General features: G+C 41.2%; 3 protein-coding genes and 1 pseudogene across 11 annotated transcripts; 3 read left to right on the top strand and 1 right to left on the bottom strand.

The window, feature by feature from the left end:
• Positions 1-19,661: 19,661 nt before the first annotated feature.
• Positions 19,662-19,816, top strand: LOC131400936 (large ribosomal subunit protein eL39-like; annotated as a pseudogene).
• Positions 19,817-22,572: 2,756 nt separating this feature from the next.
• Positions 22,573-40,465, top strand: LOC131400935 (zinc finger protein 567-like). The gene is made up of 5 exons (XM_058535778.1): positions 22,573-22,806; positions 23,349-23,405; positions 27,301-27,427; positions 27,675-27,762; positions 40,414-40,465. The coding sequence occupies exons 2-5, from the start codon at positions 23,391-23,393 to the stop codon at positions 40,418-40,420; spliced, it is 237 nt and encodes a 78-aa protein (XP_058391761.1). The 5' UTR covers positions 22,573-22,806; positions 23,349-23,390; the 3' UTR covers positions 40,421-40,465.
• LOC131400937 (sperm acrosome-associated protein 5-like) lies at positions 31,548-34,113 on the bottom strand. The gene is made up of 4 exons (XM_058535779.1): positions 33,969-34,113; positions 33,387-33,545; positions 31,814-31,892; positions 31,548-31,710 (listed from the first exon to the last, which is right to left on the bottom strand). The coding sequence occupies exons 1-4, from the start codon at positions 34,111-34,113 to the stop codon at positions 31,605-31,607; spliced, it is 489 nt and encodes a 162-aa protein (XP_058391762.1). The 3' UTR covers positions 31,548-31,604.
• Positions 40,013-66,380, top strand: ZNF182 (zinc finger protein 182). Of its 9 annotated transcripts, none has more exons than XM_058535771.1 (5): positions 40,013-40,502; positions 41,372-41,430; positions 58,922-59,048; positions 59,363-59,455; positions 64,153-66,380. In XM_058535771.1, exons 2-5 carry the CDS (start codon positions 41,416-41,418, stop codon positions 65,781-65,783), a joined length of 1,866 nt encoding a protein of 621 aa, XP_058391754.1. In that variant the 5' UTR covers positions 40,013-40,502; positions 41,372-41,415; the 3' UTR covers positions 65,784-66,380. The 9 variants fall into 9 exon arrangements, with proteins under 9 accessions (XP_058391754.1, XP_058391752.1, XP_058391753.1 ...); XM_058535769.1 differs by having other exon boundaries at positions 40,014-40,502; positions 64,150-66,380; XM_058535770.1 differs by having other exon boundaries at positions 40,014-40,502; positions 59,360-59,455.
• Positions 66,381-71,790: the final 5,410 nt, after the last annotated feature.

The following is a 71,790-nucleotide window of genomic DNA, read 5'->3' as shown; positions in this document are numbered from 1 at the left end:
TTCTTTTGCTTGAGGAAAATTGTCCCTGAGCTAACATCTGTGCCAATCTTCCTCTATTTTTTGTATGTGGGTCACTGCCACAGCATGTCTTGACGAGTGGTGTAGGTCTGCACCCAGGATCCGAACTGTGAACCAGGCCACTGAAGGGGAGTGCGCTGAACTTAACCACTCTGCCATGGGGCCGACCCCCCAGCAGCCCATTTTTCATTTGGTTCCTGAACTAGGGTCCTTAAGGAGGGTCTGGGCCTCAGGGTGAGAGAGAAGATACGTCTCCTCCTCCAAATGAGAACGTGCCCCTCCTTCTTGACCCTCACCTCATCTCTTCTGTCTTTATTTCTTTGGCGATGGTCACTGGCAGAGGGTAGATTATCCTCACCACTACCATGGTGATATTGTGCTGCCTGTGCCTCTAGAGGGCACCAGTCCCCTTTTCCAGGATCCTCCCCTCCATCTAGTCTTCCCTGGGAGTTTAAGCTCCTACCTCCTCTCCAGGCTGCATCTTGGTGAGCAGCCCCAGTAGGAATGCCTAGCACGCCTCTTGTGGTTTGGAGCTCTCATTCAGCAGGACAGCCCCCCGTTTAGGAATCCTGGAAGGGGCAGGAATATAAACATCCTTGTCTTTAGTCACTTTAAGTAATGCTTTAGCTGCCTCAGGCCAAGGGTTGGGGTCTGGATAGCCCTCCAGGGAGGGGCTAGAATGGTGCCATCTGCAACAGCAGATCCGAGTGTGGCAGCATCAGAGTCAGGAGAGCTGTTTGCCAAGGTGCCTCCCCCACCTGCACTTAGGAGACCAGTCTCGGCCTGACGTCTCTCCCTTATAGGCTTGTTTAGCTGCCATAGTGGTCCCCAAGGACAAGGATGTCCTCTCGTTTCAGAGTCACTGGCCTATGTCAGAGAGCTCCCCGCACTATAGCCCATTATGGGGTCAGGGCTCGCCCAGCCTCAGTCCAGAGGCATGCACTCCTCCCCCTTTTCTGTTCAGGCTCGCAGGTCGTCTTACAACGTCTGCCTAACGGGTACCCGGGTGGGCAGGATGACTTCCTATCCCATGCAACCCAGCACCTTTGACCCCCAAAATCAGTTCCAGTGGTGTGGGTTCACTCAAATACTGAAGTTCCACTTGGCCAGGCTGTTGAAACACAGGTGTGAAACTACAAACACATACGGAGTGTAACACAGCACAGAGCAATGCCACGTCAAACTGATGCAGTGGCTTTCTAAATTTTGGAGCCCAGCCATTTGAGGCCATCCAGGATTTTTGCCAGTTGATTGTCCTACTGACTGGGTGGTCCCCATATCTCTTTCCTAATCATCTCCAGAAATCCTCTCCTTCTCATTGCCACTTGTAGGAGTTTGAGGTATTTGGGGGCTGAGCAAGGAAAAATATATGACCACGAGGTGGCAGTAGCACACACAAGGTTTATTGGGTGACACTGACAGGGTTTGCAGGTGGAGGAAGTGCGTCACGGCAGGAGTCTGTACAGGGGCTATGGCCAAGGGGCACCACTCAGAAGGAGAGCAGGGCAAGGGAACTGCTGAGAGATAGGGGGATCAGTGAGGGAGCTTATATGCCTAGGTGGTGTCACTCAGCAGCAAAATGGGGAGTCTCTGGGTCAGAGCTCTGAAGGGCAGCAGCAACTTGTGTCTTTTATAGCCTGGGACTTACCTTATCTATTGCTAGCATATGTAGGGTGAGGTTTCATGGGGTATTCAAAGCAGGTAGGCTCTAAATGGTGAAAAATCTGCTTGTTTGGGCTATTTATAAAATAATCGGATGTGTAAAAGTTTAAGTTTGGTACAGTGGGCTTTTGAGCTATTGGGTCTCAGCCTGCAGTGAAGAAATAAACAACCTAGGGGTCAATCCACAGAGGCCATCTTTGACCCATTTATATAACAAGTGAAGGCACAACACATCCCATTAGGTCCTTAGGATTCTGGCATAAAGGTTAAAAGGTATAGTTGCAGTGTCTTATTTTGGGATTATCCCTGCTTCTGACACCTGCATTTATAGCCCTGGTTCCAGGACCACTGCATCAGGTAGGAAAGAAGAAAGTTGAAGTAATACGGGGAAAGAATTGTATAGTAGTACCAGCATCTTCCCCACCCTCTCTGCCTTGGACCTCTCAGAAAAATGGAGGAATATATCTACTGGGGACTCTCCCTTGGCCCTTATCATATTAAATGTGAGCATATGTTCATGAAGGGGTGTAAGCCAGCTCTTCATGCCTTTATTTCCCCTGTTTTAGACAATTGCCTGTTTCAATTCTCTATCAAACCAGTACTCTGAGGTTGATACACAACATGATATATCCATTTGACATGATATCTCTTTGCCCATCGTTGGACACTGTTGGGGAAGAGGCAGAATCTCGCTCCACCTTTTCCCTTAAGGTTCTTCTGGCTGGCCAAATAATTAAAAGACAGGTTAGCAGGAGAAAATAATACCAAGTTTAATAACATGTATACGTGGGATAAACTAGGGAAACTGAGTTTCTCAACACAATGGCAGAGATTCTCATCTTAAATAGTATCTTCAGCTAAAGACAAAGGAGGATGTTGGGGGTGGGGGGCTTGGGATTTCAGAGGGGAGGAAGGCAATTCACATGGAGAGGGAAATGTAAATGTTTGTCAGACAATTCTTTGCAGGGCCATCTATAGAGAATGTGGCCACAGAGACAGAAATTATAGTAATCAAGAGTATGTAGATTTAAGTCCTCTCCTTCCGTACTGATAAGTTTCTAGAAATGAGGTCATCCCCCCTCTTCCCAGTACAGAGAGGGAGATACCTTTACAAATGGATATTTCCCTTATAAATGTAAATGTTTGTCTGGCAACTCTTTTCAGGGCCAGGGAGAGACAGAATTTTGATAAGATGGGCTTAGCGAGGACGCTGCCAATCTGTCCATACCCAGAGTTAAATTCCTTTAGGCAGTTAGTGGCGGAGGTCAAATGTCCGTCAGAGAAAATAATCAAGGTAAAGAGACATATTTCAGGGTGGCCAATTCTGATCTCCCACAACACTATGAGCTGTAAAGTGTGTTCTTTGGTCTAAAAAAATGTAACTCAATAGTCCCAATTGCTACAGTATCTTCTATTCCAGTCCTTTAATAGTATTCTGAATATTTGCATCTACCACTGAGTATGCAAAGCCCAGTACAGAGTGTCTATTTCCTGTCAAGACCCATTTATAAAAGAAATGATAATTATGTGATGTGATATGGGTGTTAGCTAACCCTACAGTTGTGATCATATTGCAATACGCAGTCATGTGTCACTTAACGATGGGGATACGTTCTGAGAAAAGCGTCCTTAGGCGATTTTGTCATTGTGTGAACATAATAGAGTGTACTTACACAAACCTAGATGGTATAGCCTACTACACACCTAGGCAACATGGTACTAAACTTATGGGACCATGGTTGTATATGTGGTCCATCGTTGACCAAAACATCATTATGTGGTGCACGACTGTATATAAATGTATCAAATCAAGACTGTTGTACACCTTAAACTTACATAATGTTATATGTCAATTATATCTCAATTAAAAAAAATAAAGACCCATTTATAGCCTCCCGGAACTATCAGCAATGGTCTGACATAGTCTATTTGCCAGCTATGTGTAGAACCTTTCCCCAGGGAATCTGTCCCATAGTCATCTGAAGTCTGTCTCCCTTGTTGTAAGACAAGACAGTTCTTATTGACATTTCGTGTCTCAGTGTGCGCTAGAGGAATATGTCAATGATCAGCTTACCTCTGCATTGCTGCATCTCTCCCATGTCCACTCATTTCATGGACCCAGGTGACCACCTCAAGCAAGCACACCAGGATATCCACTTGCCAGTTCCTTTGAATCCTGGAAAGGGGTTCTTCTGATAGGATTGACATGTTCTACTTTACAGCACCATTTAAATTTCCCTAGTGATTTCCATAGGGCTGTGCCCCATATGGGGATCCTTTTAATAGTCCAGTTTTCTATTGCCCATCTGCCTGACCATATGGCCAGGCCATTGGCAACTACCCATTAGTCAGTAAAATCTCAAACATAGCAGCTCTTATCCTTGTTCATTTCTTCCATGGATGCAAGGAAAACAGCATGCAATTCAGCCCACTGAACTGTTCTCACCTTCTTCAGTCAGAGTTTTATATCAGTCAGTTGTAGTGTGGAGGCCTTCCAAATACGATGTTATCTGTCCACCTTGGAAATGCCATCTGTAATTAAGCAGCTTTTTGTTGTTCAATGGAGAGCTGTTCATAGGACACCACCCACGTGGCAATAGGATTTGGCAGCTCCTCAGGCGATTCCAAAGTCAGCCCTAAGGAAAAGAGTCTACTTGCTTGTGAATGTGATTTCTTGCATTCCTCAGGTAGCATGTTCCATTATAAACCATTTCCATTTTAGGTTTTAGGGAACTCTTCTGTGTACTGCCTTCCTTCTTGGAGTATTTCTCTGACATTACCCAAGACATTATGGTAATTTCATATTTCATGATTATTTCAGTCATAGGGACAGTTTTAATTAATGCCTAATAGCAAGCTAATAATTGTCTCTCAACCAGTGTCTACTATACTTGCTGTGTCTGGAAAGTTTTGGTCAAAATCCCAGTGGTCACCACTGGGTGGCACTCATGGACTTTTGCCATAAGCTCCAGTCTCTCTCTTTTTGTCCACCAGGTATTCTATACTATTTCAAATCAACAACCTGGGTGGCCTCGAGCAATTCTATAAGTTCCCCTTTAGCATGTTCAATTAGTACTGGCCAAAGAGTGAACTTACACGCTTTCTATTCTACAATACCAGGTAGGAGAAATGTTCCCCAGTCAGACATCATCCCAATAATACATTCAGGTAAGGGAGATGCAACCAATTCACATAAAGTCCATTCACACATTTCAATTTTCATCCAAACTTTCATCTTAATCTCATCAACTATTGCATCCCTATAGCCTCCCAATTTAACTGTTGCCCCTGTTAGGACTTCACCAACAGGTTTTGGAATAACTGTGCATTGGGATTCCATGTCAAGGAGTCCCAGAAAGTTTCGTCTCTGCCCTGGTCATTTTACTCACACATGTGCATATGGCCTTGGGTCCCCAGGCCAGGGATCAGGCCAAGGGACTTTGTGGCCCCTTCATCAATCCTCATCCTGATTAATTTGCCAAACCATCACCCCCAGCAACTTGAGGTCAGTTTTCCCACTGTTATCTTTGCTTTCTGGCTTTTTAAATTCCTCCAAACTAGGGAGAATAGAGTGGATTTGTTTAGAGCACTTCAGTGTTGGGGGACTAGCACCCAACCTCCAGTAGAGCTGCATTAACACTTTGGGTTTGGCCCCATCAACGTCCACTTTATTAATCCCATTTCTTAATAACCATTTTAAGATTTCCACCTTGCTTGAACAAGTCCCTTGACTCTCTCTTTTGTATTTCCCCATTATTTTGTGAATCACTCTAATTTTCTTAGCATCTGTAAGGTACATAAGGGAAAGCTGATGATATTGATCCATGAAATAAGAGATCTCCTTGTCTTGACTGTTAAATTAAGATTCGTTAAGTGGAGCCCTAGGGTGCCAGATGGTGAGGTTCAACAAAAGACCACAAGAGAAATTGAAATAGGGAGGTTTCTTACTCGCAGGTCCTGGAGGAGGCACACCTTGATGAGCCACATGGGGAGGTCAAGGAAGCTTGCAGGCAAAGAGAGAGGCAGGACCTGGGGCACATGCCTTTATTAGGGTCTGTGGGTGGAGTGCTTTGGGGTTCCCTGGCCAAGGCTGGAGTGGTCAATTCAAACCAAAAAGAGCGGGTTTTGGTAAGTTCGACAGGGGTCTTATCTAAGGAATACACAAGGGGAATTCACAACAAAAGCAGAGAGACGTTAATGGTAGAAGAGATCTCAGGGACCCAGGCTTTGAGATTTTGACCAAAGAGCCATTGAGAATGGAAGAGTTAAGAGCAGCCTAAATTTGCAATCAGAGCAGAGGGGCACAACGGCGAAAGTATAAACAGGGGCCTAGGATTTGATGTCTATATTAGAGAATCACTGATAATGGAACTGTTAGCAGAAGAGTTCAAAATGTAGAATAGAGGGGCATTGGTAGCAAAAGAGTTAATAAAGAGCAGGATAGGAAGTCAGAGCAGAGGGATAACGGTGGTGGAAGAGTAAAAATAGGCCCAAGTTTAAGTTGACGAAATAGGGTGGTCGATGGCGGAAGAGTTAACAGAGACAAGTGTTTGAGTTCACAAAGGAAAATTGTTGATGGAACAGAGGCCTGAATCAGAGTAGCAATGATGGTGGAAAAGTTGAAGAAGCCTGAGACTGAGGTCAGACCAGAGGGACATTGATGGTTCAAGAGTTAACAGAGGCCCAGGTTGAGGTTATAGCAGAGGGCTAGTAATGATGGTATACTTAACAGGGGCCTGGGTTTTAAGTCAAACCAGGGAGGTGTTTATGATTGAATAGTTAACAGGGGCCCAGGTTCCAAATTAGAACAAAGGGGCTGTATTAGTCTGGGTTCTCCAGAGAAACAGAACCAATAATTGTATGTGTGTATAGATATAAAAAGTAATTGGCTCACACAGTTACGGAGGTTGACAAGTCTCACGATCTGCAGTCAGCAAGCTGGAGACTCAAGAGACCCAATGGTGTAAGTTCCAGTCCAAATGCAAAAGACTTATGACCCAGCTCAAAGACAGTCAGGCTGAGAGAGTGAATCCTCCTTTACTGAGGCTTTTGTTCTATTCAGGCCTTCAACAGATTGAATGGGGCCCACCCACATTAGGGAGGGCAATCCGCTTTACTCTGTCTACAATTCAAAGGTTAATCTCATCCAGAAACACCCTCAAAGACACTCCCAGAATAACGTTTAACCAAATATGTAGATACCCCATGGCCCGTTCAAGTTGATACATAAAATTAACCATCACGGGGACATTTATAGAGAAAGAATGAACAGGGGCCCAAGTTTAGACCAGAGAGGCTGTTGGTTTGATGTTGGCATAGTTAACAGAGACATAAAGGGCTCTGATTGTATAAGAGTGAATGAAGGCACAAGTTCAAGGTATAGAATAGAGGGTCATTGATGGTGGAATAATTTTAAGAAGCCCAAGCTAAAGGTCATCTCAGAGCAGCACTGATGGTGCAATATTAAAAAAAGGCTTGAGGGGCTGGCCTGGTGACATAGTGGTTAAGTTCACATGCTCTGCTTTGGCAGCCTGGGGTTCACAGGTTCGAATCCCAGGCACGGACCTACACACCGCTTATGAAGCCATGCTGTGGCAGCATCTCATATAAAGTAGAGGAAGATGGGCATGGATGTTAGCCCAGGACCAACCCTCCTCAGCAAAAAGAGGAGGATTGGCAACAGATCTTAGCTCAGGGCTAATCTTCCTCACACACACACACAAAAAATGGCTTGATACTATCAAAATGACAAGAGTTAACAAGTGTTGGTGAAAGTGTAGAGAAAAGGGAACACTTATACATTGTTTGTGGTGTCGAGGGAAGAGAGAGAATCTCCCTCTGCCCTTTCCCTTAAGGTTCTTCTGGCTGGCCAAATAATCAACAAGACAGGTTAGCAGGAGAAAATAATACCAAGTTTAATAACATGTATACATGGGAGAAAGCAGGGACACTGCGTTTCTCAACACAATAGCAGAAATTCTCATCTTAAATACCATTTTCAGCCAATGACAAAGGAGGATTTTGGGGGTGGGGGGAGTCAGTTACAGGAGATTACCACTAAAGCACAGTAAACAAGAGTAAGGTTTATTATGTAGCTCAAGGCCTCACCTTCCACATTGATAAGTCACTAGAAATGAGCTCATTCCCCTCTCTTCTCCAAACAGAGAGGGAGATACCTTTACAAATGGCGATTTCCCTTATAAATGTAAATGATTGTCTGGCAACTCTCTGCAGGGTCATCCAGAGAATGTGGCCAGAGAGACAGAACTTCTGATAAGAGGGGCTTGTTGGTGCCTTTCCTATTGTAACATTTACCCTATGTTATCTTTACAGCCATCATGATAGATCTGTTCCAGGAAGGAGCCACCATGTCAAATTCTTTAGGCAGTTAGTGGGGGAGGTCAAATGTCCCTAGAGAAAACAACCAAGGTAAAGAGATAGATTTCAGGGTGGCCAAATCTTGATCTCCCACAGTGGGAATGTGAACTGGTATAGCCATTATGAGAAAGAGTATGGAGTTTCCTCAAAAAATTAAAAATTGACCCAGTGATCCCACTTCTGGGTATATATCCGAAGACAACGAAATCAGAGTCTCAGAGATATCTGCACTCCCGTGTGTACTGCAGCATTATTCACAATAGCCAAGGTATGGAAACAACCTAAGTGCCTGTGGATGGATGAATGGACAAAGAAAATGTGGTATATAGATCTTCCTCAACTTACAGTGGGGTCCCAATAAACCCATTGTAAGTTGAAAATAGCATAAGTAGAAAATGCATTTAGTATACCTAACCTACCAAAAATCATAGCTGAGCCTAGCCTACCCTAAATGTGCTCAGAACACTTACATTAGCCTACAGTTTGGAAAAATCATCTAATACAAAGCCTATTTTATAATAAAGTATTGAATATCTCATGTAATTTATGGAATACTGTACTGAAAGTGAAAAATAGAATGGTTGTATGGGTACAAAATGGTTGTAAGTGTATCGGTTGTTCACCCTCGTGATGACATGGCTGACTGGGAGCTGTGGCTCTGTGCCACTGCATAGCATCACAAGAGAGTATCATACCACATATTGTTAGCCCAGGAGAAGATCAAAATTTAAAATATGGTTTCTACTGAATGTGTATCGCTTTTGCACCATTGTAAAATAAAAAAATCGTAAGTTGAACCATCATAAGTTGGGGACCGTCCATATATACACAATGGAATATTATATAGCCATAAAAAGACAGAAATCTTGCCACTTGCAACAACATGGATGAACCTGGAAGACATTATGCTAAATGAAATAAACCAGACAGAGAAAGACAAATACTGTGTGGTATCACTTATATGTAGAATCTAAAAAAGTTGAACTCATAGAAACAGAGAGTAGAATGGCGGTTGCCAGGTGCTGAGGGTTGGGGGAAATGGGGAGATGTTGGTCAAAGGGTTCAGACTTTCAATTATAAGATGAATAAGTTCTGGGGATCTAATTTACAGTATGGTTACTATTGTTAATAATACTGTATTGTATACTTGAAATTTGCTAAGAGAGTAGATCTTAAGTGTTCTCATCACAACAACAACAAAAAAGGTAACTATGTGAGGTGACGGATGTGTTAATTAACTTAATTGTGGTGCTCATTCACAATTTATATATATAGCAGATCATCATGTGTATAGCTTAAATATATACAATTTTTATTTGTCAGTTATGTTACCCGGCCCACTGGTCCCAACATTCGGAGTCCCACCGGAGTGAGGTGAAATTGTTAACAGTTATACCTCAATAAAGCTGGAAAAAAACCTTAGAGGCTTGGGTTCAAGTTCAGAGCTGAAAGGCTGGATATTAAAATATTTAACAATAACTCAGATTCAAGGTTAGACTAGAAGGGCATTAATGGAAGAATAGTTAACAGACACATGGTTTACAGGTCAGAGGAGGAGCACTGATGGTGGAACAGGTAACAGGTATCCAAGTTCAATATCAGTCCAGAGATCATTTGAAGGTAAAATCATTAATTTAGGCCCTGGTTTGAGAAGAGCACTGATAATGGAATTGGTAACAGAGGCTCATGATTTTAGATCTAGAACAAAAGGACACTGATGTTGAAAGAATTCACAGAGTAAAGTTTAAAGTCAGACCAGAAGAAAACTGATAGAGAAAGATAAATCAGAGGCCTGAAATTTGAGATCTAGACCAGAAGGTAATTTGTGGTGGAGGAATTAACAGAGGCCTGGGATTAAGGTCAGACCACAGAGACATTGATAGTGCAATATTTAACAAGTATTTGAGTTTCAGGTCAGTCTAGAGGGGCATTCATGTTGGAAGAGGTAACAGAGGCTCTGAGTTTGCAGTTATAGCCAGAGGGACACAGAGGGACACTGATGGAGGAATAGTTAACAGAGGTTCACCTTCATGTCAAACTCAAGGGGGGTTAGTGGTGGTAGTTTCAAGTAGCCTGGCTTCAAGGTCACAGCACATGGATATTCACAGTGGAGAAGCTGACCTTCTTTCTCGATTTCAGAGCAGAGAGGCATTGATGAGGGAAGAATTGACAGAGGCCCAGGATTTGAGGCCTAGACCCAAGGGTATTGATTGTTTTGTATTGCACTAATTGTTGAAGAGTTAATGGGGATAGTTTCAAGGTCTGGGTTGAGTAGTTTAGAGAGGCTAACTTTGAGGTCAGTCTAGAGTATCAGAGATATTAGAAGACTTGATGGACGCATTATTCTCATTATAGAACAGAGAGGAATTGATCAGGGACAAGGTAATAGAACCAAGGACAAGATCTAAAAAAGAAGGAAATTGATGGTAGATGAGTTAACAGAGACCTGAATTGGAAGTCAAGGTAGAGGGACACTAATGATGGAAGAGTTGTTTGATGCTTGGGATTTGGTATTCTGAACAAAGTGAGATTGATGTTGAGATAGTTAACACAGGGCCAGATACAAGGTTAGAGCAGAGGTGCATTGATGGTGGTATTTTAATAGCAGTCTGGATTCAAGATTTATACTAAAAGAACTTTTATGATGGAATAGTTCATAAAGGGCTGGAATTGATATCGGACCTGAAAGCTATTAATAGCATAATATGTAACAAAAACCTAGGTTCAAGGTTAGACCAGAAAGGTGTTGATGGTGGAAGTGTTAACTGAGGCACAGTTGGGATGTCAGATCCATTAGCAGTGAAATAGATAAGGGGGTCTTAGGTTTGTGGTCAGGAACACAAAACAGATGATGGTGGGATAGTTTATAGAAGTCCAGATTCATGGCTAAAGCAAAGGGATTTTGATGGTAGCTCTTCAATGTGGCAGGGCCTACCCCCACTTGTCACTCATGGTCTAAACATTACCATCTGTAGCCCTCCTATTGGCGTCAATGCTGGTACCACTTCTCCAACCTGTTGCTCACAGTCCCAGAGTCACTGCCTCACTCTGCCTTCCTATTGGCAAGGGCTGCCCCTGCCCATAACACACAATCCAAGAGTCACTGCCCTCTAGGCTTTCCCTTGGTCCTTCAATGGAGGCAGGGCCTGCCTCCAGCCTGTCACTTATAGTCCTAGCATTACTATTTCCATAGAGTCTTCAATGCTAGCAGAACTTGACCTGGCCTATCACTCACAGGCCCAGCATCACCACCCTCCATGTCTCTTATTGGCCCTTAGACCCAGTGTCACCTCCGCTGCAGCCTCCCATTGGGTCTTCAATGGGATAAGGCCTGCCTCTGCCTGTCACTCACAGCCCTTGTGTCCACATCTTCCAGAATTTCCACTGGTCCTTCAGTGCTGGCAGGGCCCACCTCACCTGACCCTCAAAACCCTAGCACTGCTACCCTCCAGACCTACCATTGACTCTTCAATGCTGGTAGAGCCAGCCTTTACCTGTCACTCACAGCACCAGCATTACCACTTTCCAGGCCTCCTATTGGCTTTTCATTGTGACAGGGCCCACTCCAGCCTGTCATTCACAGCTGTAGTATCACCATTCTCATTGCCTTCTGGGCCTCCTATTGGCCCTTCAATGGAGCAGGGTCAACTCCCGTTTGTCACTTACAGCCCCAGGATCACTGTCCCCCAGGCCTTCCATGTCTGCCTAGTGTCTGTCCCTGCCTGTCACTTTCACCTTGGTGTTGTCACTGCCCAGGCCTCCCATTGGCCCCTCAAATGGGTATAGTTCACCCCAACCTGTCACTCATAGTACTCCGTGTTAATATCCTTCCAGCCTCATTGGCTCCTCCGAGGTCTGCCAAGGCCAGTCTTTGCCTGTCACTCACAATCTTCCTGCCCCTGTAATCCAAAGTCTCTGACAGAATTAACAGAAGCCAGAACAGATTCAAGAACACACTTGATCAATATTGGTGATGGAGAAGTAGACTCATAATTTGAGATCCACACTTTGATTATGAAATAATTAACAAAGTCACAGTTTTGTGATCCATAGCAGAGAGTCATTGATTGTGAAATGGTTATATGAGACCTATGTTCGATGCTCAGACAAGAGGAGCATTAATAGTAGAAGTGTTAAGAGAGGCCTGAGTTCTTTGCATAGTTTAGAGGGGTAGTTATGGGGGGAATATTAACAATACCAAAGATACAGTTTAGACCTGAGGGATATTGATGGTGGAATAGTCAACAGATTCATGAGTCTGAGAAACGGAGAAGCATTGATGGTGGAAGAATTGACAGCTAATTTGATTTGAGATCTAGATCAGATGGGCGTTGATACTGGAAAAGTTAGCAGGGGCCTTGTTTCTCTGTCACATTTGTAGTAAAAAATGGCCACAATCCTTTGCAGTTTGTCTCATTCTTACATTGGGCTGGCCTTGTGACTTACTTTGACGAGTAAAATGTGGCAGAAGTGATGTGCTATGCCAGTTATGGCCCAAATCTCAAGAGCATGAGATTTGCAGCTTCTGCCTTCACCCTCATAGAACTCTTCCTCTATCATGTAAAGAAATTCAGGATGGAAATCCAAGTGGAGAGGAGAGGCCCAGCCATCCTAGCCATTACAGTTATCCCAGGTGAGGCCCCAGACATGTGAGAGAGGCCATCTTGGACCTTTCAGCTGACTGCAGCCGCATGTTGTGAGCCCAGGTGAGAACAGCAGAGGAATCACCCATTTAACTCTCAGAATCCTTAAAAATAATGAATGGTTGTTGCTTTAAGTCGTTAAATTTTGTGGTCATTTGTTACACAGCAATAGATAACTGAAATCTCATATTGGAGGAGTTTTAATGGTGGAATAGTTAACAGAGGACAAGGACAAGCCAGAGTCCATTGATGGTTCAGAAAGGCATCGACGACGCAATAATTAATAAAGCTCAGGTTTGATTTTAAGACCACAGGGGCAATGATTATGGATGACTTAACATACACCCAGGCTGAATTTGAACCAGATGAGCACTGACAGTAGAATAACTGAAAGAGGCTGAAGCTGTAGTTCAGACCAGAGAAGCACTGATGGTGGAACAGTTAGGAAAGTTCCAGGATTCAAGATCTCTACCAGTGAGATATTGATGTGGAAAACGTAACAGTAGCCCTGGTTCAAGGTGAAATCAGAAGGACCTTGATGGTGGAAGAGTTAACAGAAACCTAGTTTCTTCCAGAGAGATTTTATTTTAGTTTTTATTTTGGACTGCTAATTTATACAGTGTGAAAACTGTGTGAAATAATTTAAAAAGTCAACATTTGACTATGTAACTTTTCTATTGCAGTGTAATGCCCCAACTTTTAAGTGTAAAAATAAATGATAAATATAGTATTTGCTTTAGAAGTTCCTGAAAAATAGAGGTTAAGGTGGCATGGAGAGATTGGAGAAGGCCTTTTTTGAAAGTTTTGATTAGTAGCTACTCCCTAAATGATGTCAGGAAGTTATTAACAGAGCAAAAGATGAAGAACAAACTGAGGGAGCGAATGTATACAAACAAAGGTTGTAATTAGTTATGAACAAGGCATTATTTGTAGGGGAGAACTAATATTCTGGCCACACTGGAACATAAGCTACTTTATTTCACTTAATTTAAGCTACCATCAATTGTAAGATGCTACATTATTTTAGGTACCTCAAGGAAAAAACAATCTCCTCTGCTAAAGGAATCATTTCTTGCCAGCAATAGTAAGACAATCTGATTTCACAGATATTAAAGTGTGAATAAAAATGTGTGCCCTTGAATAGGTGAAACCTGACATTTGTTGGGGACTTGTGTAATGCAAGCTTAGATGCATGGATGAATCTTGACTATGTAAGGCTTTGTTTGCCAGGCTGATCACTGTAAAAATTTTCACATTCAATAGAATTCAGAGATATGAAAACCAAGATTTAGTATAGCCACTATGGAAAACAGTATGGAGATTCCTCAAAAAATTAAAAATAGAAATATTGTATGATCCAGCTATTCCACTTCTGAGTATTTATCCAACGAACACGAAAACACTAATTCGAAAAGATATTTGCACCTTTATGTTCATTGTAGCATTATTCACAAGAGCCAAGACTTGGAAACAACTTAAATGCCCATCGACGGATGAATGGATAAAGAAGATGTGGTATACATATATATACAGTGGAGTTCTACCATAAAATGACCATAAAAAGGATGATAAAAATGCCATAAAAATGATGAAAGCTTGCCATTTGTGACAACATGGATGGACCTTGAGAGTATTATGCTAAGTGAAATAAGTCAGATGGAGAAAGACAAATACTGTATGATTTCACTCATATGTGGAAGATAAAACAATAACAACAACAAACAAACACATGAATACAGAGAATAGATTAGTAGTTACCGGAAAGAAAGAGGGGTGAGGGGAGGGCGAAAGGGATAAAGGGGGACATTTGTACGGTGACAGATGGCAAATAGACTTTTGGTGGTGAACACGATGTAGTCTATACAGAAGTGGAAACATAATGATGAACACCTGAAATTTATACAACATTATAAACCAATATTACATAAATGAATGAAAAGAAAACCAAGATCTAAAAGTAGAGGTTAAAGTAAAGTGTGAGGGATCTTTTAATTTTGGCCATAATGGAGTAGTTCATACTGGAGTCTCTTGCTAAAACAACTATAAAGGCTGGATAAATACATATAAAACTTGTCTGAAGGCACTGGAAACCAACTAATACATGCAGGACTTGAGGAGCCACAATTCTTGAGAGAAGGGAAGCACATGGAGTTCTACTTTTAGCTTGGCATTTTCCCTGAAGGCATTTTCCAAATGGCAATGCAAGACAATAAGAGGGAATAGAGACCAATCAAAAAGTGACTAGCTTGCCAAAGTAGTTGGGATTAAGAGGCAAAGATCCCAGAGAGGAAGGTACCGTAGAGAAGGAGCCAAAATACCTGTGTACAAATACCCCTTTGTCTGACTTGAAGCTCTATGTGTGCAGGGCATGACTAACAGAAAACTGCAGCTAGGAGAATAAAGAGATGAGCGGAGATTTTGCAGCTGTTTGGTGCTGGAGGGGCAAAGGATGGAGTTCAAGCCCCACTAAGGTAAAGACCCTGGAAAGCACTCTAGGCTTTCAGCTGAGACCCAGAAGAGCCATGCCCTAGGAGTAAGGGCTACAATTTAGGAGTAAGGGTTATGTCCTATGAGTGAGCGCATAACTGGAATAGACCAGCCTCAACAAAGCCCAATCAAGTCTCAACAGGATCAGTGTGATTTCACCAGACTCTATCTGCAGAAATGGAAAAGCAGGTCCTAAAATTTATATGGAATTTCAAGGGGCCCCAAATAGCCAAAACAATCTTGAAAAAGAAGAACAGAATTAGAGAATTCACACTTCCTGATTTCAAATATTAATACAAAGCCACAGTAATCAAAACAGTGTGATACTGGCACAAGGAAAGACATGTAGATCAATGGAAAAGAATTAAAAGTCCAGAAATAAACCCATACATCTATGGTCAATTGGCTTTCAACAAGGGTGCCAAGACGATTCAGTGGAGGAAAGAACAATCTCTTCAACAATGTGCTGAGACAACTGGATATCCACATACAAAAGAAGGAAGTTGGATCTTGACCTCACACCACGTACAAAAATTAACTCAAAATGTATCAAAGACCTAAATATAAGAACTAAAACTAAAAAATTCTTAGAAGAGGGCCGGCCCCGTGGCTTAGTGGTTAAGTGCACGCGCTCCGCTGCTGGTGGCCCGGGTTTGGATCCCGGGCGCGCACCGACGCACCACTTCTCCGGCCATGCTGGGGCCACGTCCCACATACAGCAACTAGAAGTATGTGCAACTATGCCATACAACTATCTACTGGGCTTTGGGGCGAAAATAAATAAATAAATTATTAAAAATTCTTAGAAGAAAACATAGGGGTAAATCTTCATGACCTTGCATTTGGCAATGGTTTCTGAGATATGACACCAAAATCATAAGTGACCAAAGAAAAAATAAATAAATTGGACTTCATCAAAATTTAAAACTTTTGTGCATCAAAGTACATTATCAGGAAAAATAAATAAATTGGACTTCATCAAAATTGAAAACTTTTGTGCATCAAAGGACATTACCAGGAGAGTGAAAAGACAACCTAGAGAATGGGAGAAAGTATTTGCTAATCATATATCTGATAAGGGTTTGGCATCCAGAATACATAAAGAACTCTTACCACTCAACAACAAAAAGACAAAAATCCACTTGAAAAAATGGGCAAGAGATTTGAAAAGACATTTCTCCAAAGAAGATATACACAAAGTGAATAAGCACATGAAAAGATTCTCACCATCATTAGTCATCAGGGAAATGCAAATCAAAACCACAATGAGACACCACTTCACACATACTAGGATGACTAGAATAAAAACAAGTGTTGGGGAGGATGGGGGGAAATTGGAACCCTCCTACATTGCTGGTGGGAATGTAAAATAGTGCAGTCACAGGGGAAAACAGTTTGGCGGTTCCTCAAAAAGTTAAACATAGAAATACCATATGGCCCAGCAACTCCACTCCTAAGTATATACCCAATAAAATTGAAATTCATAGATTTTTTTTTTTACTCTTTTTTTTTTATTGGTTTATAACATTGTAAAAATTTCAGGTGTACATCATTGTACTTCTGTTTCTGCATGGACTACATCATGTTCACCACCAAAATACTAATTACAACCCATCACCACACACATGTACCAAATTATCCCTTTCACCCTCCTCCCTCCCCGCTTCCCCTCTGGTAACCACCAATCCAATCTCTGTCCCTATGTGTTTGTTTATTGTTGTTATTATCTACTACTTAATGAAGGAAATCATACGGTATTTGACCTTCTCCCTCTGACTTATTTGACTTTGCATTATACCCTCAATGTCCATCCATGTTGTCACAAATGCCTGGATTTCATTGTTTCTTATGGTTGAGTAGTATTCCATTGTGTATATATACCACATCTTCTTTATCCATTCGTCCCTTGATGGGCACTTAGGTTGCTTCCAAGTCTTGGCTATTGTGAATAATGCTGCAATGAACACAGGGGTGCATGTACCTTTGCAAATTGGTGTTTTCAAGTTCTTTGGATAAATACCCAACAGTGGAATAGCTGGATCATATGGTAGTTCTATCCTTGATTTTTTGAGGAATCTCCATACTGTTTTCCATAGTGGCTGCACCAGTTTGCACTCCCACCAGCAGTGTATGAGAGTTCCCTTTTCTCCACATCCTCTCCAACACATATTGTTTCCTGTCTTGTTAATTATAGCCATTCTGACGGGCGTGAGGTGATATCTCATTGTAGTTTTGATTTGCATTTCCCTGATAGTTAGTGATTTTGAACATCTTTTCATGTGTCTGTTGGGCATCTGTATATCTTCTTTGGAGAAATGTCTGTTCAGGTCTTTTGCCCATTTTTTAATTGGGTTGTTAGTTTTTTTGTTGTTGAGATGCGTGAGTTCTTTATATATTTTGGAGATTAAGCCCTTATCAGATGTATGGTTTGCAAATATCTTCTCCCAATTGTTAGGTTGTCTTTTCGTTTTGTTGATGGTTTCCTTTGTTGTGCAGAAGCTTTTTAGTTTGATGTAGTCCCATTTGTTTATTTTTTCTATTGTTTCTCTTGCCCGGTCAGATGTGGTGTTTGAAAAGATGTTGCTAAGACCGATGTGGAAGAGCGTACTGCCTATGTTTTCTTCTAGAAGTTTCATAGTTTCAGGTCTTACATTCAAGTCTTTAATCCATTTGGAGTTAATTTTTGTGCATGGTGTAAGGTAAGGGTCTACTTTCATTTTTTTGCATGTGGCTATCCAGTTTTCCCAACACCATTTGTTGAAGAGACTTTCTTTTCCCCATTGTATGTTCTTGGCTCCTTTGTCAAAGATTAGCTGTCCATAGATGTGTGGGTTTATTTCTGGGCTTTCGATTCTATTCCATTGATCTGTGTGTCTGTTTTTGTGCCAGTACCATGCTGTTTTGGTTACTATAGCTTTGTAGTATATCTTGAAATCAGGGAGTGTGATACCTCCAGCTTTGTTCTTTTTTCTCAGGATTCCTTTAGCTATTCGGGGTCTTTTGTTGTTCCATATAAATTTTAGGATTCTTTGTTCTATTTCTGTGAAAAATGTTGTTGGAACTTTGATAGGGATTGCATTGAATCTATAGATGGCTTTAGGAAGTATGGACATCTTAACTATGTTAATTCTTCCAATCCAAGAGCACAGAATATCTTTCCATTTCTTTGTGTCTTCTTCAATTTCTTTCAGAAATGTTTTATAGTTTTCGGTGTACAGATCTTTCACCTCTTTGGTTAAGTTTATTCCTAGGTATTTTATTCTTTTTGTTGCAATTGTAAATGGGATGGTACTCTTAATTTCTCTTTCTGCTACTTCGTTGTTAGTGTACAGAAATGCAACTGATTTTTGTATGTTGATTTTGTATCCTGCAACTTTACCATATTCGTTTATTACTTCTAAAAGTTTTCTGGTGGATTCTTTAGGGTTTTCTATATATAAAATCATGTCATCTGCAAATAGTGACAGTTTCACTTCTTCCTTTCCAATTTGGATCCCTTTTATTTCTTTCTCTTGCCTGATTGCTCTGGCTAGGACTTCCAATACTATGTTAAATAGGAGTGGTGACAGTGGGCATCCTTGTCTGGTTCCTGTTCTTAGAGGGATAGCTTTCAGTTTTTCACCATTGAGGATGATATTAGCTGTGGGTTTCTCATATATGGTCTTTATTATGTTGAGGTACTTTCCTTCTATACCCATTTTATTCAGAGTTTTTATCATAAATGGATGCTGTATCTTGTCAAATGCTTTCTCTGCATCTATTGAGATGATCATGTGATTTTTGTTCTTCATTTTATTAATGTGGTGTATTACGTTGATTGATTTGCGAATGTTAAACCATCCCTGCATACCTGGAATAAATCCCACTTGATCATGGTGTACCCAATAAAATTGAAAACAGGTGTTCAAACAAAAATTTGTACACAAATATTCATAGCAGCACTATTCACAATAGCCAAAAGGTGGAAACAACCCAAATGTCTATCAACTGATGAATGGATAAGCCAAATGTGGTATATCCCCACAACAGAGTATTATTTGGCCATAAAAAGGGATGAATACTGATACATGCTATCACATGGATGAATCTTGAAGACATTACGCTAAGTGAAGGAAAAGACACAAAAGACCACGTAGTGTATAATTCTATTTATATAAAATATCCAGAATAGGCAAATCCATAGAGACAGAAAGCAGATTAGTGGTAGCCAGGGGCTGGGGGCAGGGGGGAATGGAGAATCACTGCTCAATGGGTACAGGGTTTCCTTTTGGGGTAACGTAGATGGTCTGGAACTAGATAGTGGTAATGGTTGCACAGCATTGTGAATATACTAAATGACACTGAATTGTATACTTTAAAATGGTTAAAATAGTAAATTTCATGTTATGTGTATTTTACCACAATAAAAAAGGTGTTAACTCTCTCTCCCTCTCTCTGCCATAGTTGTGTGTGCAGTTGATTCTGTTCCTCTCCATGTCTTCTCACAAGACTTTCAGGATTAAGTGATTCCTGGCCAGAAACAAAAGCCGAATCGTCCCATTCCCCATTGGATTCAGATGGAAACTCCTAATAAACTCAGGTACAACTCCAAGAGGAGACACTGGAGAAGAACCATGCTGGGTCTATAAAAAAATCACACATGAGATGGCACACACATTTATGCTGTATCAAGGTCACTAGCATCTTACCATATCAACCTGAAAATGTTACCACACCAGGTTCGTTTTTGCCCACTGCCCAGAAAGCCAATCACCGAGACGACGAGATTGCAGCAGAGAGAGGGTTTGATCACAAGGCAGCCAAGTGGGGAAAATGGGAGAACAAGTCTCAAATCTGCCTCCCTGAAAATAGGGACTCAGGGATATTTATGGGGTAGGGGGCAAGGTGGTCTGAAATGTGGAGATAGATGATTGGAGGTGAGGAGAGGTGAAGTAACTGATGATCTGCGCAAGCGTAGTCAGACTTCATGCCTCTTCATAGGACACGTTCACAAAATGGCGGCGTTGGCATGATGCGACGGTGGAGTTTTTAGCCTCTTGATGTCAAAAGGTCACTTATTGGACATTTGCGCAGGCCCAGTTGACGGGTTGGTGGTCTCAACAGGCCTGAAGTGGACAAGGGGCTCTAATTTCTGAAAAACAGCTCAAACATCCCTTACCATGGTGACCCAGGCTTCAAGGAGATGTTATCTATAGGAACCTAGTGGGAGTCAGATAGCATATTGCCTAAACAGCACAGTTAACAATGGGCAGGGGAACAACTAAAAGCTACAATCAGGAATTGCAAAAGGAAAGAAAACTTTAGTTCCTAGATACTTTATCATCAATGGCTGTTTGCTGGTTTCAAAACCATCACTATAATCTGGACAGTTGGACATGCTTTTTTGGGAAAATTATCTTTCTTTTTGTTTCTATGCTTCTGCACTAGCAGGCTGATTCAGTAATAAATATGTGAGACTTTTTGTTTGAAAAAATGTCTTAAATGGGGTACAGTATGTGTGAATGGTGGCCATGAAGCAGAGTGAATGGTGAGTAAACAGTGTGATTGAATGGGGGGAAATCTGGGGCACAGTGGGAGGGAATAGATTTGAATGATTGGTAGAGTAGGAAGGAATGGGAGCCATGAGGGGCAGAGCAAGCTGGAATGGAGGTGACTGGCAGTGTCAGACTCTATGTCTGAGGGAGTCCTGTGCATCTGGAAAGCAGTGATGGTGAAAAAATCCCCCAACTCTTTTGTGTTCCAGGAAAGGGATAACTGCAAAGGTTCCTATATTAATCAGCTTGGGCTGCAAAACAAAAAACCATACGCTGGGTGGCTTAAACAACAGAAATTTATTTCTCACGTTTCTGGAGGCTGGGAAGTCCAAGAGCAAGGTGCCAGCTGATTTGGTTCTCAGGGAGAGCTCTCTTCCTGGCTTGCAGAGAGCTGCCTTCTCATTGTGTCCTCACATGACCTCTTCTTTGTGCTCAGAGAGCAAGCAAGCTCTCCAGTGTCTCTTCTTATAAGGGCGCTAATCCCATCTGACCTGGGCCTCACCCTTATGAACTCATCTAACCCTAATTACCTCCCAAAGTCTCCATCTCTAAATAAATCACGTTGGGGATTATTTGGCTTCAACATAATGAATTTGAAGGGGACACAATTCAGTCCATAGCAGTCCCCAATGCTTTTTCATATTCTGAGATAAGACCTGTCTCCATCCTTCCTGATGACTCCATTTTTACCTGCCTCTATAAACCCCAGGTCCTCTTGCCTTTGAGATGTTCCTCATTAACAAAAGTTTTCCTTATTGCAATAGCCTGAAAAACTCATCTCCTTAATTGTGCGGTGCATTTTGCCCTTCACATGACTAAGTGGTACAGTGTGATTAACAGGGTACAGTGTTTAAGGTCCAGAACCTGAGCACTTTCTGTCCCCTCTACCTTCCTCCAGACCTCAATCTGGCCTGGAGCCCCGCCCCACAGGACTCTGACCTTGGCATCTCTGCTATCCCACGTCTTTCTGGGGCAGGTTCCTGGGAGGAGGACGGAATGGGGCCCTGGGGGGGTCACCTTCAGGTCTGGATTCTCACCTAGTCTCTGACTAGGAATCCACCTCTTCCAAATCTCCCCTGGGCTTCTGTCTCCGACTTTCCCTGCACTTATATTTACCGCTGTCACTTTCTTCACACCTCTCGTTCTCTGAGGACAGAATCGTACCGCCCCCCGGCCTTCCCCCCATCTGCACCAGTGGTGTCTCCCACAGAGGACTGTACCAACCCGGGCCTTCACCACGGCTAGCCCAATAGTAGCTATCAAAAGGACTCTACTACCCCCGGCTTTTCCGCATCTCCCTAATCTTATCTCCTTGAGAGGACTACCACCCCCACACTTTCTGCCCGTATCCCCAGTGGTACTGATCTGTAGAGGAATGTATCATTCCCGGCTTTGTCTCTCTTCTTCCCGTTAGTAGTTCCTAAGGAGAACTTTACTATTCTCGTCCTCCTTTCCGCATCTCCGCAGTGGTATCTTCCCCCCGGGGCGGGGTGCTGTGGTCCTCAGCACTAAATTGGTACATACCAGTTTCTATCAAAGCCATCAAACACGCGCATAACTCGCCCATCACTAGCCTTTGCACAAAGGGCCCCACTCTTATTGCGAGTTTTCAAATTCCTCCTGAAATCCCATCTCTTCTAAACTTTAAGAGGCACCTTTCTCCGCTGTACGGAACGGAAACCTCTGTAAAGATGTCTGCTCCCTTGACAATCCACTTTAGAGGCGCAGACATTTTTCTGGCCAGCCAATTACGGTCACTGAGGTTACGGAATAACACTACTAGCACCGATGCTACTGGCTACTAGCACCTTTGGCTTCAGAAAGGGCAACTGCGCATGAGCAGAAATAGTGACTGACTGTACCGATGGTGTGAAGGACCAAGAATGTCGTTGTCGGAGGAAGTTGTGACTGATTTTGGAAACACCAGGCCGACCTCGCCAGAATAAGAATTCAAGATTTAACGTCAAAGCAGGGGATAAAGAAGGGCAGAGAGTTCACTCAGAGCGGCAGTGAGACAGGGCTGGTGATCTGCGGGCGGAGTGACACCGGCGAGTGTGGGCTTTGTAAAGACGCGAATTTACTGAGTGAGTACTTGGAGGGGGCCTCTGAGATGATTACTGAGAGCCTCTACGTGACGGGGAGCCTGTAAGCTGAGTGATGGGGTCTGTGGAGTCAGTGACCAGGGTTGTGGGGTGAGTGACGGGAGGCTGTGGGATGAGTGATGGAGTCTGTAGGGTAAGTGAGGGGTGTGTGTGGGGTGTGTGATGGGAGGTCTCTGGAGTCAGTGATGGGGGATCTGTGGGGTGAGTGATGGGGTCCGTGGGGTGAATGATGGGGGTATTTGGGGTGACAGGGGTGTCTGTGGGGTGTGTGATGGGGGGTTCTTTGGAGTCAGTGCTGGGTGAGGGTGAGTATTAGGAGGTCTGTGAGGTCCACAATAGGGCAGTGTTGCTGAATGATGGGGATCTGCGAGGAAAACAGATGTTCTTTCCCATTTTTCTTGGCTTCAGCATGGCCATTTTACCAGCTGGAATTTATGGATTTCTAGTCTGATTTGGTGAACTTTCGATCTGAATTTTCCATGCCGTCCCCAACTCTTCTCTTTTCTTCTCCCCCCTCTCAACAGCTCTGCCTTTTCAGGCCACTGCCCTCTCTCCACAAGTCAGACATGACTAAGTTCCAGGTAAGTTCTTATTTGCTCCCTTGCATCCAACCTATGTTGGGACACTTAGGAGCAAGAAAGCAGTGTGTAGTGGTTAAGAGCACAGACTCTGGAGCTTAAGTGCCCTTAACAGCGTTGTGAGCTTAGGCAAGTCTCTAACCTCTCTATGCCTTAGTTTCCCCATCTGTAAAATGGGGATGATGGTGATGATGATGATAATAATAATAATACCTACACCTTTATAGTTGTTGTGAAGATCAATTAAGTTAATATTCTGTGTTTAGAACAATGCCTGGCACACACATAATAAGCCTTATATATGGGGTTGATATTATTATTATATATTATTAATATATTGTTATTTATACCATAAAATGTATATGTATAAACACATAAAAAGTTAGGATTAGGGAAGTAGAGCAAGACCAAAGCAAGGCTGAAATGTATATAGGTAGATCATAGGATCCTATGTAATTAAGTTGAGCTATAGTAATTTTTCTGAGCTTCCTGGAAGCCACGACATAAAGGGAAGGAAACACTCACTTGTTTTATTTATCTCACCCATATAGATGTCAACACAAATAATCAATAATCATTCTATTGTAAAAGAAAAGGGGAGAGAGAGTTTTATTCGAGCCAAACTGAGGACTATAACCCAGGAGCCGCAGGCTTCGCAAGGAAGAAAGTGTTCTGGAGAAGAGTGATTTTCAGCACAGTTATATACCATATCCAAACAAAGAGGTATACACCAAGCATGACAGGGGTACACTCTTTCAGAGGTTCCAGGAGATATTTTGTTACACATTAGCATATACACAGCAGGCCAACATGACCCTTTAAAGAATGCTGGCCTCATAGGAAGGGAGGCATCAATTCTTGTCTTCGAAGAGTACATTCTTTAGTTAGGATAATGATTAAAGCTGATGTACAATGTATGTTTGACAAGCTGCCAGTCAGGCTTTTTGGTTCAAATAGAATTTCACGTTTAAACCAGAATGGCTTCCCCATATACGCCAGTATATAAAAATTTTCTTATATCACAGAGAAAGTAAGCTATTTCCTCAGAAGCAAAGATTTCCTGATGTTGAGGTTTCAAGACGTTTCTCTGATGGGTCAACCACGTCCTCGTCAGCAATCTTGTGATAAATGCAGGGATAGGATTGCTCTGCGTGTGACTTAAAATATGCCTTCATGTCAGCCAAAGGTGTGCTGCTGGGGCAGAACTAAAGGGATGTGACTCTGGGAAACCACAAGCGGCTTTCTTATGTTCTGGCTCAATACAGGGATAAAACCTTGATGTCAGGAAGAATCAGTAAACCTCGTGCCCTTCAAATTATTTTCCAATACATTTTTTTCTCATCTAGGATTTCAGCACAGCCTGAGCAATCCATAGGTCTGCCCTTTTCTTTTCTTTTTTTTTTTTTGTGAGGAGGACCAGCCCTGAGCTAACATCCAATGCCAATCCTCCTCTTTTTTTTTTTTTTTTTTGCTGAGGAAGACTGGCCCCGAGCTAACATCCATGCCCGTCTTCCTCTACTTTATATGGGATGCCGCCACAGCATGGCTTAACAAGTGGTGCGTTGGTGTGTGCCTGGGATCCGAACTGGCGAACCCCGGGCCACCGCAGCGGAGTGCAAGCACTTAACCCCTTGCGCCACGGGGCCGGCCCCTGCCCTTTTCTTTTTCAGGCTCAGAATTAATGATGTCTCTGATTTTATTCAGTTCTTTCCCTTCTGCCCTTTTTTTTTTTTTAAATGTCTGTGTTGTTTTCTCTTTTTTTTTTTTGCTCACTACAAAAGTGATATAGAAGTGGCACCAAAAATTCAAACTCTTTTAAGAATATACAACCTAAAAAGAGAAAATATCTCATAATCTCATATTACCACTCATTCCAGATAACCAATTCTATGGTGGATTTGATTAATTTCCATCGATACACCCCTTTCTCTCCCTTGTTCTTTATATTTACATACACATATAAACATATAGTTAACATAAGTCTTCCTTTTGCTAAAATTTGCTCATAATATACAAACTGTTTTGCAACTCTCTCTTTTCCCTTTACATAATAATATTGATAATGGTAGTAGTAGTAATGAAAATACAGATGATGATGAGAATAATATTAGTGGCAGTAACAGGCGCTAACACATAATGAGCTCACACTGCACCTGGCACTCTACTAAGCACTTTATACACATGACCACCTTTCTCCTCACAACCACCCTAAGAAGTGGGAACCATTATTATCCACATCTTACAGATGAGGAAACAGAGTCCCAGAGTGGATAAGCAAGTGGCATGGGCTTGCACAGCTGGTCACTGGCATAGCTGGGATAGTCTCTACTCAATGAATATTTGTTGATAGAAGATATTTCACTATCAGGACATAGAGATATTTTTAACAGCTGTATAATTTTCTCATGTATGCATGTACCACGATTTGGTAATCAGCCCCATATTCAAGGACTTCAGTGTAATTTCTGTCACAGAACTTGTGTCATCTATTGTTGTAGACTGTGGTGAGCATTTCTAGAATTTCTGGTTCAAAAGATGGGCACATTTTGAACTTTCATAGACATCGCCAAATTGCCTTTTGAAAAGTTAGTGCAAGTTTACACTCCCACTAATAATGAATGAAAGTACTCTTTCTAATCCTTTTGTCATGTTTTTAATCCTTGCCATTTGACAGTTGAAAATATCTCCTTTCTTTTGTTTGTGTTTATTTATCAATGAGGTTGAGTATCTTTTCATATTTTTTTCCTTTCTTTTGTGAGTTGTTCTTTTACATACATTGCTCTTCTGCGGGTTCTTAAATCTTTGTCTTCCTATTTTTTAAACCTTTCTTGGAAATATAACTTAGATAAAAATCCTTTGGAGTAGAACTTTTATTGAAGCATGGCATATAGAGAAAAGTGTATAATGTGTACAGTTTCGTGAATTTCTACAAATTGGAAACACCTCTGTAACCAGTACCTGAATCAAGAAACAGGAAATGATAAGCCCCCAGAAGCCTCCTTCATGCCACTTCCCATCACTATCCCCCGACTCATGGGTAACCACTTTCTGATTTCTATCATCAGAGATCATTTTTGCCTGTTCTTGAATGTAATATAAATGGAATCATACATTATTATTCTTTGGGGTCTGGCTTCTTTCACTCATCATAATGTTTTTGAGATTCATCCTTGTTATTTTATGTATCAGTAGTTTGTTCTCTTTCCATTACGTGTACTATTCCATTGTATAAACATATCACAATTGTTTACCATTCTGCTGATGGATGTTTCTATTTTGGCTATTACAAATAATACTTCTATTAATATTCTTGTACATGTCTTGGTGAACATATGTGTGCATTTCCATTGGATATATACCTAGGAGTGGGATTGCTGGGTCCTAGGTTAGGGGTATGCTCAGCATTAGTGGATTCAACTAAAATGTTTTCCAAAGTGGCTGTACCATTTTATTCTCACCAACAATATAGGAGAGTTCTAGTCGCTCCACATCCTCACCAACATTTGAGTTTTTGGTCTTAATTTTAGCCATTCTGTTGCTATATAGTGGTATCTCATTGTGGTTTCAATTTGTATTTCCCTGATGACTAACGATGTTGAGCACCTTTTCATATATTTATTCGCTATTTGGATATCATCTTTTATGAAGTGTCTGTTCAGATCTTTTCGTAATTTTTCTCTTGGATTATCTATATTTATCTTATTGATTTGTAGGAGTTCTTTATAGTTTCTATAGTATAAAAGTCCTTCGCTAGATATAGGTATTGCACATATCACAGAGAAGGCTTTTTTGAAATTATTAAACAGTAGCTTCTCTCTGAAGAATATTCCCTTTATCTTAAAAAATATTATTACTTTAATTTCTATCAAACTGATTGCACAGAAGTATGCAATTACAGGGATCAGTGTCATTCAAGGATGTGACTGTGGACTTCACCCAGGAGGAGTGGAATCATCTGGACCCTACTCAGAGGACCCTGTACAGAGATGTGATGCTAGAGAACTACAGCCATTTGGTCTCTGTGGGTGAGGATGGCTTCCCTGAGTAATTTACAATGTGCCAAATAGAATAACTTTCCATCTCTGAAGTGTTTCAATACTTTGACCTCAAGTTCCAGGGACTAAAGATTCTTAATCCTTCTTAGACTAAACAAGGTGTTTGTATTTTCATTCATATGTGAAATTTCTACTTATTAAAATGTACCTTCCCAATTACTTTGAGGCCCTGAAGTCCACAGAGATGTACCTAAGTCTTGTATCATTTCCATTACAGGGTGTCTGCAAACCAGATGTGATTGCCTCTTTGGAGAAGACAGGGCTTTGGATCATAGAGAGAGAAATCTCAAGTTCAAGTTGTACAGGTAAATAAGAAATGAACAGATGGGGGATGATGAGAATAGGACCCCTGTGGGTCAGTGAGGGCTGGACATCTTTGAAAGCTCAGAAATATCTTCCTGAAGGATATGAACTTTTTTTTTGCTAACTCCAAATTGTTAGTTTTATGAGTTACTGCCTCATGGTATTCTTGAAATGAGATGGTAAGGAACTAGACTACAATCTGGCCTTGTCCTTCTGCTTCTTTTCTTGGTCACCTCAGTTGTTTTCAGCCTTCCTGAAAGGCTCTTTCCATTCTATTTGAGTCCCCTCCCTCCAAATCCTGGATCTGCTACCTTTTCAAAATCTTTTTTCCTTCTCATGGATCCCTAAACCTATTTTCACCTTCTCTCCTCAGTTTTAACGTATTTTTCTTAAACAATCAAAGTCACTATATTTATTGTTACTTTCTTGTTCCAATTTCTATTAGAGAAATTTGGAGTTTTTTCCCCTCAAGCTCCGAGTATAGGAGAGACATGTACTTCAAATTTCTTTCTGACTGGTATCTAGACTTAAAAGAAAATAAAAGTCAAACCCATCAGAGGTCTGCTTCTGACAAAAGATATATTCATAGGGTATGGTTTATTATTATTCTTTCTAGAAGTCTGGCAAGGTGACCAGCTGGAGAGGCACCAGGAAAACCAAAACAGACATCTTAGGCAAGTTATATCCATTAATGAGAAAATTGTGACTAAGGAGAGAGGTCATGAATGTAATGGATTTGTAAACCCACTTCCTCAGAGCACATGGGTGGTCTCTTCATTACACACACCCTATATATGTGACTCATATGGGAAAAGTTTTAAAGATAATTTAGGCTTACTCAGTCATAATAGAGGCTTTGCAGCTCAGAAATGTTATGAAGGTAATAGATGTGGGAAATTATTAATTCATGGCAGGCATGAGAAAAATAATGGAATGAAACTCCATATATAATGCAGACAGGAAAAGTTGTAATCATAACCCATGCTATGTTCAGCATAATATAACTCAAGCTGGAGAGAAAACCTATGAATTTCTGGAGTGTAGAAAAACTCTCAGCAAGAATTCACTCCTTATTGCTCATCAGATCACTCATGCAGGAGAGAAACCCTATGAATGTACAGAATGCAGAAAAGCCTTCAACGAGAAGGCATACCTCAGTGTACATCAGAGAATGCACACAGGAGACAAACCCTTTGAATGTCATGAATGTGGCAAATCCTTCAGAGAGAAATCAACACTGCGTATCCATCAAAGAACTCACACAGGAGAGAAGCCATATGTGTGTTCAGACTGTGGAAGAGCCTTCACCCTTAAGCCGAGTCTCAGTGCTCATCAAAGAATTCATACAGGAGAAAAAAACTGATGGATGTACTGTGTGTGGAAAAGTCTTCTCCCAGAAGTTGTATCTCATGTTACATCAGAGAGCTCATACAGGAGAAAAATTTGAGAAATCCTATGAATGCAATGAATGTGATAAAGCTTTCTTCCAGAAATCATATCTCATTATTCATCAGAGAGTTCACACAGGGGAGAAACCCTATGAGTGTAATGTATGTGAGAAGGCTTTCTCCCAGAAATCATATCTCATTATACATCAAAGAACTCATACAGGAGAGAAACCCTATAAATGTGATAAGTGTAGTAGAGCCTTCAGAGAGAAGTCAAAACTCACTGTACATCAGAGAGCCCACATAGGAGAGAAACCCTATGACTGTCCTGAATATGAGGAAAACCTTTCCAGAAGTTAAAGCTTATCATGCAGTAAAGAGCTCAGAGAGAAGAGAAACTTTGCGAAAGAAGTAACAATGGAAAATGGAAAGTGCTTCATAGAAAAGTCAAAGAAAAAGAAAAAGGTGAAGTGGGGGATCATACTTTAGCTAAGGTGGTCAGGGAGGGCCTTTCTGAGGACATGGCATTTGAGCTTAGACCTGAAAATGAGATGTCAGCCATAATGGGGGTAAGAACATTCCAGGCAGAAGGAATAGCAAGAGCCAAGGTCCTGATGCAAACAAACTTGGCCTCTGTACTTGTTATCATGGGTGTATATTGAATGACTATTTTACATCAGAGAGGTTGTTCAAGACTGCAGTCTTTTGTAGCCTTGAATATATGAGAGCCTTCTGCGGAAAGCCAAACTGCACTGTAAATTCGGGCACAGGTATCAAGAGAAACCCAATTTAATTAATTGCAATAAACATAGTCCCATGGAAATGATATAAGGGAAACAGTCCAGATTTAAAAAAACTCTCATAGAAAAAAATTAATAAGATCTATTATTAGGAATAGCTGTTTTGACATCTCTCATAATGGGGAATACAAGAAAAAAGAGCTTACTAAATGATATAAAGTTACAGATTTAAAGATAACCACTAAAGGAACAATGATTAGAAACACACTATAAATGTTATAAATTATTAGAAAGGATGCATTAAGAGAACAGTGTAAAGAAAACAACACTAGGGCATCAAATCCAGTTTCCAGAAACAGCAACAGTTGATAATGCCAGTATTTCTGCCCCAGCCTGTTCTACGGTCAAGATTTTGGCTGTGTTTCTATGTGTAGACCTTCCCCCTTTCTGAGCTTGGTCATGCAGTCCTCCCAGAAATACTATGACCTACCTGATAGGCTTTTAGGAGATCCACTTTTTACTTAAATTCACCAGAGTTTATTTCTGCTTCTTTTGATGAATAATTATCACATTCAGAAATTGGTACCTAGAGTGATGGCACCCTTTATGGAGCCTCGGGGAAATGTGAGATTTGGTTATCTAGGCTGGTTGGGGCTGAAGGCAGGGGAAATCCAGTTGGCATTAAGGAAGGGGGCTCAGGCATTCCTTGGCATGCAGTGGCAGATAGCTGCTTTAATGGGCAACTGTGCTTATCCTGGATGAAGTAAACACTGAAAACAAGGCTTTGGGTAGTTGAGTATCCACTCCTAACCAAAAAGTACAAAGGACGGAAGGGACTGCTTCCTCAAGGGGGTGGCTGCTTCCAGTGGGGCTGGCTGGCACAAAGAGAAAGAATGGCAAATTCAAATTCCTACGTTCTCTGCTCAAGACATAGACTGAAAGCCAGGCATTCTGTACAAGGAAATTATTATCTTGTGCATCCATTGAATTCCCGGCCTAAATTCCGAGTCTGTCATTTGAAACTTAGGATACTGATCATGAAAGAGGGAGTGGGGGGCTGACAGTTAGAATGGTAGTATGTGGGAGGATGTGGGAGAATGTGAATACTTTAAACTCCTAATTCCCACTGAGTTTCCTGTGTAAGCTGAAACCAATTCCATTCTCCCCTGAAGAGACTGTATCTGCCTTAATTGAAGACCCTGTAGTGACCTCAACTGAGAGTGATACTTTTTAAGGGAAGCCAAATTTCACACTCCCCCACCCCTACCCTTCTATATCCAGACCTATAACTGCCTTGTGTACCAACCACTTTATGTGCTTTACAAACATTAACTCATTTAATTCTCCCAACACCCCCATGAGATAGTTACTATCATTATCATCTTCATTTTATAGATGAGGAAACTGAGGCACAGAGAAATTAAGTGCCTTGCCCAAGGCAACACAGCTAGTAAGTGGTAGAGAAGGTATATGAACCCAGGAGAACCTATGCTCTTAATCACTACACTATCCTCTAACACCCGCCCCACCCCCCCACCGCCCCGAGTGATCTGGTGTCCTCTGATTAGAGCTTTGAATATATGGAGGAAGTGATTGAATGGGGGTACTTCCAGGCATTGGAAAAACAGAGTCAGGCATCAGAGGTCTTTTGTATTGTTATAGATACCATCCTTTATTAAATCCGCAGAAGAAAGAAAAGGAAGGAAAATAAAACCTCTATCTCTGGGAATTAATTTTCTTTGCATCAGGTTTTGCATACATATTACACCCCTTGAGCCATTCAGATAAATCATGGCCAGAACAGTGGCGGGTCCAAGATTCCCTGGAAAATGAAGGGAGGGAGGGAGGATGAAGTGGACAGACTGATGAGGTGGCAGTGCCACTATCCCAGCTGCCCAGGGTCCAAGCCATCCCTATGAACTTACCAGGCATTCATACCGTTCTGTGAGGATACCACCTGCTTGGCACACAAGATGTCATCCAGAATATGGCGGTTGAGCAAGTCTAGGGGGAAGAGAGGGACATAGTGATCTGGTGCACTGGGGACAGGAAGACAGTGTATGGAGGATCCAGGGGTTCTGGGTTCCTTGGAGCCTGAATAACCTTAACCACTACATTGGCTGATTCTGGATGACCTTGATTCATTTGTCAGCTGGTTATGAATTGCCTCAACTGCCATGTTGGCTGGTTCTGTACAACCTTAACTCATGTTGACCGATCCTGGATGACCTTGACTGTCATGTTGGCTGGTTATGAATAACCTCAACCACCACCAGGCTGGTCCTGGACAACCTCAAACTGCACATGGGCCAGTTCTAGATGACTTCAACTGTCATTTTGTGTGGTTATGAATGATCTCAACTGCAGTGGTGACTGGTCCGATATCACCTCAACCACCATTTTGACTGGTTGGGAAGCTACTCAACTGCAAGGTTGGTCAGTCCTGGTGACTTCAAACACTGTGTGGTCAGGTCCTGAATAACCTCAACTCCCATTTTGACTGGTTACAAATGACCTCAATCTCCATGTTGGCTAGTCCTGTTCAACCTCAGCCAGCATGGTGCCTGGTCCTATATGATCTCAGTTGCCATGGTGACTGGACCAAGATGACCTTAACTGCCATTCTCACTAGTTAATGATCTCAACCACCATGTTGACCAGTCCTGGACAACCTCAATTGCCATTTTGACGGGTTATAAATAATTTCAACCTCCATGTTGACTGGTCTAGGACCTCAACTTCCATTTTAGCTAATCCTAGACTATCTCAACTTCCATGTTGGCTCAAAGTGAACAACCTTAACCTTCATTTTAGCTAGTCTTGAAAAACCTTAATATTCATGTTACCCTGTCCTATACAACCTTAACCTCTATGGTGGCCAATCCTGGACAACCTTAACCTTCAAGCTGGCCAATCCTGGGTGACCTCTTTTGTCACTGTGGCAGGATTTAGACAACCTCAACTTCCATTTGGGCTGGCCCCAAATAACCTCTGTCTCCATTTTGGCCTGTCTTAGACAAGCTCGAACACCATTTTGGCCAACTCTAAACAATTTCTGCTGCTATTCAATTTTGTCTTCAACAACACCACACTCTTGTCTGGAAAGTTCTCTCCTTTCTGCATGAAGGTACCTTGTTTCTGTTCCTACAGCCATATATCTGCTTCTTCCCTCAGGGATTGAACAACCTCAATCCCAAATCAGGACAGTCTCCCCCTTCATTCCATGTGGAGCTAACTTTCCTGTTTCCTGAGTCCCAGAAAACTGTAGCCTCCATTCTGGGTGAGGTTTGGGAGCTCTGAGTCCTCGTGACCTAGACACCATGTCAGTGTAGTCCGGGTAAGGATACAGGATAGTGTCTCTAACTGCCCAGGAAACTGCTTTTTCCCTGTCATTTTTCTGCTTGTTACTGGAGACTATGGCTTAGACAACCTTGCCCTCTGCATGTTGCTTCATGCAGGACCAGGAGGGGCTTCAGAGTGTCCCCAGTGCTGCCTTACCAAGACACTCCATGTGACAGAGGTTCTGAGTGGGTGTAACACCATTGTCACACCACCAGGCAGAGTTCAGCTGGAAAATACCGTATTCACTGCTGCCGTCAGGATTGTGGTCCACGAAGGAGGTGTCAAAGCCACTCTCATAGTGTGCCATGCACAGCCCTGGCGCAGAAAGAGGGGAGGTAGCAGGTAGGCATGGGTCCTGGGAATAGGGGAGGGTAAAATGAGGGGGGTGGGGACAGGGATGGTTGTTATCTCAGTTGTGGGGGTGATGATCTTGGTTTGGTGGTGGTGTTGATGTTGGTGATTCTGGTGAGATATCAGTGATGGTGGTGGTGATGGTATTCATGGTGATGGTAGTGATGAGGGTAGTAATAGTGATGGTAGAGATGAGGGTGATAGTTGTGAAGGCAATGATGGTGATGACATTCGAGTTAATTAAACCACTCATCACAGCCAGTCAGGGGGTGACCAAGAGGATCATGCCCTGGCCCGGGGAGGTGATAAAATTACAAGGGAGGCCTGGGTCTGAGTGTGGTGGGCAGCTCAGGGTTGGGGTGGGACTTGGGGCAAGTGGAGTCTCACAGTCTCCAGTGCTGTAGCCCCTGAAGCCGTTGAGGCCCGCCTTCTCCAGCTTCATTGCCAGGTCGCAGCGTTCATAGATCTTGGCATCCACAGTGGCAAACATCAGCATGGCCAGGGTCACCACCACCATGCCCCAGGCCTGCATTATGACACCCACAAGCCCTCCTAGCTGACTCCTTGCTTCAGGATTGCAAGGATTCCTCACCCTGCAATGTTCAGAACTAGGGGCATTCTGGAACTCTGGGCTCTATGAGCAAAGATCTAAGTGATAAATTCTGGAACACAAAAGCCAGAGGGCTGGGCACCTCACCATCTTCCCCAGTGTCAGCTCTGTTAAAGACACACACACAAGGAAAAAGAAAGATACTGCCGTATACACAGAGATGGAAGGAGACAAAAACAGGGAGAAACCTGGAGATGTCATAAAGAGATGCAGGGAGAGAGGGGCTGGGGACACACAAAGGACAGACAGGACTCAGAGACTAAACCTCACAACTCAGCTGACATTCCTCAACGCTGTCCCACTCTACTCCTGTTAATCATGTTCTACCACTTGGTTACCTCCATTTCCACTCACTCTGCCCCTCATCACCTCCATTCCCCCCACTCTGCTGAGTAGTCAGCTCTGTTCACTACGCTGTGCCTATTCCCACCTCGGATTCCTCATGCACAGCAAAACATGACCACCATGCTCGTGCCCTCTGCCCCTCATTACCTCTATTTACTCTTTCTCAGCACCTCCTTCACCTCTCTTCACTTATTGTGCCCTGTTCCACCCTAATTTATTGGAATCTGCCCCACGTTACCCCCTTCAGTCATACTGTGCCCCACATTAACATATTACACATTATATATTACATATATATTCACACTCTACTGCTTTTTCACCTCCATTCTCATTCTACCTTTTACTCCCCCATTCACTTACACTGCCTCTCATCTACTTCCATTCATTCACACTGGGCCCCACATTACCGCAATTCCCTAGCCCTCTACTTATCATTACACACATTCTCTCACGTCATGTTCCTTCTCCACCTCCATTCACTCTCATTCAGACTCTTTTTTTTAAAAATTATTTTTGTTGTACATTATTGTTTATCAGTCACCATGTAAGTGCATCCCTCTACCCCTTGTGCCCACCCCCCACTCCCCTAGCCCCTGGTAACCACCAAACAGTTCTGTCTTTCTGTGTGTTGGTTTATCTTCCACATATGAGTGAAATCATGCACTGTGTGTCTTTCTCTTTCTGGTTTATTTCACTTAACATAATACCCTCCAGGTCCATCCATGTTGTTGCAAATGGGACGATTTTGTCTTTTTTTATGGCTGAGTAGTATATATATACCACATCTTCTTTACCCAATCATCAGTTGAGGGACACTTGGGTTGCTTCCATGTCTTGGCTATAGTGAATAATGCTGCAATGCACATAGGGGTACATAAGCCTCTTTGGATTGTTGATTTCAGGTTCATTGGGTAGATACCCAGTAGTGGGATAGCTGGATCATAAGTATTTCTATTTTTAATTTTTCGAGGAATCTCCATACTGTTTTCCATAGAGGCTGCACCAGTTTGCATTCCCACCAGCAGTGGATTAGGGTTCCCATTTCTTCACAGCCTCTGCAGCATTTGTTGCTTTTTGTCTTGGTGATTATAGCCATTCTAACGGGTATAAGATGATATCTTAGTGTGGTTTTGATTTGCATTTCCCTGATGATTAGTGATGTTGAGCATCTTTTCATGCGCCTATTGGCCATCTGTATATCTTCTTTGGAGAAGTGTCTGTTCATTTCCTCTGCCCATTTTTTGATTGGGTTGTTTGTAAAAATTAGTTCTTTTTTTTTTTTTTTTGCTGAGGAAGATTGGCCCTGAGCTAACATCCATGCTGATCTTCCTCTACTTTATATGGGATGCGGCCACAGCATGGCTTGACAAGCGGTGCATCAGTGCGTGCCCGGGATTCGAACCCGGGCCGCCAGCAGCGGAGTGCACGCACTTAACCACTACGCCACGGGGCCGGCCCTCATTCAGACTCTTCTTTCCTACTTGCACCTCCACTTTCTGTCACTGCCTCAAATGACTCCCGTTCACTCTCACATGGCCCATCCTTCAGCTTTATTCATTGACTCTGGGCCTCATTCTCTCTCTCATTCATTATCTTTCTGCCCCTTCTTCACCTCTGTTCTCTCAAGTGCTGCCCCCATATTACCCCCACCTCCTGGAACTCTGCCCCATATTACTCCCAAACACTAGCTCAAGTTACCCACATATACTCACTCTACGCTTGGTCACCTCCAGCCTTTCTCAATTTGCTTTTCAAGCCTCCATTTACTCTCACTCTGCCTCTCATTAACCCATTCATTTAAATTCACTCCCAATGTAACCCCTATTTCCACTTATCACTCTTGTTCTGCTCCTGATTCATGGGGCCACTCTACCCCACATTACCCCCGTTCAGTCACACTCTACCTTGAATTCACTTTTTGCTCACATTGGGCCCCATTTTACCCACTTTACTCACCTTGGGCCCTGTGACTTTCATCCCTTCTCCCTCTGCCTCACAATACCGAGTTACTCACCTTCTTCTGCTCTTTACTACCATTCCCTCTCACTCTGCCCAATATTACCTCCATTCATACACATGCTTTAGCTCATTCACCTGGGCTAATTCACACTGGGATCCCTGTACATCCCTGGAACACTGCCCTGCATTACCCTATCTAATCGCAGTCTGCCCCTCATTCACCTCGTCACTCTCCTTCTCCCTCCTAGTATCCACACTCAGATAAAGTCGACCTGACTCACATATTCACATTCTACCACATATGTATTCATCTCCATCCCCTCTTATTCTACCCCTTGTGCACCCCATTCTTCCCTCGGTGCCCCACATTACCTCCATTCACTCCTACCTTCCCCCTAAATTCACCTTTCTTTACTCATACCGTGTCTCATAAACAATCATTCATTCACACTCTAATCCTTAATACTCATATCAGTTCTAATGCTTTATCAACTCCATTCACATTCACCACCTTTCATTGCCCCATTCACACACAGTCTGCTCCCACTTTCACTTTTTGTCACTTAGACTATGTCTCCTTTTCCCATAACTTAGTCTCATCCATAATCTTGAATTAATTAAAAATCTGATGCATAGTTATTCCCTCACTCTGCCCCACATTACCCACATTCACTCCACTGTACGGCTCATTCGCCTCCATTCTACCACCCTTTGTCTCTCCTTGCCCCATTCATTCCCAATTTGTCATTTATTCACCATTGTCCCCTCCCCCCTCCAGTCTCATGTGCCTCCTGTTTACTGACACTCACATCAGCGAAGACAGAACCGTCTGATGTATCATTCAGGATTTGGTTTGGCTGTACATACCAACAGTATCACAAATACCAGTGACTTCAAGAGGATGGAAGGGGACTCCTCTCTTGGAGGCAGGTAGTTCAGGGCTAGCATGGCAGCTCCAAGGTCACCAGACAACTGGCTCCTTCTGTGCTGTTGCTCTGCCAAACTCACCTGCTACCTCATGGTCCAAACTGACTACTCACAATTGGCAACACTTTCATAGTTGTGATAAAATGTATCTTAAGAACATAGTTGTGTGAAATGTATCTTAAGATGACTCACCAAGTGAGGGGGGGCCTTTGGGTGGGAGTTTCATGTCGTGCAGACTCTGGTGGGACCAGCTACCTGTCAGCTTTCCACACCCCTTCATCTAGCTACCTGCTGCTTAGGCCACTGTATGAAGAGGTCGCACCTGTAGGGACTGATGGTAGAGGATGTCCAGGACATAGAGTCAGGGTCTTAGCTCTGCAGCAGAAAAGCTGGCCTCACATAGCTTGTGGATGTGCACTGTGAACCCTGGGACAGTTTCTGAGGGGCTGTATCACTGGCTCAGGAACGTTTCTGGAGCTGGCAGTCACTGTACCCCAACATCCACCAACCCTAAAGGATTTTCCCCCCACATAGGGGTGCGCGTGTGTGCATGTGTGTACGTGTGTGATGTTTGCAGGCTGGATGAGGCCAGACTGGGATGGGTTCTAAAAGTCTAACCCCTCCTATTTTCCACCTCTTAATGCATTCAGAGAGCTGACAAGTTTTGTACCCAGGAGGTACTGATCCTTCAGGGAGCAAGTTATCTGTATTACTCCCCTGCTTGCTTTCTTTGCTTTGTCTGCTAGGAAGCTCCATCTATATTTCTGGTAAAAATATTCCTTGGCTAGTTTTAATAGTTCTGGAATGAGGACTCTCAGATACTTTCTGGAAGTTCTGTCAGATAATGAATAAGCAGAGTATTACTGGGTGGAAGTTAAGGATCCTACCTTGGGAACTTGTGTGACCTTGGGCAAGTTACTTAATCTCTCTGGGACTCAGTTTCCTCATATGACAAGTGGGGGGCCATGGGACTGTTCACAGAGAGTGGGGACTATCTGAGGCAGGTCATGTCATGTGCTTCACACAGTGCCCGGCACACAGGAGATACTGAGCTAGGTCTGAGCTCCCATATCACTTGCTGGGCTTGTTGGCAGGAGCCTCGTCACTGGTCTTCCTGTTTTTGCCCTGTCCCTCTGCAGTCTGTTCTTCACAAAGCAGCCTGCAGGTCATATTTTAACTTTTTTTCCTTCCTATTAAAAAGAAGTTTTATACATACACACGTCTAATTTTATTTAAATAATGATAACAATCACTTATATAGCACTTGCTATGCACCAGGCATTGTTCTAAACCCTTTACAACGATCAATTCATTAGTCACTACAACCCTTAATGAGGTAGGCACTGTCATTATCCCTGTTTTATAGGTGAGGAACAGTACAGGGAAGTTAAGAGTATTGCCCTAGGTTACACAAGTGGTAGGTAAAGGTTTGAACCCAGGCTGTCTCCATCACGTTCGTCTGTTCGTTTTTTTTGGTTCTGTTTTCTTCCCTGCTATAGTCCCAATGTCTAGAAGCCTACCTGGCATACAGGAGGTGCTTAAGCAAATTCCTGAGAAGCTCATGTTCTAGTGGTGCAAGACAGGCAATAAACAAGAGTCAAATATACATGTATTTGTAACGTTAATATATAATGCTTGATGGCTTCAGACTGGTCTTTTTAAAATCTGATCCCTTTAGGGCTTCTCATTGTATCCATAATGTCCACAGTGAAACATGAGCTCTGGCCCTGGCAGAGGAGGCCCTACAGCATCTGGCCCCCACCCACCTCTCCCTTATCCACACCTCCTACACTGCCAACACACTGCCAGTGTTTCTGTTCCTCCAACACGCCAAACTAGCTCCTACTTTAGGGCCTTTGCAACAGCCGTGCCCTCCACCAGAAAGCTCTTTGCTTCATTTGTTTGTGTGGCTGGCTCCTTTTAGTCAGCGTAACTGTCACCTCCGACGAAAAGAGATCATCCCTGCCTATCCAGAGAAAGCAACCTGTCAGCCACTACTTAACACATCCCCTTCACCCCGGAGTGTGTGTGTGTGTGTGTCCTATGTCGCCGTTTATGTATTCTTCAGCTTCTCATTTGTCTGCATACCGTCCTTCCAACGCTAGACTGTAAACACCCAGCCCTCGCCACTGGATAGAGCCAGTGATCTTTCCCCACTTCGTGCACACGATGCAATTCTGCCACGCATCGCGTCTTCCCGTTCAATTACATCTGCAAGCCCGATGCTGCCCTCCAAGTTCAAGACACCAAATTCACGCCTGCTAGAATTTTCCTTGATTGGACACTTCCCCTCCTCGCCATAAGGAAATTGGTTTTTGAAGTCTTAGGAATGACGGCCTCCGCAGAACAAAGTACACACCTGCCAGACACTGCCACCCTCGAGGGGAAGAGACGCGGCGGGCACGGCCACCTCCTCAGAGCAGTGACGTCACTGGCACGGCCGTCTTCTCTCTGCGCCTGCGCCGGGGTCCCATCGCATTCGCGTCGGGCCGGAGGGAGGGGGCCCCCATGTTGACTATTGACAGACGCGGGCTCAAAGCAGCCACTGAGCATGCGCACACCCGGCCGCTGCAGCCCTGTAGGCTGCCGAGCCCGAGTCGGTCCCGAAGCGGAAGTGCTTCTCCAGGCCAGTCTTGTAACGGTCTCCTCTGCAGCGAGCAGAAAATCTGTTGTCGAGAGAGAGGTTGAGGGGGCGAGAGCTAGGGGTGATGGCTGAGTGATGGGGAGTTCTATGGGACGAATGAAGGGGGATTTGTGGGGGTCATTGATGTGGGAGTTTTTGGGGTGAATGATGGGGGACCGAGAGGTCAGTGAATGCGGGTCTGTGAGCTCAATGGTGGACGAAGTTATGGGGCTAGTCAGGGCTGAATGGGGCTTATTCAACTTTGACTTTTACACATTTTCCAGCACAGTGACCTGCGCTAAGGGTTCATACGCATCCCTCCTTAGGCACGCCCCGCCTCTCTCTCTGCCCCTCTCCCCTTGCCCCAGCCGCTAGGTAGGGGCCTGGTGTGAATGATCCAGCTGAATCTGCATCCGAAGGCTTCCTTCCGGCTCCTGGGCAAGACGGCCCCAGTGAGGTGAGGAGAAGGAAGAGGCACCTGAGAGGACTTACCTGCCCGGGGGCCTCGCGCAGAGCTGGGGGCTTCGGGGGGCAGGGCGGGGCCTGGTGCTGCGCGATCTGGGAGGATCCTGCTTAAAGCGTCAGGGGGATAATAGTTTTAAAGTTCAGTTTTTTGGGCGTTTAACAAGTAAAACATTTTAATTGTAGATTAGTTAGAAAGTAGAGGAAAAGAATCAAAAGGAACTAATTTTATGCCCATACATTTAAATGTCCATTCTTAGACATTTTTTAGTGTGTATAAGGCATATGCATTTTTAAACATTTAACATATAGTTTTAAAATGGGTTCCTGCAGTTTTATAACCTATTTTTTTCACTTAGAAGTTTACTGTAATTCAGATTAAAAATTCATTCTATAACATTTTTAAAAATTTTAATTTAGATATATGTACAGAAAAGTATACAGATAATAAGTGTACAGTTCCATACGTTATTTTTGATAGCTACATAGCATTTCATTCCTTGTATTTTCTTATTAATCCCATGTTATGGGTCATATAGGATTGTTTAAGTTTGGTATTGTTAAAATCAACGCTGAGATGAAGGTACAGAGAAATTATGATACATTATTTCATTGAGGAAAATACACAGAAATACAATTTCTGGGTCAGTATACAGGGATATATACATAAACCTTTTGTATTAGATGTTTACATGAGGAAAAGAAACAAGAATACACAGGTGGTTGTTAAAACCACATGGTTGCCACGCTTCCACAGAGCGGCCTCATGCCCAGCTGGTGTGAGGGGATTTCTAGGCAGATTATTCTGGGCACTGGAAGCCCGATGGGGTCTTTCATATGCTCTGCTCTTCTCCACTTTTCCAGCTCAGCCTTCACACATCTCTGCCTTTTCCCCAGAAGAGCAGGAAATGGCCGAACCCCAGGTAAGTATGTTGTTTATCTGTTTCTTCCTCTATTTTACCATGGATGTGATGAGCTATGTAGGAATCGCTGAGATAAAATAGGAAATTATTTGTAAATAAGCATTAGGATCAGGGAAAATAAGGCCAAGTTAGAATGTAGACGTGTGGAAGACTTAGAGACTAATGTTGAGCTGCAAATCTCTCTTTGAGCCTCTGGCAGCCAGAGGGAAATGTAACCAGTAACCTGGCTCACCTTACTTATCAGGTGAGAGCACACTAAGTCCTCAGGGAAGTAAAGGTTTCCTACAATTGCCTTACAAGGCATTTCTTTGCTGGGTCTTCGTGTGGATGGTGGAATTGTCTTCCACCCTAGCCTGCTGATGAATGCAGTCCCTGGTTTCCTTCAGGTATTTCCTATAGCATTCCTCAGTGAGCTGGAGACTTAATGTCAAAATGTAATTTGAGACTGAAATATCTTAGGGAATTTTCTTGTCTTTCAAATGATTTTGCTGAAGTAATTTTCTCAGTTGGACTTTTGATTCTCCTTTGGCCAAGAGACGAAGTCATGCAGACACCCACATCTTGCTATCTTTTTTCTTTCACTTTAAACATTTTTGTTTTTTAAATTAGCATACAGTAAAATTGATTTTGTTGTTGTCCAGTTCAGTGTAACTAATCTATAGTATAGAGAATAGTTTCATTACCCCTAAAAACTGCCTCATGCAGATTTTATATAGTCATATCCTCCTCCACCTGTAACCACAGGCAACCACAGATCTGTTCTGTGTTACTATAGTTTTATCTTTTCAAGAGTGTCATACAGGGGCCGGCCCCATGGTGTAGTGGTTAAGTGCGTGCGCTCCGCTGCTGGGGGCCCAGGTTCGGATCCCAGGCACGCACTGATGCACCGCTTGTCAGGCCATGCTGTGGTGGCGTCCCATATAAAGTAGAGGAAGATGGGCACAGATGTTAGCCCAGGGCCAGTCTTCCTCAGCAAAAAGAGGAAGATTGGCATGGATGTTTGCTCAGGACTGATCTTCCTCACAAAAAGAAAAAGAGTATCATATAAATGGAATCATAAGGTATATAACCTTTTTTTTTAAAAAAAATTAAACTTTCCTTTGAGATAATTGATATGCAATTGTAAAAATAATCAGAGAGATCCTTTGTATCCTTTATTCCGTTTCCCCCAGTGATAACATCTTGCAAAACTATGGTACAGTACAATGTCACAACCAGGATATTGACATTGATATGGTCAAGACACAGTTCCACAGAATCCTTATGTTGCCCTTTACAGCCACATCCACTCCTTTTCCCCCTCATTTCATTCCTAGACTCCTAGCAATTACTAATCTGTTATCCATTTCCAGAATTTTGTCATTTCAAGAATGTGATGGTGTTAGGAGGTGGGGATTTCTTTTCTCCTTGATTTATTTACTTATTTATATCAGTAATACAAAATTTTTATTTTTATTTTACTCAATGGAATATAATCCATTATTGTCATTATTTATTTTGATACTCAATTGTCCCCAAGTTGGCCAGTGGGAGCCCCTTTAAGCTGGCTTTTGTGTCCTTCTGACACATCCCTATAATTTTCAGAGCACTTCCTTACTTTCTGATGCAACAACATATTCTAGCCCTCATCTTTTACTTTCCCTGACTCAGGCCTGGAATTGGCCATTTCTCCAAGGAGCACTGGTTCCTATTAGTGGATAATATAGAAACCGAAATCTGGGTGCTAGGTGTGCTCATTGCCACAGGGGTGTCGTTACTTCTAGGTTCTTTCAGTTAACAGAGCTTTGTCTTTGTGTGTGTGTCTATTTATATGTCCGTGTATCTATGTGTATACATATACACATACATACATACTTTGAATTCATGCAGTATCTCAGGAATCTTCCTAGTCTTCCCTCATTCCATATTTGCATCTCCCTTTTCTAAAAGTGAGAGCACAGCTCTTAGCATCAATATATTGACTCATTTGCTTAGTCTGACAATATACAGAAATTGGAATCAGAATTCCTGCACCCACACCTGTGAAAAGCCAACCTACTGAGTACAGTACACAATTTGTTTGCATGCCTTTTATACTGAGGATATGTAATCAGAGTACTCTGTTTAGAAGTTACCTGGAATAGTTTTTCATTTTTCTTTTCTTTTTTTCCTATCCAGTGTGCTTATGTTATTTATTTGGTATACAGTTAGGTTCATTTTTTCTGTTTGTATTCCATTTTAGATTTTATTTCTTTTATTTTTGTTGATTTAATTTTATTCTTACCTTTATATGTAAAATGTCAATATGATTTGAAGAGACAAAACTATACAATACATATACACAGAATTGTCATCTCTCCCCTGTACCTTCTATCCTATTCTCACTCCACCTTGGAGGTAACAAGTCTTGTTAGTTTCTGATTTATGCTTATGATGCTTCTTTTTAAAACGAGCCGGTAAATGTATATTTTAAAAATTTCCACTTATTGCTCAAAAGGTAGTATACTTTATTTATAGACTCTTTTGCACTTTGCTTTTTTCCCTTAACAGTATATCCTGGAAATTGCTTATGTATGTTTACAAATATTGTCCTCTTTCATTTTTTTAATTGAGATATAATTGACATATAACATTATATTAGTTTCAGGTGTACAACATAATGATTCGATATTTGTATATATTGCAAAATATATACAATATATATTGTATATATATAGTATATAGTGCAAAATGTTTACCACAATAAGTCTAGTTAACATCCATCACGACATAGTTACAAATTTTTTTTCTTGTGATGAGAACTTTTAAGACTTACTCTCTTAGGAACTTTCAAATATACAATACAGTATTATTAATTATAGTCACACTGCTGTACATTATATTCCCAGGACTTATTTAGTTTATAACTGGAAGTTTATATGTTTTGACCACCTTCACCTATTTTGTCCACTCCCCTGCCCCCTGTCTCTGGCAGCTACCAGTCTGTTCTCTGTATCTATAAGATCTCTTTTTTTGAAAGAGTCCACATATACAGGAGATCGTATGGTGTTTGTCTTTCTCTGTCTGACTTATTTCACTTAGCAAAATGCCCTCAAGGTCCATCTATGTTGTTACAAAAGGCAGGATTTCCTTCTTTTTTATGGCTGAACAGTATTCCGTTGTGTGTGTGTGTGTGTATGTGTGTATCTCACATTTTCTTTGTGTGTGTGTATGTGTGTATCTCACATTTTCTTTATCCATTCATCCATCAGTGGACACTTAGGTTGCTTCCATGTCTTGGCTATTGTAAATAATGCTGCAGTGAACATGGGAGTACATATATCTTTTCCAGTTAGTGTTTTTGTTTCTTTTGGATAAATACCCAGAAGTGGAATTGCTGGATCATATGATAGTTCTATTTTTAATTTTTTTATTGATGTCATAATAGTTTGTAACATTGTGAAATTTTAGTTGTACGTTATTATTTGTCAGTCACCATATAAATGCGTCCCTTCACCCCTTGTGCCCACCCCCCAACCCCCTTCCCCCTGGTAACCACCAAACTGTTCTCTCTGTCCGTGTGTTGGTTTATCTTCCACATATGAGTGAAATCATGTGGTGTTTGTCTTTCTCTCTCTGGCTTATTTCACTTAACATAATACCCTCCAGGTCCATCTGTGTTGTTGCAAATGGGACAATTTTGTCTTTTTTTATGGCTGAGCAGTATTCCATTGTGTATATATACCACATCTTCTTTATCCAATCATCAGCCAAGGGACACTTGAGTTGCTTCCACTTCTTGGCTATAGTGAATAATGTTGCAATGAACATAGGGGTGCATAAGCCTCTTTGGATTGTTGATTTCAGGTTCTTTGGATAAATACCCAGTAGTGGGGTAGCTGGATCATGAGGTATTTCTGTTTTGAATTTTGTTTTTGTTTTTGTTTTTTTTTTCATTTGTGGTTATATTTATTTTTTTTAATTGATGTTTTAATGGTTTTTAACATTGTAAAATTTTGGGTTGTGCATTTTTGTTTGTCCATCACCATATATATGACTCCCTTCACCCCTTGTGCCCACCCCCCACCCCCACTGCCCCTGGTAACCACAGTACAGTTTTCTCTGTCCATGTGTTGGTTTATATTCCACATATGAGTGAGATCATACAGTGTTTGTCTTTCTCTTTCTGGCTTATTTCACTTAACATAATACCCTCCAGGCCCATCCATGTTGTTGCAAATGGGACGATTTTGTCTTTTTTTATGGCTGAGTAGTATTCCATTGTATATATATATACCACATTTTCTTAATCCAGTCATTAGTCGAGGGACACTTAGGTTGCTTCCACTTCTTGGCTATGGTGAATAATGCTGCAATGAACATAGGGGTGCATAAGCCTCTTTGGATTGTTGATTTCAGGTTCGTTGGATAGATTCCCAGTAATGGGATGGCTGGGTCATAGGGCATCTCTATTTTTAAGTCTTTGAGGAATCTCCATACCGTTTTCCATAGAGGCTGCACCAGTTTGCATTCCCACCAGCTGTTTATGAGGGTTCCTGTTTCTCCACATCCTCTCCAACACTTGTTGTTTTTTGTCTTGGTGATTATAGCCATTCTAACGGGCGTGAGGTGGTATCTTAGTGTTGTTTTGATTTGCATTTCCCTGATGATTAGTGCTGTTGAACATCTTTTCATGTGCCTATTGGCCATCTGTATATCTTCTTTGGAGAAGTGTCTGTTCATTTCCTCTGCCCATTTTTTTTTTTTTTTTTTTTGTGAGGAGATCAGCCCTGAGCTAACATCCGCCAATCCTCCTCTTTTTTCGCTGAGGAAGATGGCCCTGGTCCTCTGCCCATTTTTTGATCGGGTTGTTTGTTTTTTTGTTGTTCAGTTGTGTGAGTTCTTTATATATTATGGAGATCAACCCCTTGTCAGATGTATGTTTTGCAAATATTCTCTCCCAGCTGGTGGGTTGTCTGTTCATCTTGATTCTGGTTTCGTTTGTCTTATAGAAGCTCTTTAATCTGATAAAGTCCCACTTGTTTTTCTTTAGTTTCCCTAGTCTGGGTAGGCATGTCATCCGAAAAGATTCCTTTATAACCAATGTCAAATAGTGTGTTGCCTATATTTTCTTCTATGAGTTTTATAGTTTCAGGTCTCACCTTCAGGTCTTTGATCCATTTTTGAGGAATCTCCATACTGTTTTCCATAGAGGCTGCACCAGTTTGCATTCCGACCAGCAGTGAATGAGGTTTCCCTTTTCTCCACAACCTCTCCAACATTTGTTGTTTTTTGCCTTGGTGATTATAGCCATTCTAACAGGTGTAAGGTGATAATTCCACTGAGTCTGAAGACTCACAGAACTCACTGAAATCTATTATACTCATGGTTATGGCTTGTTTCATGGAGAAGACACAGATTAGAATCTGCCAAGGGAAGAAGTACATAGGGCAGGGTCCAAGAAAATACCAAACCTGAAGCTTCTGTTTTTCTCTCCCCATGGAGTCGGGATGTGTGACATTTTTGGCATTGATATGTGATAGTATGCATGCAGTTCTGTCAACCAGGGAAGCTCACGTGAGCATCAGTGTTCAGAGTTTGTATTAGGGCTTCATTTTATAGGCATGATTATCCATGTGGCTGCTCTTCGTCTCCAGCCCCTACCCTATCACACAGTTGGTCTTTCTGGGGTGGCCAGCCCCTACCCTAAATTATATTATTATAGTATCTGTGGTGACCCAAGGCCGCCATGTAAAATGTCCTTCCATCCTTCCATTCCAGTTCATCCTTCCTTCCTTTTTTCCTTCCTTCCTTCCATTCCAGTCTCCCTTCCATTCCAGTCTCCCTTCCATCCTTCCTTCCTTCAGCTCCAGTCTATCCATCCTTCCTTCCTTCCACTCCAGTCCTTCTTTTCTTCCTCCCTTTCCTCCCTCCCTCCTTCTCTCCTTCCTTTATCTGTCTATCTTTGTTTATTTTAAGGAAATTACCAAAAATTCTAATCTTCTTTAGTGCTTTTTTTATCAGGATTGGGTATTGAATTTTGTTTCAATATTTTTATATCTGCATTTCTTATATTAATTATATTAATCATATAAATTCTCTCCTTAGGTCTATTTAAATGGTGAATTATGTTAATGAATTTTCTAACATTAAACTATTATTGTATGCCTGGAATAAATCTTACTTGATCATGATGTATTATTGTCTTAATGGGGATCTAATTTTTTTTTACTGTTTTTTTTTTATTGCAGTAACGTTGGTTTATAACATTGTATAAATTTCAGGTGTACATTATTATACTTATATTTCTGCATAGATTACATCATGTTCCCCACCCAAATACTAATTACAGTCCATCACCACACACATGTGCCTAATCATCCTTTTTGCCCTCCTCCCTCCCCCCTTCCCCTCTGGTAACCACCAATCCAATCTCTGTCTCTATGTGTGTGTTTGTTTTTGTTTTTATCTTCTACTTATGCATGAGATCATACAGTATTTGACCTTCTCCCTCTGACTTATTTTGCTTAGTATAATACCCTCAATGTCCATCCATGTTGTCACAAATGGCTGAATTTCATCGTTTCTTATGGCTGAGTAGTATTCGATTGTGTATATATATCACATCTTCTTTATCCGTTCGTCCCTTGATGGGCACTTAGGTTGCTTCCAAGTCTTGGCTATTGTGAATAACGCTTCAATGAACACAGGGGTGCATGTATCTTTACGCATTGGTGTTTTCGTGTTCTTTGGATAAATACCCAGCAGTGGAATAGCTAGATCATGTGGTAGTTCTATCCTTGATTTTTTGAGGAATCTCCATACTGTTTTAAATAGTGGCTGCACTAGTTTGCATTCCCACCAGCAGTGTATGAGAGTTCCCTTCTCTCCACAACCTCTCCAACACTTGTTATTTCTTGTCTTGTTAATTACAGCCATTCTGATGGGTGTGAGGTGATATCTCATTGTAGTTTTGATTTGCATTTCCCTAGTAATTAGTGATGTTGAACATCTTTTCATGTGCCTGTTGGCCATCTCTGTATCTTCTTTGGAAAAAATGTCTATTCAGATCTTTTGCCCATTTTTTGTGGGTTATTTGTTTTTTTGTTGTTGAGATGTATGAGTTCTCTATATATTTTGGATATTAAGCCCTTATCAGAGATATGGTTTGCAAATATCTTCTCCAAATGTTAGGTTGTCTTTTCATTTTGTTGATGGTTTCCTTTGCTGTGCAGAAGCTTTTTAGTTTGTTGTAGCCACATTTGTTTATTTTTTCTTTTGTTTCCCTTGCTGTGTCAGACATGGTATTTGAAAATATGCTGCTAAGACCGATGTCGAAGAGTGTACTGCCTGTGTTTTCTTCTAGAAGTTTTATTGTTTCAGGTCTTACATTCAAGTCTTGAATCTATTTTGAGTTAATTTTTGTGTATGGTGTAAGATAATGGTCTACTTTCATTCTTTTGCATGTGACTGTCCATTTTTCCCAACACCGTTCATTGAAGAGACTTTCCTTTCTCCATTGTATGTTCTTGGCTCCCTTGTCGAAAATTAGCTGTCCACAGATGTGTGGGTTTATTTTTGGGCTCTCGATTCTGTTCCATTGATCTGTGTCTCTGCTTTTGTGCCAGTACCATGCTGTTTTGATACTGTAGCTCTGTAGTATATTTTGAAATCAGGGAGTGTGATACCTCCAGCTTTGTTCTTTTTTCTCAGGATTCCTTTGGCTATTCAGGGTCTTTTGTTGTTCTATGTAAATTTTAGGATTCTTTGTTCTATTTCTGTGAAAAATGTTCTTGGAACTTTGATAGGGATTGCATTGAATCTGTAGATTGCTTTAGGAAGTATGGACATTTTAACTATGTTAATCCTTCCAATCCAAGAACATGGAATATATTTCCATTTCTTTGTGTCTTCTTCAGTTCCTTTCCACAGTGTTTTATAGTTTTCAGTGTACAGTTCTTTCATCTCTTTGGTTAAATTTATACCTAGGTGTTTTATTTTTTTTTGCAATTGTAAATGGGATTGTATTCTTTTTTTTTTTTTTTTTGGTGAGGAAGATCAGCCCTGAGCTAACATCCATGCTAATTCTCCTCTTTTTGCTGAGGAAGACTGGCTTTGAACTAACATCTATTGCCAATCCTCCTCCTTTTTTTTTTCCCCAAAGCCCCAGTAGATAGTTGTATGTCATAGTTGCACATCCTTCTAGTTGCTGTAGGTGGGATGCGGCCTCAGCATGGCCGGAGAAGCGGTGAGTCGGTGCACGCCCGGGATCCGAACCCGGGCCGCCAGTAGCAGAGCACACACACTTAACCTCTAAGCCACGGGGCCGGACCCTGGGATTGTATTTTTAATTTCATTTTGTCCTGCTACTTAGATGTTAGTGTATAGAAACAAAACTGATTTTTCTATATTGCTTTTGTATCCTGCAACTTTACTGTATTCATTTATTATTTCTAATAGTTTTTTGGTGGATTCTTTAGGGTTTTCTATATATAAAATCATGTCATCTGCAAATAGTGACAGTTTTACTTCTTCCTTTCCAATTTGGATCCCTTTTATTTCTTTTTCTTGCCTGATTGCTCTGGCTAGGACTTCCAATACTGTGGTAAATAAGAGTGGCAAAAGTGGACATCCTTGCTGGTTCCTGTTCTTAGAGAGATAGCTTTCAGTTTTTCTCCATTGAGTATGATATTAGCTGTGGGTTTGTCATAGATGGCCTTTATTATGTTGAGGTACTTTCCTCCTATACCTGTTTTATTCAGAGTTTGTATCATAAATAGATGCTGTATTTTGTCACATGCTTTCTCTGCATCCATTGAGATGATCATGTGATTTTTATTCTTCATTTTGTTAATGTGGTGTATCACGTTGATTGATTTGTGGATGTTGAACCATCCCTGCATCCCTGGAATAAATTCCACTTCATCATAGTGTATGATCGTTTTAATGTATTGTTGTATGCGATTTGCTAGTATTTTGTTGAGGATTTTTGCGTCGATGTGCATCAGTGATATTGCCCCGTAATTTTGTTTCTTTATGTTGTCCTTGCCTGGTTTTGGTATCAGGGTAATGTTGGCCTCATAGAACAAGTTAGGAAGCTTCCCCTCCTCTTCAATTTTTTGGAAGAGTTTGAGAAGGATAGGTATTAAGTCTTCTTTGAATGTTTGGTAGAATTCACTGGGGAAGCCGTCTAGTCCTGGACTTTTATTTTTTGGGAGGTTTTTGAGTACTGTTTTGATCTCCTTACTGGTGATTGGTCTATTCAAATTCTCTATTTCTTCTTGATTCAGTTTTGGAAGGTTGTATGATTCTCAGAATTTATCCATTTCTTCTAAATTATCCAATTTGTTGGCGTATAGCTTTTTGTAGTATTCTCTTATAATCTTTTGTGTTTCTGAGGTGTCCATTGTAATTTCTCCTCTTTCATTTCTGATTTTATTTATTTGAGCCTTCTCTTTTTCTTGGTGGGTCTAGCTAAAGGTTTGTCAATTTGGTTTATCTTTTCAAAGAACCAGCTCTTGGTTTCATTGATTTTTTTCTATTGTTTTTTAGTCTTTATGTCATTTATTTCTATGCTAATTTTTATTATTTCCTTCCTTCTACTGATTTTGGTCTTTGTTCTTCTTTTTCCACTTCCTTTAGGTGCACTGTTAGATTGTTTGAGATTTTTCTTGTTTGTTGAGGTAGGCCTGTATTGCTATAAACTTCCCTCTTAGAACCACTTTTGCTGTACCCCATAAATTTTGGCATGTCATATTTTCATTTTCATTTGTCTCCAGATATTTTTTGATTTCTCCTTTGATTTCTTCGTTGACCTAGTCATTGTTCAGTAGCATTTTGTTTAATCTCCACATATTTGTTGCTTTTCCAGTTTTCTTCCTGTAGTTGATTTCTAGTTTCATACCGTTGTGGTCAGAAAAGACGCTTGGTATTATTTCAGTCTTCTTAAATTTATTGAAACTTGTTTTGTGGCCTAATATGTGATCTGTCTTGGAGAATGTTCCATGTACATTTGAAAAGAATGTGTATTCTTCGGTTTTTGGATGGAATGTTCTGTATATGTCTACTAAGTCCATCTGGTCTCATGTGTCATTTAAGGCCAGTGTTCCGTTATTGATCTTCTGTTTGGGTAATCTATCCATTGGTGTAAGTGAAGTGTTAAAGTCCCCTAGTATTATTGTGTTGCTGTCTATTTCTCCTTTTATGTCTGTTAATAACTGCTTTATATATTAGGTGCTCCTATGGTGGGTGCATAGATATTTATAAGTGTTATATTCTCTTTTTGGATTGTTCCCTTTATCATTATGTAGTGCCCTTCTTTGTCTCTTGTTACAGTTTTTGTTTTAAAGTCTATTTTGTCTGATATAAGTATTGCCACCCCAGGTTTATTTTCATTGCCATTTGCATGGAGTATCTTTTTCCATCCCTTTACTTTCAGTATGTGAGTGTCTTTAGGTCTGAAGTGTGTCTCTTGTATGCAGCATATATATGGGTCTTGTTTTTTTATCCAGTCAGCCACCCTGTGTCTTTTGAGTGAAGCATTTAGTCCATTGACATTTCAAGTAGCTATTGATAAGTATGTACTCATTGCCATTTTGTTACTTTTTTTCTGGATGTTTTAGTAGTTCTTCTCTGTTCCTTTCTTCTTCTCTTGCTCTTTTCCCTTGTGGTTGATGGCTTTCTTTAGTATTATGTTTGGGTTCCTTTCTCTTTAGTATTATGTTTGGGTTCCTTTCTCTTAATTTTTTGTGTATTTATTATAGGTTTCTGGTTTGTGATTACCATGAGATTCATATATAATAACCTACATATATAGCAATCTATATGAAGTTGATGGGCTCTTTAGTTTGATCTCTTGCTAAAAGCTCTACTCTTTTACTCCCCTCCTCCCACATTTTATGTTTTTGATCTCATGTCTAACCTCTTTTTTCGTGCATGTGTATCCATTACCCTCTTATCATAGAAATAGATAATTTTAGTACTTTTGTCTTTTGACCTTCATATTAGCTTCATAGGCGGTTGATCTGCTACCATTACTGTATATTTGCCTTTACCAGTGATTTTATTTATTTATTTTTTTGGTAATTTTCTTATTCCTATTTGTGGTCTTCTTTTTTCCACTTAAATAAGTCCCCTTAGCATTTCTTGTAAGGCTAGTTTCTTGGTGATAAACTCCTTTAGTTTTTCTTGTCTGGGAAACTCTTTATCTCTCCTTCCATTCCAAATGATAACCTTGCTGGGTAGAGTATTCTTGGCTGTAGGTTTTTTCCTTGCACTTTAAATATATTGTGCCACTCCCTTCTAGCCTGTAAGGTTTCTGCTGAGAAGTCAGCTGATAGCCTTATGTGGTTTCTTTTGTATGTGACTTGTTGCCTTTCTCTTTTGGCTTTTATGATTCTTTATCTTTAATTCTGGATGTTTTAATTATAAAGTGTCTTGTTGTGGGCCTCTTTGGGTTCATCTTGTTTGGTGCTCTCTGTTCTTCCTGTACCTGGATGTCTGTTTCCTTCCTTGGGTTAGGAAAGTTTTCAGCTATTATTTCTTCAGATAGATTCTCTGCCCCTTTGTTTCTCGCTTCTCCTTCTGGGACACCTATAATATGGATGTTAGTGTGCTTGATGTTGTCCCAGAGGTCCCTTAGACTGTACTCATTCTTTTTAATTATTTTTTCTGTTCAGCTTGGGTGATTTCCTCTAGTCTTTCATCCAGCTTGTTGATCCATTCTTCTGTGTCATGTACTCTGCTATTGATTCCCTCTAGTGAATTTTTCATTTCCATTATTGTATTCTACACTTCTGATTGGTTCTTTTTTATATTGTCCAATTCTTTGTTGAAGTTCTCACTGTATTCATCCATTCTTCTCCCAAGGTCAGTGAGCATCCTTATGACTATTAGTTCGTACTCTTTATCAGGTAGATTGTTTATCTCTGTTTGGTTTAGTTCTTTACTGAAGATTTGTTATGTTCCCTTATTGGGAACATATTCCTTTGTCTCCTCATTTTGCCTATTTCTCTGTGCTTATATTTGTATATTAGGTAGATCAGCTACATCTCCCAATCTTGGAGAAGTGGCCTTATGTAAGAGATGCCTTATGAGGCCCAGAAATGTGCTTCCCTCTTGTCACCAGTTCCAAATGTTCTAGGAGTGTCCCCTTTGTGGGCTACATGTAACCTTCTGTTATGGCGGGGTTGCTCTTACTGCAGGTTCCCTGGCCAGCTCGTTGTAAGGCTCAGCTGCGTGCAGTTGCTCTGGTCCCTTTAGTCACTTTATTGGGCAGAGGGAGCCCCCAGCACAGTTGGCTGCAAGGTCTAATAGCACATACCTGCTGCTGTTTTGCTCCTACGTGAGTAGGCCCCCAGGGTGGCTGGTTGCTAGGCTCAGGGGCTCACAATTGCTGTAGGCCTCTGACCTGTGAGGCTGTTGTCAGCTCTCTCAGGAGTGCAGCTGGATGGGACTGGCCCCAGGCGTGGTAGCACACAATTGTTTCAGGCATAGGAAGGTGGGGCAGATCCCCTATGTGGCTGTTTGAGAAGCACAAGTCTGCTGCAGCTGACAAGCCCCACTGCCCACAGGTCCACACACCCATCAATGCAGTCTTGCCCCTTGTGCACCCCCTGCCCTGCTGAATCAGACCCACTCGCCCTGCTGCGGAGGTCCCACACACTCCACCTATATGGGCCCACAGGTTGCCTGAGGGCTTGCTGGTGGGTGGAGCCAGTCCCTAGGGCAGGCTGCCTGCCTTGGCTAAACTGGATTAAATCCGTGCTCTAGTGGGTGGGGCAAAATCCCTGTGCTAACAGGCCAGGGGAAGAACTCCAATGGCATCTGCCAGCCTCTGTATCAGCACACCTGTACTAGGTCACAGTAACAGCTGCCGCCAATGTCTCAGTCCCTGGGGAGGTGGTCCCAGCTGCCTCCTGCCTCCCTAAGATGCACCCAGAGCCTATCACATGAGTCTCTTCACCAGAGGACTGTGCACCTTTCTTTGTGGTGATTGTGTGTTGCTTTTTGGAACAGGTGAATTTGTGTGTGGGCCCTTTAAGAGCAGACTTTTCTTTCTCTTATGTTTGATAGCTTTTCTAGGGGTATCCCCCTTGTTTTTAATAGGCAGCAAAGCCAGATATTATGACACTTGTCTCAGTTGTGCTGAGTTCAATAGCTGCTTATTGTGGCAAAGCTCTCCCGCTCAGATCCCCCACTCCTCCAGGAAAAGCTTTGTACCTTACGATTGCTCCTGGCCATGGAGCGCCATGGCTACAACGTGGCTTTTTTCCTCTTCAGAAAGGTATTTCTGCCTTTTCCACCTCAGTCAGCGCTGTCCCTTGTTGTGGGGGTTCTTTTTATCCAGTTTCCAGTTCTCTCTCAGGGGTAATTGTTCCAAGGGTAGTTGTAAATTTGTTGTGTCCATGAAAGAAGGTGAGTTCAGAGTCCTCCTATGCTGCCATATTCCCAGCAATCTCTCCCACTGTCTTTAAATTGCCTTTTTCTTGTTTCCATGTTCACTTGATTGCTGCAAACCTTTGACTGTTTTCCAGAGTTCTAAGTTGGTTCTGACAGTTTCTGCTTGTTTTTTTTTTTTGTGAGGAAGATCAGCCCTGAGCTAACATCCGTGCTAATCCTCCTCTTTTTGCTGAGGAAGACCAGCTCTGAGCTAACATCTATTGCCAATCCTCCTCCTTTTTTTTCCCCCGCAAAGCCCCAGTAGATAGTTGTACGTCATAGTTGCACATCCTTCTAGTTACTGTATGTGGGACGCAGCCTCAGCATGGCCGGACAAGCAGTGCGTCAGTGCATGCCCAGGATCCGAACCTGGGCCGCCAGTAGCGGAGCGCGCACACTCAACCCCTAAGCCATGGGGCTGGCCCTCTGCTTGTTTTTTAATGTTTCTATGGGGAGATGAGAGCTTAGAGCTGCCTACTCTGTCATTTTGCTGATGTCATTGTGGGGTGAATTTCTTATCACCTGAAATAGTTTTTCATTTTCTATTATCCTTAAAGAAGCTTTGAATGTATCCTGACTGTCTGTATCTGTTTGTTTTGAGGACAGTGTTGGAGGTTGGGGTGGCTTGCATGATTCTGGGTTCAAGAGCACCCTCTTTTGTCAGTGAGGCAAAGTGCAGTTTCCTTAACGGCTCACTTTCCCTCGGCACTGTGGAGAGCCACGATGGGTGCTCCAACTTGTTTTGTTTGTTTTGATCATTCTTTGTCTTACATGACCCTCAATTTCCCTCTGGTTTTTTCCTTTCACTACCCAATCTCCAAATGGTTCTTCGTTGCTCCTTTTTACCCTCTGCTTCCTTAGAGGGAATGTTTTTTTAGTGACTGCCACCTTGGGTTCCACACACCTTTCCTATAGCTGGTACTCTGACAGATCTGGCCAGTTTGTCCGTATTTTCATACTTACGGCAGATTTTCTCTTTCTAAGCATGATTTGAGCTCATCCTTAGGCTCTCTGCTCCCCTCTTCTGTTCTCTTGACTGTTTTTTCAGATCCTTCTCACATTCCAGAAAGGTTTATAGCAGTAGTTTGAATGCCAGCTGAGCTGGAATTTGGTATTTGTGTATTACTTATAGGTAATTAGAAATTTGTCTTAGTCTCTATATTCTATTATAAGTTATACTGAAGGTATAGGTTATGTGTGGTTTTGTTTGTTCTTCATGTTGATCTCTATAGTCTTTTGGAGGATATGCAGGGAGATTTGGATTTACATAGATGCAATTGTTCTAGATTACCTGGAAGCTCCTTTTTTTTAATTAAAAAAATTAAGGTATAATTTGTATACAGTAAAGCAGACCCTCTTTAGTGTACAGTTCTGCAAGTTCTGACAGCTCATACAGTAGGTAACCACCACCACAGTGAAGATGCAGAACAGTTCTGTTGCCTCCCAGTGTTTCCCCTTTGTAGTCAATCCCTTGCCACACCCTGGCCCCTGGTAATCACTGATAGACTTTGAGTTTCTGTACTTTTGCCTTTCCTATAATATTATATAAATGGAATCATACAGTATGTAGCTTTTTGAGTCTAGCTTCTTTCACTTAGCCTAATACATTTGAGGTTCATCCATGCTGTTGCATGTATCATTAGTTCTTTCATTTTTATTGCTGAGTATTATTACATTGTATGGATTCCAGTTTGTTTATCCATTCACTGGTTGAAAAACATTTGGGTTGTTTCCAGATTTTGGTGATTGCAAATATAGCTGCTATATAAATGTCCATGTATAGGTTTTTGGGTTTATGTAAGTTTCATTCCACTTGAGTAAATATACTTGTGAGTGGGATTGCAGGGTTGTATGGGAGTATATGCTTAATTTCATAAGAAACTGGCAAACTGTTTTCTAAAGTGGCTGTACCATTTTGCATTCCTGTCTATGATATGTGAGGGTTCCAGTTGTCCCGCATCCTCACCAGCACCTAGTATTGTCAGGTTTTTTTCCCATTCTAATAGGTGTGTAGTGGTATCTCATTGTGGTTTTAGTTTGCAGTTTCCTCATGACTAATGATGTTGAGCATCTTTGTATGTGCTTATTTGTCATTTGTATATTTTCTTTGGTCAAGTATCTCTTTTTTATCCTTTTTTTTGTTTTTTAGTTTTGAGAGTTCTTTATATTTTCTCAATACAGCTTCTTTGCTGGATGTGTTATTTGTAAATATTTTCTTCCATTAGTGGCTTTTTATTCTCTTAACAGTGTCTTTTGAATTTTGGTGTCACATCTAAGAAATATTTGGCTAACCTAAGGTTAAAAAGATTTTCTCCTATATTTTATTTTAGAAATTTTATAGCTTTAGATGTTACATTTAGGTCTGTGATCCATTTTGAGTTAATTTTTATATATTTTGGAGGTATGGATTGAAGTTTTTCTTTTTTTTTTTTTTTGCAAATGGATATCCAATTGTTCCAGCACCATATTTTGAAATGGGAACTCCCATTTTCCATTGAATTTCCTTTGCACTTCTGTCAAAAATAATTTATAAGTATAAAGATATAAAGTACATTTAATTATAACAAACATGGAGTACAGTTTATAAGTGTACAGCTTGATGAATTATCACCAAGTGAATACCCCATGTAGCCACCCCCAGGTCAAGATTAGAACATAATCAGGACCTCCAAATCCCCACTCATGCCCTCTCCCAATCAGTACCACCCCAGAAGGTAATCACTATCCTGACTTCTAACGTCATGGATTGGCCTTGCCAGTTCTCTTACTATGTATAAATAGAATCATGCAGTATGTACTCCTTTGTATCTGGATTCTTTTGCTCATCAGTACATCCGTGAGATTCATCTGTGTTGGATATGCAGTTGTCGTTCATTCATTTTCATGATCACACAGTATTCCATTGAATGACTGTGCCACAGTTTACCCATTGTGTTGTTGAGGAACATTTGGATTTTTTCCAGAATTTAGTATTAGAAATAGTGCTGCTGTGAACATCCCTGTACTTGTTTTCTAGAGCACATGTGCATGATTTTCTGTAAGGTGTGTACCTAGGAGTAGAATTGCTGGGTCATAGTGTATGCAAATCATTAACTTTAGTAAATAATACCAAACTGTTTCCCCAAGTAATTATACCAGTTATATTCCTACTAACAGTGTGTGGGAGTTCCCATTTCAGCACAATCTTATGGTATTTTAATCTGCTTAATTATAACCTCTCTGGTGGGTGCATAGTGATGTCTCCATGTGGCTTAAACTTGCACTTACCTGAGTGCTTATGGGGTTAAGTACATTTCAGTGGTTACCTGAGTGCTAATGAGGTTGGGTGCATTTTCTTATGTTCATAGGTCATTTGGATTTTCTTTGTAGTGAAGTACCTATTCACATCTCTTATCTTTTTTTCTCTGTTGTTTGTATGTTTCTTATTGATTTGTAGGGGTTATTTTATATGTTCCAGATCAGATCCTTTTACCACTTATGAATGTTGCAGATAATCTCCCCATCTATAGCCTGCCTTTTTACTGTCGTACCTTTAATCTTGTAACATTTGTAAGTCTTTTCCTTTATGAGTAGTGCTTTTCATGTCTTGTTTTAGAATTCTTTCCCTACTCCAAGACTGTGAAAACATTTTCCTATATTATTTTCTAGATACTTTATTGTGTTACCTTTCACATTAGATTTACAATTTACTTATAGCTGATTTTTGTGTATGGTGAGAGTTAGGGGTTAAATGTCATTTTTTTCCCATATAGCTATCCAATAATCCATCTACATTTATTTGAACCCATCCTCATCCTCTCCTCACTGTTTTGCAGTGCCAACTTTGTCATAACTCAGGTGTCCATACGTATTTGGATTCTCTTTTTAGTTCTACTGGACTATTTGTCTATCCTTGTGCTAATACCACATTGTCTTACATATTCTATTACTTAATGGAATGGTTTTTCTGTCATGATTCGTGATTTTCCCACAAAGTAGGCATCCTGTATTGAGTCATCATCACGAACTGGGAACCCAATCAGCAGTTCCCCTACATTCCGTCCTCATCCCCCAGTGGTCAGCATTTTAGAATAAAAGGAATGTGCAATTACAGGGACTTGTGACATTTGAGGATGTGGCTGTGGATTTCACCCAGGAGGAGTGGCAGTACCTGAACCCTCCACAGAGGACCCTATACAGAGATGTGATGCTGGAGACCTATAGCAACGTGGTCTCCGTGGGTAAGAATGGCTTCCTCAGGTAATTTCACTGTTTATTATTATTGTGTCCTATAGAGGGCCTTTCCTTTCTCAATTTCCAAACTCAAAGGTTTCTGAACTGCTTAAAGAGTTTGACATTGAATTCAAGGGATTAAAGTTCCTTTTCCCCCTCTGCTCTCCTGTCAGATTGTTTGTGAACTCAAAACCCAGGTGAAATGGTTTGACTTTACTATTGTGTCAAGTGATAGGTCCCTTGTGTTGCCCCAAACTCCAGCTTCCTCTTTCTCAGAGACTCTGAAGACCGAGGAGATATCGCTCTAATTTCTCATTAGCAGGGCAGCAGGTTACCAAACCAGACCTCATCCTCAAATTGGAGGTAGAAGAGCCATGCCCGGCAGAAGGAATAATCCCAATTTGGAGCTTTCCAGGTAAGTGGGATTGACCCAGGCTATGGGGACATGAGGTCCCAGCTTGCCAGTCGAGGGTGAGGATCTCTGAAAGGGCTTTCAGGAATATCTTGGAAAGGTTATGGCATTTGACCTTGGAGGACAGGGACATGAACACCTCAGACATAAGACTGACACCCTTTCCCCTGTCCCACACCTTTGAGACCACTCTCCTTAAGTTGGTGCTCACCCACAAGTTTCTGCGCAGTTCCTTTGCCCCGTATATAAGTGTCGTGTAAATGCCAATCCCCTGCCCCCAAGCCCTGCCACTTCTACCATTTTCATTTTTCACTGCCTTATCTGAAGCCAGGCCACATTAGTCACAGGCCTAGATGCTAATGCTCTAATTCCAGATTGGATTACCTGATTCCATTCAGCTTAGATATTCCCATCAGATTTGCTTTCTTAAAACATCTTATCTCTTTTTAAAAATAGCTTTATTGAGATATAATTCACATACCATAAAATTCACTCTTTTGACGTATACACATTCAGTGATTTTTAGTATATTCATAGAGTTGTGCAGCCATCACCACTATCTAATTCTAGAACATTATCATTACCCTCCAAATGAAACCCCTATCCCTTATCAGTCACTCTCCATTCCCTCCTTCCTTCATCCTCTGGCAGCCACTAATCTACTTTCTGTATCTATGGATTTGCCTATTCTAGACATTTCATGTAAATGGAACCATACAAAATATGGCCGTTTATGTCTGGTTTCTTTCACTTGGCATGTTTTCAAGGTTCATCCATATTGTAGCATGTATCAGTACTTCATTCCTTTTTACGATGGAATGATATCCCACTGTATGGATATAACTTTGTTTATCCATTTTGTTAACACATTTTGTTTATGTGTTCATCTGTTGATAGACATTTAGCTTCTTTCCGCTTTTTGGCTATTACAGATAATGCTGCTATGAACATTCACGTAGAAGTTTTTGTGGTGATGTATGTTTTCATTTCTTTTGAGTACATACACAGGAGTGGAATTGTTGGACCATGTGATAACTGTATGTTTAACATTTTGTGGAACTGCCAAACTGTGTGAATATCCTATTCCTCCGAAATTTTTACCCAGTGGTTTTTAACATTCACTGACGATTCTTGCCTTAATCAATTATTACTAAGATGGCTGAGGAAAATGGTGAATTTTCTATCATTCCTTCTACATTTTTAAGTTGGCACTCTTCTGTAAAGAACTCTCCCTTGCCCTATCTCTATTAATTAATTAATTTTTGTATCAGTATGGACACAGATTTTTATTTTTCAATGTGTTATAATCCATTACTGTCTACTGTTGTTATTCATTTTGATGTTCAAATTGTCTTCAGTTTGGCTAGTAGGAGTCCCTTCAGGCTGACTCCTCTGTCTTTTGACATGTCCCCATCATTCTCTGAGCACTTTCTGGCACAAAAATATATTCCAGGTTCATATTGTACTTTCCCCATTTCAGACCTGGAATCAGCAACTTCTCCAAGCATCTCCGATTCCTTCTAGTGAGGAATGGTATTGAGAAATTAGGATCTAGGTGCTGGGTGTGCTCAAAGCTACTCGGATTCTTGTTTCTTATAATCTACAGATGATTCCCTTCCTTCTGTCTTTTTTCTCTGGTATTTCTTTTTTAAGAAACTGAGTCATTTGTCCTTTAGTTTCCACATTCTGGATTTTTGCTGTTAAGTACTCCATGGTGGTATCTGACATATTCCTCTGTCCCCTGTTTTTCTTGTAAATTGGTAGTTAGATCTCAAAGCTTGATCAGGGTTTTATTTTTTTCTTTTAGCAAGGTCACTTCCTAGCTGGTGTAACATACTTCCATCAGGAGGCATCGTAATGCATGGTTGTTTCTTTTTTCTATGTCATTGGTCATTGGTGATTATTGCTTACTATTAATTCATTAATGGTTGCAAAGTGGTGATATTGTAATTCTGTCATTCCTTCTTTGTCAATTAGCTGGAATATTTCTGTAAAGAGGGATTGCCCTCCATCTATCATTTGGTTGTATATGAGTTACATATTGTACAGAATAGGTACATAGTATACACATGAGTTACGTTTTGCCATTTATTTACCAGTTTTCAAAATAATGAGTTGGTTTTGTAGCATCATTCAAAGGTGACTAATATGTCTTTTTTTGAGTATCATTTATGGGCTTATGGATTTAAACATTTTTTATGTTTTAATCCATTGCCTTATCCTTATTATGAATCAAACTGCCCCATCTCTGGCCAGTGGAAACCCTTTCAAGGTGGCTCCTGAGTCTTTGGTAGCTTCCTTGCTTTCTGATGTTACAAGATGTTCCAGGCTCATTTTATATATTTCCTGTCTCTGACCTGGAATCAGCCATTTCTCTGAGGAGCCCTGGTTCTTTTTAGTGATAATGTTTTGAGACGACAATTTGGATGTTAGGGAATTGTTTCTAGGCCTTTCCATCAACCGAGCTGGGAACTATCTAAAAAAAGATTTTTTAAGAGAAAATACATCATGTATTCAAATTGATATTTCCAAATCAAATTATGGACTTAAAGGTTTTTAATTTATTAATCTTACATCTGATGGTAGTATTGTTAGTATTTTTCTGAGACTGCTGAATGTGTGTAGTGAGTTAATCATGTTGGTGCCATTGAGAATCAAGACTTTTCAGCATGGTTGTTAGGACATACAGATGAGGGGATATTTATTATTATTAGGGGATCCTTTTATATTCAGTTTTACTTTATGACTATATGAAATATTTATAAAATATTTACTTGGTTCCAAAGTCAAACCTAGAAAACAAGGTATATTCAAAGAAGTCCAGCTTCATTCCCTCTCCATCCCACTCCCTTCCTTCCCCCATAGGTAACCATTTATTAAAATTTAAAGGTTTATCCTTGCATTGTTTTTCACAATATGAGCCTATATTAATATATATCTGTATATTTGTTTCCTTCCTTAGAAAAATGTTAGCCTACTATGCATAGTTTTATTCAACTTCTTTTTTTCACTTAATATTCAAGGACATGTTAAATATATTGAGATATTCCTTATTTCTTTTTATAGTAATATAGTGGCTCTTAATAATCATAATAGTAGTACTTGTTGTTATTGTTATTGTAGTAGTAGTGTAGTAGTTGTTATAGTAAACGTTTGAAAGCACTTCCTATGTGTCATGCATACCCTGTTATAAGTAATTGAATCCTATTGACAAACATTTGGATGGGCACTATTATAATTTCTGTTTTCCAGGTGGGAAAGTAAGATACAAATAGATTAGACAACTTGCCTAAGGTCACAGAGCAAGTGAAAGGTTGAGACAGGATTTGATCCTGGGCTAGAGAGCCCATGACCCTAGCACATGTGCTATGCTGCTTCTTACTACCTAAGGAAGTCCAGATTTAGGAGATCCTTGGTGGAGCTTGGGTCCCATCAAATGTATTTTGTAAAAGCTTTTCCTGTGATTCTGATGTTCACTCCTGGTTTAGAACTAGTGCTTTACTATCCAAAGAAAGGAAGTAACAAGAAGGGAAACCACAGATGCATGATCCATTTTAAAATTCAGTATTACTATCGTAAATGTTAGCCTTATTAAATCTAAGTGGTAACACGAGTTAGTTATTGTACTCTTCTTTCAACTTTTCTGTATGTTTGAACATTTTCATATAGAATTTGAGGAAAAAGTGAGAAGAAAAGTAAACTACAAAAAAGGATAAAAACTCAGTATATGTGCAAAAAGTATTTACCGTATTTTATGAACTTCAAGATACCATTGATTTTAAGACACATCACTAAAAAAGAAAAATTGCCACCACTTAACTTATGACATGTCATTGATTGTAAGGTGCATCTGGATTCAGATATGTTAAAATGTGGACTAATATACATCTTGCAATTTATGAAATATAGTATATTAAAGGCAACAATTTGCAATTTTAATTTTCTAAATGAGTGGTACAGATGACCGACTACTTTAGAAATTAATGAAAATTGAAGTTACAGAGGAAGATCAGGGTAAGCTTTTTTGAAAAGACTGAACTGCTTCTTGAAAGATTTCTAGATTCTGAATATAGCAAAATATGGAGGACTGGAGTATGTGGGTGATGGAACATGGAGAAGGTTTTGCAGTTAATAAGAGACAGTTTTTAGTGGAAATAGTGTAGACAGGAGCAGAAGGTGGTGTTGAAGAACAGTGAATGCAAGCTTGGATGAATAGAAAAGTGAATCCAGATTGGGCAAAGATCTTTAGGTTTTTCTTTGTTTTGTAAGACTAATTCTTCTAGATCTTTCTCTCATTTACTGAAAATGTGGATTCAGGATTGTTGTAAGATTTGAGTCCATGATTCACACTGTTGCATTTCTACCTAGGTAGAAATAGTATAAGTCAGGTACAGTTAAGAGTTCATATGATAAATGAAGATAAGGGGTGATAAGGTCCCCAGAGTTGATGGAAATCAGAGATGATGCAAAAGTAGAGGTAAGAAAGACTGAGGTGTCAGGGTAAGATTGTTCTTGGTAACAAAAAGGCTAGCAGCTGGGAGTTTAGTAAAAGAAGAGGATTTGATGTCAAGATTCTCTCTCCAGGAACTCTGATAAAATGAGATAATAGTAACAGCTTTCATATGGCAGGGCATTTCTAAAGAATGTCCATTCCATAATGTTAAAGTATAAAAATGGTTTATTGTACTTCTTTCTAGAAGAAGCCTGCCAAGTTGATGAACGGATTGAGAGACAGCACCAGGATGACAAAGATAAATGTTTGTTGATGCAAGTTAGATTCCCTGACAAGAAATCAGTTACCACCAAGAGTGACCATGACTATGATGAATTTGGAAACACACTTCACCTGAGTACAAACCTTGTTGTTTCAATACAAAGACCCCATAAATATGAGTCATTTGGAAATAATATGGTAGATAATTTAGACTTATGTAGTAGAAGCTCTGCAGGAAAGAAACATGATAATGGATGTGCAAAATTATTCTTCCATACTGAGTATGAGAAAACAACTCCTGGAGTGAAACCCTATGGATATAAAGAGTGTGGAAAGGCCCTCAGGCGAAAGAAAGGTCTTAGTCTGCATCAGAGAATTAAAAATGGAGAGAAACCCTTTGAATGTACTGTGTGTAGGAAAACGTTCAGCAAGAAGTCACACCTCATTGTACATTGGAGAACTCATACGGGAGAGAAACCCTTTGGATGTACTGAATGTGGAAAAGCCTTTAGCCAAAAATCTCAACTCATTATACACCTGAGAACTCATACAGGAGAGCGACCCTTTGAGTGTCCAGAATGTGGAAAAGCCTTCAGAGAAAAGTCAACTGTCATCATTCATTACAGGACTCACACAGGAGAGAAACCTTATGAATGTAATGAATGTGGAAAAGCCTTCACTCAGAAGTCAAACCTCATTGTCCATCAGAAAACCCACACAGGAGAGAAGACTTATGAATGCACTAAATGTGGGGAATCCTTCATACAGAAGCTTGATCTAATTATACATCATAGTACTCATACAGGGAAGAAACCCCATGAATGTAATGAGTGTAAGAAAACTTTCAGTGATAAGTCAACTCTCATTATACATCAAAGAACTCATACGGGAGAGAAACCTCATAAATGTACTGAATGTGGGAAGTCTTTCAATGAGAAGTCAACCCTCATCGTGCATCAGAGAACTCATACAGGAGAGAAACCCTATGAATGTGATGTGTGTGGAAAAACTTTCACCCAAAAGTCAAACCTTGGTGTACATCAGAGAACTCATTCAGGAGAGAAACCTTTTGAATGTAATGAATGTGAGAAAGCATTCTCTCAGAAATCCTATCTCATGCTACACCAGAGAGGTCATACAGGAGAGAAGCCCTATGAGTGCAATGAATGTGAAAAAGCATTTTCCCAGAAGTCATATCTCATTATACATCAAAGAACTCATACAGAAGAAAAACCATATAAATGTAATGAATGTGGCAAAGCCTTCAGAGAAAAGTCAAAGCTTATTATACATCAGAGAATTCATACAGGAGAGAAACCCTATGAATGTCCTGTATGTTGGAAAGCTTTTAGCCAGAAGTCACAGCTCATAATACATCAGAGAACACACACAGGAGAGAAACCCTATGCATGCACTGAGTGTGGCAAAGCCTTCAGAGAAAAATCAACATTCACAGTACACCAGAGAACTCACACTGGAGAGAAACCCTATAAGTGTACAGAATGTGGGAAAGCCTTTACCCAAAAATCAAACCTTATTGTACATCAGAGAACACATACAGGAAAGAAGGCCCATGGGAAAGGCCACACCCGAAAGTCAAAGCTCATTGCACACTAGAGAGTAAATCAACAGTGCCTGTTACATACACTGAAGGAAAGCTTTGTTGATTTAAGTAACATTTTAAAAGTATGTTCTGACTTCTGGTTTAAATATGGGGAGTAAAATCAGCATTTTTTCTTTCCATCTCAGGCTTCACCCAAAAGCTACAGGGAGAAAAAGCAGCAGAAGTGTAATCTCTGTATCTGACAAAATTAGAAGAGAGCGGAAACCCTGATGAGAGGCCTGCAGAGGCAGAGGAACTTAAGCACCAGCGCAGGAGATCTCAGAGCAGGGAACACTCACAGCTGCAGATGTGAGATAGCACTGGGAAGGAGTCTTTGCTGAGGTTTAGGATATACTGAGTGCAAGACCATACACATACATGGTAGCAGTAAGAGAGGGCATGGGCAGGTGGGAGGTAGGAAGTTTCCTAGATCCATTTGGGTCCTCAACAAGGAATCACTCAGACAAGCCATACTTACAGAAAGTAGCCTGTACTCATGGGAGGAGCAGTTGGCGGGGGCTAGGGCAAGAGAAGGGAGTGCTCCTTGTGAAGAACCCTACAGCTGCCCCTATTTACTGACTCAGGAGAAGTCAAGTTGAAAGAACAACCAATTGGAAAAAAAAATCCCAGTTGTAAGAAAAACTCTGATCTGTCCAGAATGCGGCCCCTGTTTCTTCTACCACATGAACCTCCAGCAAACAGCAAGTCCAGGAAAAACTGTTCAAAGTGGAATGATTCCAAAGTAATCAAAACCATGGATGCACATCACTTTTGAGCCAGCAATTCCCCTTCTAGGAATGTATATACTCATGCATGTACAGAATGATGAACACACAGAGGTATTCATTGATGCACTGTTTGTGAAAACCGAAGGTTGGGAGCTGTCCAAATGACAGCACCAGGGATCTGGTTCCTGAAATCCTGGTACGTTCATACAGCAAACTCCTAGATAGACAAAAACGAATAAAGACATAAAGAGAACTTGGACACCATTTGTGTAGTGATATGAGATGGTCTCTAACATACATTATTAGGTGATAAAAGCAAGGTGCAGGATAATGAATATAATATGCTACCATTTGTATACAAAAAGGAGAACAAATAGTAAGTACATAATTGAGTGTATATGCATAAACTATCTGTGGAAAGATACATGAGAGCTGGGAACCCTGATTACCTCTGAGAAAGGAAAGGGGAAGTGGGTGGCTGGGAGGATGGAACTGGGAGGGAAACAACTATATATCCTTTCATAACTTTTGAAAATTATGCTATGTGGATGTACTACCTTTTCAATAAATAAATAAAACTTTTTGAAAAGCATATTTTGTTCTATTACTGTTATAATGAAGTCAGATTCTAGATACAGGATTTCATAACATTTAATACAGATAAGCTCAATGTGGAGTTTAATTTTTTTGGAGTGAATAAACTGAATAATCAGTCAGAGAGAACAGCAGATATCCAGTCAGTTCCCAAGGCACACAGGCATTACTTTCCTGAGGGTGCCAGATAAAGTGATTCTCAGGTCAGCTGGGACCACATTATGTAAACCTAAAATAATTGAGACTGGAACACATTTCTTATTTAGTACGCACAGTGACATCTGTGAAATATCCTGTACCAAAGCCCACCAATGTCTTTCCATATCTTAACAAGATGATTTAAATTACTTCATTCATATGTGTGTGTATTCTTTGTATAAGAGATACAAAGCATGAATCCACAGAGAAGTTGAGTAACTTATCCCCCAGCTCACACTACTGCTGGTGACAGCATTTTCCAAGGTGAGAGATTGAGAGCCATGGTCTGAATGGACACAGCCAAAGACCATGGAGCAGAACGTCTGCTCCAGAACAAGAGGTCCCACTGTGTGAATGACTGTATTTGTGGCCCTCATGCTTCTGTGGTTTTTCACTGGGGCCATCTCTGTGGTGGAACTGGGCAACTCAAGCTATGTAAAACCTGGGCATGGTCAGTGTTTGGATTTAACAAAACAGGTGGGTGAGTCAGACCTGAGACTCTGCCCTCCCAGGCCTTATTTTTTTCTTAAATTATCCTGCAAGATAATAAGCCGTGGGCTTGCTTTTTTCTGCGCTATGTAAGTCAGAGACATCACATTCAGTGTCTTTCCAGGAAGAAGGAAACTTGGGGAAGAAATGTGGGGCTGACTTCCTTGCTCCTGGTGCAGTCTGCTGAGAGGATGCCCAAGGGCACTAGAAATGAAGCATTTCATCTTCCTGCTGATAAAGAGTATTCTTTTGGGTTTCAGGGATGGTTTGATGGGTTTCAGGCCCATCAAAGTTCATCCTGAAGTGGGGTGGGGATGGAGGTCAGATCTTGTCATTTCAGGTTGATCTTGGACTCCTGCTCCCTGGACACAGATGCCAATCTGATGGGCCACATGTGGGTGAGTGGGGCATGGAACTGGGGGGAAAGGTGGGAGTGTACAGCAGGATGCAGATAAATGGACTGGAATTAGGGGAAGAGATGAGGGTAGTGAAGGGCCAAGTGTGGAGGAATGGGGTAATGAGGGGCAGAGTAGAGGTGAACAGGGAAGAGTAGGGAGAAATGGGGGAAATATCCAGCAGAGTGAGTTACTGGAGAAGAAACGTGAGCGTCAGTAAATATGAGTAATGCCGGCGAGGGTGGGAGTTAGTACAGTTGAAGAGAGTGGATGTTGGAAACGTGGACAGAATGGAGCAAATTGGGAGTGATATGAGGCACAGTGGGAATAATGCTGAGTGGGGCAGAGTAAAGGGCAGTCAGGCAAGTGGCAAAAAGTGGCAGAGCATTAGCAAGTGCAAAGAGGAAGAGTACGGGCCATCAATGTGGGGCAGACCACTGGAACTGGGGAGTGAAGAACACTGTGTGGTAGCAGGGATCCATGGAGTGGGGCGGTTGGGTCTCGGGGTTCCAGCGAGGTATGATCTCGTGGTGTTGGCGATGAGGAGTTGGTGAGGACTGAGTGAGTGGAGGAGGCAGGAGGTGGTCACTGCGGTTTCTGCACAAAGAGGAGCTGCTCTGAGAACCCTGCGGTGACCACAGGTATACAGGATGGGAGAGCTTGTGCTCCGGACACAGTGCTCAATGAACATCCCTTCTGTGTTCCATGTTCTTGTCATTATTGATATACACTCAGATAGGGAGAGGTCCCACCACAAGTGTGTCCCTGATACCTCCCCCAAATCAGCTCTGTTGTACCCGTAGGCCAGCCGCAAGTCCTGCCCCTGTTATTTATGCCAATTATTTGTCTTATTGCTTTAGGTAAAACCTCTAAAATAATATTCATTATGATCCCTCTTCAACCTCTTCCCTAGGACCCTCAGAACTACCCTGGGATCCCTAAGATCAGCCCTGTGACCCTCGATTGGTCCTATAACCACCTAGGTCAGTACTGGGACCCCAATATTTTAACCAATTATTTCATATTATTGTCATATTTCTTTAGAAAATCTTCAAACGTATGAATTTAATATGAAAAATTCCCTTGATATGATGGACTCCAATATACTACCAGGCAAGCTATCTCAGAGGTCTCAGAATAGAAAGTCTCACAGACCAAAATAAAATGCCCAAGTCATGTGGCTTATTAAATCAATTTAAAAACACAAAATATATTTTAAAAAACCCACCAAGATGCAAAGGGAAAGAGATGAGGTAAGTTAACACACTTAGGATAGGGTGAAGGACCACATTTTCTGAATCCTTTGTTATGCAGTGTTCAAACACCCTGTCTCTGTCTCTCTGTCTCCCTCTGTGTGTGTCTCTCTCTGTTGCCTCAGCCTCATTGGTTACGAGGACCAGAGTTGAGGTTTGAACAAGGGACCCAGTCAGACTGAAGGTGCCCAGGACCAATGACATACCCCACTTGCCTCAGCTGTAGCTCACCAATTAGCCTCCTTCACAGTCGTGGGTTTTATCTGTGTTCAATGGAAAAATACTGAGTGTCACCAATTGGTGGCTGATTTAAGTAAAATGTAGCTGTTGGCTCAGGTGGTAAGATATCTTATGACTTGGTCTTCACATTCCTTTCTATCTTTAAGTAACACTCTTGTTTGTTCCATATATCATATATTCCATTTATTCTATTTATCTTTAATGTATCCTACAAGCTGCTAACTTGCTAACTATATTTAACACATCTTATGAATTCTCCCTGTCTCAAAAGCTGCTTGCTTATTCATTATCTATACTTCACACATCTTATGAGTTTTGCTCATATCTCAAGCTCCTAGCTTACTTACTATCTATGCTTAACACTTCTGATGAGTTTCCTCCAAAACATTTGTTTTCCTGTCCTCTAGAGGACAAACAATAGAGAAAAATCAAAGGAAGTTCTTTGAAAAGATTAATAAAAGTGAGAAACCCTACACTGATCAAGAAAAAAAAGAGAAAACACAAATTTTCAAATCAGGACTGATATAGTGGACTTTATCACAGATTCTATAAATATTAAAAGAATAAGGGAATTATGAAAAAACTTTGTGCCAATAAAGTTGACAAGTTAGTCAATGTAATTAATAAAGGAGAAAAATTACATAATAGTCTAGATGCAGAAAAAGGCATCTCATAAAATGCAACACCCATTCATAATATACATTTTTAGCAAACTAGGAATAGGAGAGAACTTCCTAAATCTGATAAAGAGTGTGTTAAAAAGAAAAAAAAGACATGGGGGCCAGCCCGGTGGCATAGCGGTTAAGTTCGCACGTTCCACTTCAGTGGCCCAGGGTTCGCTGGTTCAGATCCTGGGCACGGTCCTACTCACCGCTCATCAAGCCATGCTGAGGCGGTGTGCCACAGAGAAGAGCTACAACTCTAGAACTATGATGTACAACTAGGTACTGGGGCTTTGGGGAGAAAAAAGAAAAAGGAAGATTGGCAACAGATGTTAGCACAGGGCAAATCTTCCTCAAAAAAGAAAAAAAAAAAGACATAGCAAAACTTAATGGTGACATGGTAAAAGTGTTCCTCCTGAGATTAGGAATGAGACAAGGATGGCTGCTATGCCCACTTCTATTCAACACTACTGGAGGCCTTAGTGAAATAAAGTAAGAAAAAGAAAAGGAGTAATGACTGGAAAGCAATAAATAGATCTCTCAGTCTCCGCAGATGACATGTATACAAAGAAAATCCAAAAGGGTCTATAGATAAATTGTTAGATTTAATAAGTGAATTTAGCAAGGTTGTTAAATATAAGCTCCAACACAGAAGTTGCTTTTCTTTGTACATGCAATAAACAACTAGAAAACAAAGATACCATAGCTTCAATTTTGGGGAACAGAGAGAAACAACTGATGGGGCCATATAACAGAGATCCTTGAAAGGAGTTTAAATGTGGGTGGGGTGGAATCCAACTGTAAAACACAGGGAGAAAACACCTGAGGCTTCTCACAAGGATGAGGGAAGGAAGTAGAAGAAACAAAAGTCACAAAGTTAAGGACAGATCTATAAATGTCTGAACACATAAAGAAAGAGATGGATGACAACTGGAGGGATGGAATTAAAAAGGTCAGGGAAAGGGAGAATGACGTAGCAGGGCTCATTCCAGTTGAAGGAGGCAAGGATCAGATCCTGAGGACAAAGAAGTCAGGCGTAATTGTTCCTCAAAGCTAAGCAAAGAATGGGAGGAGATATGTGGAGAGGTCATTTAATCTGAGGAGCTCACATCCATTCCTATAACTACCAGAGGCCTACCTCCTCTCCTTTAAGAAAGACCAATGGCATGTCAAAGGAACCTCCCCCTCACCAGCTGGAATCTTCCATCCACCATCCCCAGTCTTTCTAGTCCTCACTCGCCTATGCAACTTGAGATTTTTCTCTCTGCCATCCAAGGCTCTTCTTTCTCAAACGTGAAGATCAGGTCTGGTTTGGTAACTTCATACCCTGTAAGAGGACATGAATCAGGATTTAAGGCACCTGCTTGGGCTAGGGGGCCTCTGAAGACTGAGGAAGAGGCAGCTTCAGGGACTACACAAGGAAGTTGCCCAATTATATCTTGGTGAAGTCTGGCCATTTCCT

Source organism: Diceros bicornis, chromosome X, assembly GCF_020826845.1.
Source record: "Diceros bicornis minor isolate mBicDic1 chromosome X, mDicBic1.mat.cur, whole genome shotgun sequence".
Classification (NCBI taxonomy): domain Eukaryota; kingdom Metazoa; phylum Chordata; class Mammalia; order Perissodactyla; family Rhinocerotidae; genus Diceros; species Diceros bicornis.
Note: the sequence above shows the minus strand (reverse complement) of the source record. Positions and strands in the feature narration are given on the sequence as shown.

What these genes read in the sequence shown, in the direction of transcription:
- ZNF182 (XM_058535768.1), top strand. An exon ending in TAGCAACGTGGTCTCCGTGG is followed by an intron (nt 59,049 to 59,359) that starts GTAAGAATGGCT and finishes ATTTCTCATTAG; the next exon opens with CAGGGCAGCAGGTTACCAAA. An exon ending in CCCAATTTGGAGCTTTCCAG is followed by an intron (nt 59,456 to 64,149) that starts GTAAGTGGGATT and finishes ACTTCTTTCTAG; the next exon opens with AAGAAGCCTGCCAAGTTGAT.
- LOC131400935 (XM_058535778.1), top strand. An exon ending in CAGCCATTTGGTCTCTGTGG is followed by an intron (nt 27,428 to 27,674) that starts GTGAGGATGGCT and finishes TTTCCATTACAG; the next exon opens with GGTGTCTGCAAACCAGATGT.
- LOC131400937 (XM_058535779.1), bottom strand. Translation starts at nt 34,113, where the DNA reads ATGCAGGCCTGGGGCATGGTGGTGGTGACCCTGGCCATGCTGATGTTT. An exon ending in GGGCTACAGCACTGGAGACT is followed by an intron (nt 33,546 to 33,968) that starts GTGAGACTCCAC and finishes TTTCTGCGCCAG; the next exon opens with GGCTGTGCATGGCACACTAT. An exon ending in CTGTCACATGGAGTGTCTTG is followed by an intron (nt 31,893 to 33,386) that starts GTAAGGCAGCAC and finishes TCTTCCCCCTAG; the next exon opens with ACTTGCTCAACCGCCATATT.